General features: G+C 46.3%; 8 protein-coding genes across 36 annotated transcripts; 7 read left to right on the top strand and 1 right to left on the bottom strand.

The window, feature by feature from the left end:
- The first annotated feature begins 1,513 nt into the window (after positions 1–1,513).
- Positions 1,514–8,233, top strand: LOC3290064 (uncharacterized). Its single transcript, XM_556508.3, has 2 exons — positions 1,514–2,528; positions 7,481–8,233. The coding sequence occupies exon 2, from the start codon at positions 7,492–7,494 to the stop codon at positions 7,921–7,923; it is 432 nt and encodes a 143-aa protein (XP_556508.2). The 5' UTR covers positions 1,514–2,528; positions 7,481–7,491; the 3' UTR covers positions 7,924–8,233.
- Positions 8,234–11,500: 3,267 nt separating this feature from the next.
- On the top strand, positions 11,501–13,666 carry LOC4576394 (juvenile hormone esterase). The gene is made up of 4 exons (XM_001237724.3): positions 11,501–11,846; positions 11,906–12,949; positions 13,007–13,299; positions 13,367–13,666. Exons 1-4 carry the CDS (start codon positions 11,643–11,645, stop codon positions 13,566–13,568), a joined length of 1,743 nt encoding a protein of 580 aa, XP_001237725.3. The 5' UTR covers positions 11,501–11,642; the 3' UTR covers positions 13,569–13,666.
- Positions 13,667–13,741: 75 nt separating this feature from the next.
- On the top strand, positions 13,742–16,612 carry LOC1276501 (juvenile hormone esterase). The gene is made up of 3 exons (XM_315860.4): positions 13,742–14,830; positions 14,900–15,940; positions 16,017–16,612. The coding sequence occupies exons 1-3, from the start codon at positions 14,600–14,602 to the stop codon at positions 16,458–16,460; spliced, it is 1,716 nt and encodes a 571-aa protein (XP_315860.4). The 5' UTR covers positions 13,742–14,599; the 3' UTR covers positions 16,461–16,612.
- Positions 16,613–17,196: 584 nt separating this feature from the next.
- Positions 17,197–24,778, top strand: LOC4576393 (putative inactive carboxylesterase 4). Its single transcript, XM_061640525.1, has 5 exons — positions 17,197–17,218; positions 17,403–17,554; positions 17,624–18,193; positions 18,740–19,077; positions 24,715–24,778. Exons 1-5 carry the CDS (start codon positions 17,197–17,199, stop codon positions 24,776–24,778), a joined length of 1,146 nt encoding a protein of 381 aa, XP_061496509.1.
- LOC4576397 (juvenile hormone esterase) lies at positions 22,651–33,297 on the top strand. Of its 3 annotated transcripts, none has more exons than XM_061645533.1 (7): positions 22,651–22,808; positions 27,810–28,447; positions 30,414–30,560; positions 31,405–31,950; positions 32,019–32,366; positions 32,435–32,730; positions 32,816–33,297. In XM_061645533.1, exons 2-7 carry the CDS (start codon positions 28,160–28,162, stop codon positions 32,982–32,984), a joined length of 1,794 nt encoding a protein of 597 aa, XP_061501517.1. In that variant the 5' UTR covers positions 22,651–22,808; positions 27,810–28,159; the 3' UTR covers positions 32,985–33,297. The 3 variants fall into 3 exon arrangements, with proteins under 3 accessions (XP_061501517.1, XP_061501518.1, XP_001237723.3); XM_061645534.1 differs by lacking the exon at positions 22,651–22,808 and adding an exon at positions 27,468–27,551; XM_001237722.3 differs by lacking the exon at positions 22,651–22,808 and adding an exon at positions 27,517–27,639.
- A 1,126-nt stretch (positions 33,298–34,423) lies between these two features.
- On the top strand, positions 34,424–36,499 carry LOC4576396 (juvenile hormone esterase). Its single transcript, XM_315859.4, has 4 exons — positions 34,424–35,367; positions 35,436–35,786; positions 35,852–36,150; positions 36,218–36,499. The coding sequence occupies exons 1-4, from the start codon at positions 34,462–34,464 to the stop codon at positions 36,384–36,386; spliced, it is 1,725 nt and encodes a 574-aa protein (XP_315859.4). The 5' UTR covers positions 34,424–34,461; the 3' UTR covers positions 36,387–36,499.
- LOC1276500 (aspartyl/asparaginyl beta-hydroxylase) lies at positions 36,431–48,188 on the bottom strand. 27 transcript variants are annotated; one of them, XM_061640715.1, is made up of 13 exons: positions 47,986–48,171; positions 47,661–47,856; positions 47,018–47,186; positions 44,867–45,529; positions 44,083–44,256; positions 43,865–43,962; positions 43,433–43,705; positions 43,086–43,320; positions 40,543–41,169; positions 39,812–39,888; positions 38,113–38,459; positions 37,320–38,042; positions 36,431–37,256 (listed from the first exon to the last, which is right to left on the bottom strand). In XM_061640715.1, exons 3-13 carry the CDS (start codon positions 47,067–47,069, stop codon positions 37,106–37,108), a joined length of 3,420 nt encoding a protein of 1,139 aa, XP_061496699.1. In that variant the 5' UTR covers positions 47,070–47,186; positions 47,661–47,856; positions 47,986–48,171; the 3' UTR covers positions 36,431–37,105. The 27 variants fall into 27 exon arrangements, with proteins under 27 accessions (XP_061496699.1, XP_061496698.1, XP_061496697.1 ...); XM_061640714.1 differs by lacking the exon at positions 47,661–47,856 and having other exon boundaries at positions 47,986–48,145; XM_061640713.1 differs by lacking the exon at positions 47,986–48,171 and having other exon boundaries at positions 47,615–47,802.
- Positions 48,189–48,576: 388 nt separating this feature from the next.
- On the top strand, positions 48,577–54,286 carry LOC1276499 (E3 ubiquitin-protein ligase Topors). Its single transcript, XM_315856.5, has 4 exons — positions 48,577–49,479; positions 49,547–49,965; positions 50,040–53,238; positions 53,321–54,286. Exons 1-3 carry the CDS (start codon positions 49,240–49,242, stop codon positions 53,161–53,163), a joined length of 3,783 nt encoding a protein of 1,260 aa, XP_315856.5. The 5' UTR covers positions 48,577–49,239; the 3' UTR covers positions 53,164–53,238; positions 53,321–54,286.
- Positions 54,287–54,963: the final 677 nt, after the last annotated feature.

Below are 54,963 nucleotides of genomic sequence, written 5' to 3'. Positions count from 1 at the left end.
TCAGCTGTTCCCCTTTTGTGCTCGGAGACAGGATACAAGACACAATGAAGATGAGGTATCGCGTTTCCCGGTTGACTTGTATTTGATCTTTGCTCGGCTTTGGCTTCACTGCTCTGGAGTGGCGGGTAGAGTGACCATTAAGCTTAACCAGCTATGTGTCACTGAGTCTGTTCTGGTCGAGAAGTCTTATCTAGGCGAAGATATGTTTTCCCCCTCCAGGCGCCACGTATGACCTTCGCACTCACGGCCATGCGTTACGTGTACATTCCGGTTCTGCATGATTTATGATGAATTGTTACCCGTTTTGATACATCGGCCCTAACCTGCATCGCGTGTGCATCGTGCGACGAAACGTTGGCTTTGTCTATATCCCATAAAGCGCACCATCGCACGGCACTCTATAATGATCGTTTGTTACTCCTTAGATGGTAAGTAAAGCGCACTCCGTAACAAATGTAATTAAATGATAAGAAAACACTTTCCCACTTCCGTCTGGGTGAAACTTTCGCACGAGAAGTTTAAATGGTGCCCTCGAGCGCTTGAATAGAGCAAATGGTTCAATCGAGCAATGTGGAAAAAGTTTCATCCCCTCTCGCTCTGTTTGCTATTTTAAGAAAGTAACGATGAAAGTTGTGTAACTATGCTGGAAACGATTCCAAAGCAATTATGGCATTTATTGTTGTTTTTTTAAGAGTAATGGTATGATGATTACTTATCAAAACTACACCACTGAAAGCGCTGCATGTTAGAAGAGGGAGAGAATCATAAATACCATCATTGTGTTTAAATAAAACTGATTGAAAGGCAATTGTTTGTCGAGTTAATTTTGAGCGAAAGAAATATAAATAACTTGGCGTCTCCATTGAGTTTGAAATTAAGACAAATCTTGAGTTGTAGCAATTTTTAATATTTCTTATTATGTGGATTGAATGATGATACTTAATGATGATATTTTAAAATGCTTAAACTTTCTAATAAATATATCATACGTCGTAGTTTGGCTATCTCACACCAGGGGCAGAAGTGCCATTCCAGTTAGCAAAGTGCTTCCCAATGAACACAAGCAACATGCTCTCTTGTTCTAGTCAACAGACAAACAACCATCACACAACAATACAGGGTTTCCCATGATTTATTTGTTGGTTCCCATCAATTTTTGGTGGGTTCCCATATTTTTTTATTGCGTTCCCACGATATTTTGGCAGAATTTTTTAGTCCAATTGTATTGATATTCCATCAGAAAATACCAATAAATTATGGAAACGAACCAAAAATCTATGAGATACGATCAAAGAATCCTGGGAACGCACCAAAAAATCATGGGAACTGACCAATAAATCGTGGGAAACCCTGTAGTATGTGCTTAATTTGTTCTTTGAAGCCGCATTTCAACAAAGATCCCTTGATCCCATGTTCATTGCAACAAAATGTTAAATTGGGGGCGAAAATCGATTACAAAATAGCCCCATTCTTTGACTAATTGCTCGTTGCTTTCATCACAAAAATGAAGCGCTATTAAAAAGTACTGACTCAACTCGACACAATCTCACAGAAACCGATACACAAAACATCAATCCAACACAGTCATCGCTCTTCGGCCCTCCCAGCACAACACATCACACCGACACCGGCAGCGTGACAAATGATTTTCCCGCGTGTGAAATGAATCCACCGTTTTGATTTACTGCTCCCGGTATCGGATTGACGGTTCACCACGCGCACTGCACAAACAAACCTCTGCAACTTTGCGCTGACTGCACTGCAAAGCCATTTATTTGCACAAAAGCAGTAAAGCACGCTGAAACGTTAAATCTCCCTACATAAACATTAAGCAACGCGGACCGAACACATCCTTGCCTTTTTGCACCCGCTAATTGAGGTTCAGGTTCGAGGTTTTCTTCTCGAAGCTATGTTTTGTTCGGCTTGCCAATGAACCGAGATGACACACGAAGCTCCTAAACATAACCACGATGAGTCAGGGCACGGTTATTCGCCTCGGCAGCGAAACCCCAAAACAAGCAACATTTTGACTTCGCTGAGATAGGGGCAGGGTTGTCACATTAGCATCATCTTAATCATCAACATCATCAACAACAACAACAGCTCTCATTCCCAACCGGCTTTTGTATTGGTGTGAGAGCATCGATCGACTGTCTGTTGCCGGTTCGTAGGGAGCGATCTGCCTTTAAAAGATCGTTACGATCGTGTCCGGCTTAAACAAACGCTACACAGCTACCGTTAGAGCGAAGTGTTCAAAGTGCGTGTGTGTGAGAGAGAGAGGGACATAGAAGCACCGCGAAGGCTATTTTTGTGCGTTGCGATTGTATTGTGAGACGCACACGCGGGTTTCGAAGACAATTTAACGCCGGCAAGCGAACAACGACGTGCTAAACGTGCTAGTCGACTGCCGGTCGCGAACCAGTCCGAGTGAAGCCGTGCACGGGAAAGGAACAACTCTGCAGCAGCAGCAAAAGCAGCAACTTTAAAGTGCGATTCGTTGGTTATTTTTTGTGAAGCCTAGCCTGAAGGTAAGTTGATTCAAGGATTTGGGGTAAATTGAAGCCAATTGCGAAGTGATTGTGTTGGACTTTATGAGGCGGATTTAGTGATGAGCTCGGTGAAGGTGAAAGCAATTAGCGTTTGGTATTTTGATTCAATTTGAATGCAAAGTGACGCAGAAGAAGGAAGTGAGAGATAAAAAATGGCATGCAAACGATTAACCTGTGGGACATAACATTGAATAAGCAATGTGATTCATATCTCAGTAATAGCCGTAGTTTCTTGGAATCTTTTTTGACACTAATGGGGCTCTTAACCTTGCTTTTACTGTATTTTTATGGAGGAAACGATCATTTTAGTGTGATCTTGAGGACCAAAAACTTAAAAAAGTAATTTTACCAGATTAAAGTACCGTATTTGAAGGCTATTTTAGAGTGCAACTTTAAGCCATTCAATAAGACTTATTGTATGCTGCCTTTAGTTAATCTATTTTAATATGAACAGTCGGTGCATTTTGTTAAACAACGTTACTGTTTTCAATACCAAACATTAAATCGGTGCTACAATAAATGCACCATGCTCCAAACCAATAATGATAAGTGACCTGAATTTGGAACAGGCAACACAGTCTTATCGGAACAGTGAGTCACCTTGAATTGTGATTGAAACCAGCAGAAAAAAGCTACTCAATTCAAAGACATCGAATCTTATCAACACTTCTTGCGATTAAGTGTATGAAAAAGATTACCGATACACAATGAATGCGATTTTTAAAGTGTTGCAATCGCAAACCCCGCGGCTCAATGAATGAACAAGAAATTGGCAAACATTGAAACCACACAACGGAGCATGAACCATTCCCATGGTTCCCCCTTCGTACGCGTCTGGCTAATGTCTAGTGATCAAAATTAATGTACTCTCGTGCACAGGCGGAAGCATGGTGGCAGAGGACAATAAATTATAACAACACCCACCGAATGCAAATTGCACTTGCGCCTGCGAAGCGTGTGGAGTTAAAAATAATAAAAACAGCAACTTGCTGCTGCTGCTGTACAACCCTCCACACCGAAACCATCCCGCAACGATCACTCTGAATTACATATTAATTAAGCGTACATTAAGCAGCTGATGATGTTTTGCAGCGCACAACGGACGAGAGCATTTGCAGCCTTTTGCTGCGTGGATGCTGCGGCTCAAATATCAGTCTGCATCGTGGGCCGACAGTGAAGGGCCTTCGCGGAATGCCTTCGCGAGACTCTTGGGTGGGTTTCGGTGTGTCGCGCCAGCTGAGTCACGTCTCGTCCGTTTCCGGTGCATGCATGCTCTTGAGGAAGGAGGGCAGTTTATGAGTCTGTTTCAAATAAACCAAGATGATTCATGTTACCAATGGTTCCCGCCGATGCAGCGACATCGTAACGATACGATCAACGCGCGTGACTGCTGCTCAAAATCCCATCGCCCATTGCCATGGAGACCGGTGGTGCGCGTGCAGCTTCCGCGAAACAGTTACGGGGTGCGCCAGCACGAACCAACCTTGGCCGGGCAATCGAAACAAACGTGTGAATGTGTGATGGTTTTATTGCATTAAATACCTACGCTAGTTTGGTGTAATAGTACGCCAACGGCAGCAGTATTATGTTGGCGAAATGTGTACCCTTGTCGCCCCGGGTATCAGCGGCAGTTGGTTGCATTGCTGACGGTTGTTGCTGATTCATTGGGATTTATCATTTCTGCACCTTTTTCGTAACCCCCCGTAGCAGGAGATTGTGCGTGTCAGTGCGTAGGAAGAAAGGCGTTCGAATGCGAAACAGATGGAATCGAATTTATGGCGCCAGGTGGTCAGTGTTAATAGAACCTAGGACCTGCCAGCTGTTGCTGCTGTTACTTCTACGATGATTATTATTAGGTGTTTGGCAAAGTTTTGATGCTAATTGCTTATGGGATGTAAATAGGGACATTAAATTGCATTAAATTGCGAGACTAAATGGAGCTTGGTAAGGACATATACAATATTTGTCTTTTTATTACCATTTCGTTTCAATCACTTCCAATACAGTTGGGTATAGAACTGTTGAATAATCTCACTTTAAATTCATGATACGTGTCCCAGCCCTTCTCTAACTAAACTTCATAAAAAAAGGAAAAAAAATAAAATCCTCTTTTGTCAAACAAATAAAACAACGCAGTCGTTGCTGCACTAAAAATCATTCCCTCTTTTTAATCCCTTTTCCACGGTTTTCACATTCAACAATTAGAGTTCAGCTTTTACGTGTTTTATTGCCTCCCCGTTTTTATCACGCTTTTCCGCTGGATTTCTGCCATTTCTATGCGCCAAAGTTGAAAGGATGGTTTTTCTTTTATTTCATCACGATGTGCTATCTCTTCTGGTAAATAAATCACATAACATACGAGTTTTTCCCTTTTTTTTACGATGGCCATGAAAAACGGGGAGGCAATTTCTCATACTGTCCACACCTCTCAGTGAACGAATTTTAATACACAAAGCAAAAGGAGTGGCACAAAAGGATGTGTGCGATAAAATGGCGATCCATATGATCAATGCTTTTACATTTCACAATTTTTCATAACTTTTGTCGCTCTTGCATCATCTTATACACAAGTTGTTCGTGTGTTTTTTCACAAACGACCCCAGAATTTTGATCGTAATTGGTGACATTTGTCGCACAAATGTGACCGCAGCCAAGGATTTCATAAAGCAAATGGTTCTCGGCGAAAGAGTTCATTAAATACGCGAGCGCGCGCGAAAGAAATATGCTGCCTTTTGGCTAATGTTTGTGCGATTTTTACACCATTCTCCGCCCCACAAACCGTGGCCATAGGAGGAGAGCGGGGGAACGCTTTTGTTCTAAATTCATATTCACCCAACAATTTTAATGTCTGCTCGGACACCGGTGTCACGGATTGTGCTCCATCTTTCCGCTCACAACTCACACACATGGCAGCACAGAGGAAACCTACACACAACGAGCCGTGTACAATTTATAATGGGACCCGTGTGTCAGGAGTAGGAGCGTGAAAAACCACGCATATTACTCTTGTGGTGTTGTGGCGTTAAGAGTGGTGGTGCCGTGGTGCTGTGTGGTCAAGCAACTACCCGAGAAGGAATGCTAGACGAACGACACATGTTTCGCGGGCCGTCCCGTCCGGCTGCAGTGCAAGATCGGCAGGAATGTTCTTGTCCACACAATTATGCCTCGTTCGCCCTACCTGTGTCGAGTGGTTGGGCGTTTATTTTTCCTTTGAACAGGGTGAACTGTGTTTGAAGAATAAGCATTTCGGTTGAGGGGTGTGGAAAAGCAACCGAATTAGCTCTAATTATTACGGAGGAATGCGACTGGTGTTGTTGTCGGCTTAACGTTGACATGCAAAAAGGTTAGCATGTATTGGTTAGCATGAAAAGATTGATTGTTGAAATTTAAGCTTCATGTAGACTTCAGATGATCCTGAACTCAAACTGAACGAGAGTATAATTTAGTATAATATATACCTTAAAATTCAATACACATTTGTATGTCAAAAGCTTGTCTTTTACACTCTACATCTTAACGATCTACTAATTACCATTGCTTTCGGGCTCTTAGCAACAGGTACAGTAGAGCCGCTAGAGCTTTTTGTCAGACCTCTGATTTGCTCAAGCACCGGATGCATTCAGTTTAATTTAATTCCCATCTACTCTCCCATCTTCTGCATGCCTTCCATCATCAGGGAAATGCAATTCTGGCTGACCTTTCTTGTCTATCGTGGTCCCTTTTGCCCTCGAGGTGGAAGTGAGTTCTTTTTTGTGAGTTGTTGTGTGTATGTGTGTGGGCACACCAGTTAAGGGCTACGAAGCGTTGGAAGTTACAGTCGTTTTCAACGCGCTTATCAGCCTTTTCTTTGCCTTCGGTATCTCCATGCATAAATCATCTCCTTTTTTAGCATTCCATCGCTTATCGCTTCCTATTGCAAAAAGAAATGCGCTTTGCCCAACGGCTCAGAAGAAGTGCAGTGGTTGACTTTGCTTTAGCAAAAAATCCTGCTTGATGTATTTTTTTCATTATCTCATACCCATTTGATGCTTTTCTGCTGTTGTTGCAAACTTGTACCATTCTTTAGTTTCTGTCCTGAAACAACAAACAACCGCTTGTAATAAATGCGCCCCCATTTGGGCACGTAATTGGACCCAATTAATTCAAATTAAACACAAACATCCCTGGTATGACTAACACCGGGCAGGCTTTTAAAAGCAAAGCAGCAAAAACAATCCCCTTAAAACAGCATCACTCTTTGGCCTGAAGTCCTTGGGCGCGATCGTTCTCCCCGCTGATCCGATTCTTGCGTTTAAAGAACGCCCCAAAGCCGACCATTCAAGAGAAAAGTAAATAAACAATGTATCAGTAAAAACACACACTCTCACCCAAACGAGTATAGTTGGAGGAAATCAAAAGCAAAGCAAAAAGGGGAAAAAACATCATTTCTCATCATCTTCATCACGGGTTCGGTACGGTTCGATTAGAACACTCACACGACGGGGAAGATTCGACGGCAATCAAACCCCTTTCTTGTTGAAAAATGGACCGATACCTGATCAGGTCTCGAAGACGACACAAAAAGGGCAACGGAGCGACCCGACTGAAGACGTGAAAATGAAGTGCCTCAAATAGAAGAAGATGGTTTAAAAATAACGCCCTCGTGGTAGACGGCCAACACAGTTCACACGCATTTTCCCGGATTTTCCCAGCTCAAACTCGTGCTCGCTCGCTGGCACACACTTAGTCACCCGTTTGCTCGAGGTGTCTGTTTGTTGGAAGAATAGAACAAGAGTGTGTTGTGTGGCCAAAACTGCAACCCAATCGAGCTCACCCTTACTCCTAACCTCAATCGATTTCGAGTGTTTTGACAGAATTAGGTCTAGAGACATCTTCTTCTTCCTTCACCGCAAACCTCACACGTCTGTTTTGGTTTTGTTTCCCCTCCCCAGTATACGCAACGATGGCCCTTGCCGAGAACACCACCAAGACGGAAATGACGCTGACGGAAACCTCTACGCCCGTCATCTCGAAGGAGGTGATCACCGAGCGGACGACGGCCGACGGCCTGTCGGAGAAGAACATCACCCAGTCGAAGAGCTACGGTTCGGCGAGCGAAAAGTCCATGGTGGAGGAGTCGGCCAACTCGATCACCAAGAAGCACGAAAAGTCCGAATCGGCCTTCGCGTCGGAGCGCAGCGTTACCGAGTCGGTTTCGGACGGTGGTGCACTGGCGTCATCGCTGCTGTCCTCCTCCTCGCTGAGCAGCTCCGTCACCAGCAGCAAGGTGGTGTCGTCCTCGTTCAGCTCGTCCACATCGTCGTCGATCTCGTCCTCCATCAAGTCGTCCTCGTTCGATTCCAGCACCGCGATCGACGAGTTCTTCAAGAACTGATGATCGGGAGGGAAGAATCTCTCTCGCTTTGTGATCACTATTTTATGTTGTATGTGTAATTTTGTAATCCCCATTTAAAAAAAAACCAAGATGTGCTCAGCAGAAACAAATTGTAACCCAAATGAGGTGGCCTTTCATGTACATCTCCCATCTATCTACTGTCGTTCGAATGGATCAACAAAACATAACTTAATCGCTAGCATCAACAATGTGTTCTGAGTAAAACGGAAAAGGAGGAGAATGGAAAAAGGAAAATAAAGAAACAAATTCAACTCAAACACACGACACGGAACGGTGTGTTGTTGCAAAACTCATTGTTGTTTTTTTCGGTTCCCTTACATACACGAACAAAAACACGGTTGTTGTCCCGCACGGAGATCAAGCACAATGCAAACGACCGCTCAGCGACAACCGTGGAAGTGGCTCCGCTCGTGGCGATGTGCTAAAATTACTACGAAAATTCCTACATCAGCGTGCAATAAAACCGAAACCGGCATCGATTGGGGATGTATTTGCTTTTTTCACACACAAAAATTGGATCACGATGTGGTAGTTTGAAATATATACCAGCGTGGTATTAATTTTCATACCGCTCGGATGAAACAGAACGATCGCAAAAATTCCTACACCATTCCCGTGTGATATTTATTGGCCTGCGCCACACCAGGTGAGATGTACTGTGCAGTTTGTGTACGAGTGGGGGTTTCGGCTTTTTCTAGTTGTCTTTCCTAAATGGATGGGATGTGTAATTCGGGGTGTTAAAAATAGCTGCATCTACCGGGGAGGTTTGTGAAGGACAACAATGCGGTTGAGCTGATACGGAGGATCGTGCTGATGATGATGATGATGATGATGCACTACTAGCGTTTGTATTCCTCCGCCTCTTCTACAGCAATGCCAGCTGCCTCTAATGGAGTGTGATGAAGTCATTCGAAATTTTCACCAGCCGAAAGCCGATGCACGAAGTGCAATCTAATTGTAATTGACGGGTGGATGTATTTAACTGGGTAAACGGTGGCAACGGCTGTTGGTGTGAAAGTTGATGAATAATTCAATATTTGTGTTAGACCATCTTCAAGAATGGCTTGATGGATTTTAAACTGTATCACATAATATTTCTTTGAATCATTGTTTTCAGGAGAGTTTATAAGAGCAAAATGGTTAAAAATAAAAAAAAATCTATAAAAATTGTTGCATGTTACTTATTATTTTTTCGTTTTTTATCTATTATAATAACTGTCTTTTCTGTCCGTTTCTGAGTTTGTCGTCTTTTATATTTTGAACAGCAAAGTCAGGAATTGTAAACATTTTCTCCTTATCTTTGTTTTTTGGTTTATTACAGGGGTTTCCAGGGGTTCTCATGGTTGAGGGACACTTCCTTCACTCTTTCCGAAGGGAAAGGAACTTCATATGATGGAAATTGAACTCAATGGCACCCTTTTTGGACAGGCTCCTTTGAAATTCGTACTGGATTTGTCCAACAAGGGTGCTATATAGTCTAATTCCATTTGCATTAAGTTCATTTCACGTAAGAAGGAGTCAATAAAGTGTCCCACAGCTATGAGAACTCCTGGAAAACCCTCTAAGATTTAACGATTATTTAAGAATAACGTTTTCACAATACTTATTGGTTAACTTTCTCCTTCGTTTCAAGACTTTCTTCCTTTTTGTTTCTTTTTCTACATTAAATTGTTTAAGTTTCTCTTTAAAAAAAAGCAAGATGTTGCAACGCGATCGCTGCTGTACTATTACTACGATGCATTGGTTTGTACAGATAACAGGATCATTTTCTTACTATTTAATGCTCACTTCCTGTCCACCTTCATCAATCCACGTACCAATTTCAGTACAAAAACCGCAATAAAAGATGCTGCTTAGAAAAATTGCACCACAACGATTTTACGAGCTCGAGAATTGGAAACCACAAAAACCTCTCGTTCCAATGCCTGGAAGTTTCATAATCTCCGAACAGGCCATAACTCTTCAACTTTCTGGCCCTGCAAGTGGCTGACGAGTAGTAGTTACCTTCACCGCGCTCCGGTAGTGTTTTAGACGGGCGGGATAATATAAACTGTCACCGCAAAACCGACTGGATCTGGAACCAGCCGGGGGTGCCCAACCAAACGACCCTATGCTAGTGACAATGGTGGTGGCATTTGATAGCAATTCGTTGGATTGGAGGAGCAGAGAGTTTGCTTTAACTTTTCGATGTTAACCTGGTGTGCGGGCCTAGCAGGGGGGAAAAGCTTTCGAAATCTCTTTGAAGAGCACCAGGGAAAAGAGCAAACAAGGTCAGCAGTGTCCATCTAACTTCGCACAAGCCATGATATACCGTGCCCAATGGGTAAGATAACTTTTACTGTGTAATGAAGGTCGTGGTTACTTTTTGGTGGAGGAATGGAACAGACCAGCTCCGATTGAGTGACCATTAGCACTGTTTTATTCTCACATATCTTCTCCGCTCGCAAAAGAACAAGACAGGAATGGCAGGAAGACACGAATCAAACTTCCGTACATTTGGAAATGCACACTCACCGAGATTTTGCTTGCTGATTCCTAGCCTAATTGGAGATGGGGCGGGGGCTGCTCGTTTCGGACGTGTCTCGTTATTCGGTGTCCTTCTGGGGGAGAAATATCGGAGGAAAAACTGATGATAATGGGCTCGCACACACAATATAGGTCAAAGCCATAAAACTACGGTGGCCAGTTAATACACAGGGTACAATAACTTTAACCTGTTCCCCCGTTTTTCCTGCTTAAGGATGACAAATATTGGAAGCGAATAGAACTTTTCTGGAAGCTGAATTGTATTGATTTCCGGGAAAGATTACTATTGGGGGAGTGTTGGAGTAAATCGACACTGACTGAATAGTTGAGTGCTTTGTGTTGGTGTAGGATGTAATATAAATAGATTTATGCTTTTCTTTTAGATGTTCTATTGTTATAGAGTTAAATAATGTTTTATTGTTAGAACTGCAATGTTTTCTATTCTGAATGATCTATTTTGATCATTATTATAACATACATCTGTTCACAGATAAATAAAATCGTGAACTAAAGACTAAAGTAATAATAAGAAAAAAAACGATAATAAAAATCAACATTGAAAAACTGCAACCAACACCGATGTTTTGTAAATGTTTAAATTGGAAAAATCGTTTGTTTGTTTGGGATATTGCATACAACTACCAACGATGCTGTGCAAGGTTGTAGCCAACAAAACACACCAGTATGCAAGTCGCGCGGCTCGAGTCGTTTCAGTTTCCACTGTGTTCACACTATGAAGCGGTAAGAATACAGTTGAAGCGTTTGGAACGCAAATTAAGTCTTAATTTAAAACTTTAAAAAAATAATATTTGATTCTGCTAGACTAATAAACATAAATGCGATGTACGATATGATAAAAACATAGAATTTTATAATTTAATTTGTTAATATTTACACAAAAATTCGCACCTCGGTTGCACCTACAAATACATATATGTCGTTGCCCGGCTATCATCGTCTGTTGTTGCTCATGAGTTTGTTTTATACAGGCGAGAATCAATCACCCTGACATGGGGTCGATCTCCATACGGAACAGGGAAACCCATCCTCACGGACCGGTTATCGCATTTAAAATGCAGTTTTGTTGCCTTCCTTCAACGAGGTAGGTCGTGTTAGTTGCAAACACTCAACTTCTAGCACTGAAGTGAGCTTGGTGGTGATGCCAGTTTAGAATGAGGTATAGTGTTGTAATGAAGCTGCTAGTGATATTCGGTGCCGTTTTGGTCACGGTTGGTGGACAGTTAAAGCATCCGCGTGTTTGTACGGACGATGGCTGTCTGCTGGGAACATCGATGACGGATACGAAGAACCTAAGGTTCGATGCATTCGTAGGCATTCCCTATGCAAAGCCACCGGTTGGAAAGCTTCGCTTTAAGGTAGGTGCTTTTGGGAAGAGTGTAAAGCGTGTTCCGTTACTCATTGCTATCTCCAACAGAAACCCATCCCAATCGAACCTTGGACCGAAGATTACAATGCAACCGAAAGCAAACCGGCCTGCCTGCAGAAATCATTCCTGCTGCCCGGACAACCGATCGTTGGCGATGAGAATTGTCTCTACTTGAATGTGTACCGCCCCAAAGGCAACGGCAGTGCAGTCCCCCTGCCCGTAATGGTGTTCATACACGGTGGCGGGTACTTCTTTGGATCAGCTGATCCACAGCTGTACGGGCCGGAGCGAATCCTGGCGACGAAACAAGTGATCCTCGTCACACTCCAGTATCGTCTCGGTGTGTTGGGCTTCCTTTCGACGGGCGATGCACACGCTACCGGTAACTACGGTATGCTTGATCAAGTGTTAGCCCTCCGATGGGTCAATCGACACATCGGCGCCTTCGGTGGTGATCCTCACTCGGTGACACTGTTCGGTGAAAGTGCGGGCGGTGCTTCCGTGCAGCTGCACATGATGTCTCCGCTCAGTGTGGGCTTGTTCCAGCGTGCGATCATCATGAGCGGCAGTGCGCTAGCCGTGTGGAGTCTACCGATACAAGATCCGCTGGCGTTGGCACGCAAGCAAGCAAAGCTGGTTGGTGTGTCCGAGGCGGATGAGCTAACGACGGCCGAACTGGTAGATGTGCTGCAGTATCTCGATGCAAAGGTACTAACTGCCAGCATGCCACACCTAAGAACGTGGTTCGAGCATCCGATCGTTATGTATCGGCCCACGGTACAGGGTGCCTCCGTACCGAGCGAGGAACGCTTCCTGCCGGACGATCCTAGGAAGCTGTGGGCGGAAGGGCGTTATGTGGACATTCCGATCATGATCGGTACAGTACCGAACGAAGGTGCCGTTGTATCGCTTGCAATAGTACACAACGAAACGATTCTGGAACAGTTCAATGAGAATCTCAAGGAGCTGTTAGTGCCTGTTTTAGCCATAAATGGGACAGATTCTGTTTTGGAGCAACTGAAAGGACGCTACTTTCCGAAGGCGACCAATAATCGATGGATTAAGGAAGACAATGCTGATCAGTTCACAAAGGTAGGACTCTTCTGTGAGCATAAATATTCTCTTCTACTAATATCTCTCCATTTGCAGATGATGTCTGATGCATTCATTAAGTATCCTACCATAAAAACACTCCTGCAGTATGCCAACTCCAATCAAACATCCTGCAGAGACACGACGCTCTATTCGTTTGAGTTTGAGGGCCGTCACTCGTTCTCCTCACTCTACATACAGTCGAACGCAAGCCATGGCGTATGCCATCAGGATGAGCTGCTCTACCTTTACCGCATGATCGATCTCTTCCCAGACTTCCCGCCCGATTCGCCCGAAACGGAAATGTGCAACGCGTGGACCGAGTTTCTTGTCAACTTTGCAAGCAATGAGTAAACAACAGCACTGTTTTGTTTGTTTTTTTTTTTTTGCTTTAAATTCTTATTCCTTTCTTTCTAGAACGCGACCCGATTCTTCAAGATCGTGTGATGCAAACAACATTCAGACGGTCACTTTTGGTAATGCAAAATCATCCCCAGAGAGTACGTCCGCTGCGTCGGCCGTATTGGTGTCGAGTGGAAATGGATTGGACGCGGAGATGGAGAGAATGCATGAATTTTGGAGTACCGTTTACGGTTCTTCGTACATCGCGTATCATTAACAGTTTACTTAATTCTCACATTTGATGTTGCAATGTCTTATACACACGAATACGCAATCATAATAAACGTAATACTAATCCATTTTTGAAGCAAATTACACGCTTGTGTCGAATTTATTAACATTGCTACCCTTCTTCGTGTGAACGATCATTTTACATGACGTCTTCATGATGATCTTCAAACGATTTAACGAGCAAACTATCGAATACAAAATTATTCCTCCTCCGTTAAGGCTGCAAAATCCTTCCCATTGCCTTAATCTCACTGCTTTCCTTTATCGAATGCAGCGTACGCGTCCATGTCCTCGTTTGTCTGGAAAGCCAACTTGCGTGTGTCGCAACGTTGGAAACCCGCCAGGATGTGGCAATGCAAATCAGACGCCAGATTAATGCAACATCCCGTCGTTTCTGCATGGCATTGCATTACATTGCATACGTTTGCTGTTTTTTCGGGACAGTTTCCATCGCCATTGAGAGTGATGCCGTCTGGCCGAAACAAAAAGTGGGCCATTGACAGCCTACGGATGATGTTACACAACAAGGGATGATTTGTTCGAGAACCGCAAAGGAGAAAGCAAAATGTTGTTTTTTTAGTACAGATGGACGAATGTTTTGTACTAAACGAGCATCATGAATGATTCTGGCAAAATCACGTAATGAGATTTATATTTTAAAACATTTCACAGCTATCGAAGGTGAGCTAAACTTGGCGCCAAAACGTTGTAAACCAGTTTTACAAACCTTCCTCCAAAAGATGGAAACTTGTTTGGCTTGTTTTTTTAATTGTATACAGAAACTGCAACCTTGAAAGAAAGCAGTATTGCCATGAGGAGACCTCTGAATTTCGATATTCATGTTCAAGGAGAAAGGTATATATATCTCAGGAACACAGGAAACAAGCCCCAAAATGTTCAAAAGTAAAAGATTATGGTGGAGAAAGTAACCACAGGGACAGTATAAAAGCGTTCAACTTCATCAGTTTTCGTTTTAGTGCAATCTAAACGAACAACTGACGCAGATCGTGTTTTGAAATGGTGGAAAAGTTCAAACCATTCTTAAAAGATGTTCCTTTTTCGCTGCTGTTAACACTGTTGGTGATCATCTGTGTAGAAGAAGTAAAACCATTCCAAACTGAACCTACTGTGTGCATTAAAGATGGGTGCTTGCGAGGCACAGTCTTGCAGAACAGTGTCGGTGTCTCTTATCCCGCGTTTCTGGGCATTCCGTTCGCGAAACCTCCTATCGGGAAGCTGCGGTTTGCGGTGAGACAGTGTACAGCTTGAGCTGCAGTGAGCCGTTTCATTGATAGTTTTTCCCTCTTGTTCCACCAGAATCCACAACCAAACGATCCATGGACGGGAAAGTACGATGCAACAAAGGCAAAGGATGCATGCATCCAGATGATAACACTCGTGCCAATGGCTCCCCTGTTTGGGAAGGAGGACTGCCTTTACATAAACGTTTTCGTACCGGCCTTAGAAGTACGTGATGCAGGACTACTGCCGGTTATGGTTTACATCCACGGTGGTGGATTTTTGTATGGTTCAGCTCAAACGGAACAGCGTGATCCTGCCCGCTTTATGACCTGGCGTCGTGTGATCGTTGTGACGTTCCAGTACCGCTTGGGTGTGTTTGGATTTCTCTCCACGGGAGACCGGGCCGCTTCGGGTAACTTTGGCATGAAGGATCAAGTGATGGCTTTGCGCTGGGTAAAGAAGAACATCCGTGCGTTCGGCGGTGATCCCAACCTGGTGACGATTTTTGGTGAAAGTGCTGGAGGTTCCAGTGTACAGTTCCAGATGCTCAGTCCACTTAGTCGTGGTCTATTCCATCGGGCAGTAAGCATGAGCGGTAGTGCTATCTCGAGTTGGAGCGTACCAATCGAAAATCCTCTCATGCTGGCAAGGGCACAGGCGAAAGTGCTCGGCATAGTGGACGCCAGCGAGCTGTCGACGGAGGAGCTGGTTGAGCAGTTGCGCGAGGTGGATGCCGTCGAGCTGACACGCAGTACTGAACGGTTAAAGCTATGGGATATTCACCCGATCACACTGTATCATCCGGTGGTGGAGCCTCCGGAGGAACCAGAACCCTTTTTGGCCGAGGATCCTCGGGCTGCCTGGCGCAGGGGTGCATATGCGACCGTTCCTTGGATGACGGGAAGTATTCCGAACGATGGATCTATCGTCACACAGACAATCTACAGGAATGATTCACTGGTTGAGGATTTGAATTCTAAGTTTGTCAATCTGTTGCCGCTTATACTGAGAACTAGCATCACTAAAGAGAAACTCGCACGGCTAAGAAAACGATTCCTCAAAAACACTCCTCCCTCGAAGTGGATTACCAAGGATAACTACGCTGAGATCACTAAGGTAAGCTACAATGACCCTGAAAACTGAACCACAAGATCAAGCACCTAAACGAACTCCAAACTTTGTCTCTTCCTAGGTAATGTCGGAAGCCTGGTTCCTGTACCCAATGGTGAGAAGCATCAAACAACACCACGCCAGCCGGAAGCACACCCCAACCAGTGTGTACTCCTTCCAGTTTCGGGGTCGGTACTCCTTCTCCAAACTGTACACCGGCACGGACACACCGTACGGCATTACGCATGCCGATGAGATGATCTACCTTTTCCGTATGCCACTGCTTTTCCCCGAGTTTCCACCAGGCTCGCCGGAAGCGGAAATGACCCAACTGTGGGTGAAGTTTTTCGTAGACTTTGCCACACACGACATAGTTGACAAGGTTGGGACATGTTATGGCGAAAAGTGTGAAGTGATGACGTTTGCAAACACAAACAATCGATACTTCCCCGTAAGCAAACGGCTCGTACCAGGATTAGATGAAGAGATGTACAGTTTTTGGAGGAGCTTTTTGGAGGATAAGTAGCGCCATTGATTCGAGATAAATGTGAGGGTTATGGTTTACTGTGCCGCTTACATGTTCTTAACTTATTTGTATTCTAAGTATTACCCACTACGCGTCAACATCTACGTGCTATTGTGACAACGACGTGCCAGGTATTAAACTTGAAGAAAATACACCAGATTGTTTATATTTTTCATCAGCACTGTTCATATTTTTTACCGTGTTTTGATACAGTTACAGTGCAGTGCAAATTTTCTGCCAACATTTTGCACTCCACCACTCAATTATGGACGGTCACGATTTATTTGTCCAGCCGTTTTCGATTTGCCAACAAAGAACTTCGCAAAATGTGAGCCAAAACTAACCAAAGATGACTAAGGGGCCAAAGCTTTGTAACATCTTCATTCTTCTAACAACATCTAGAACCTGTTCTTTCAACATTTTCGACTATTTTACAGCATACTTTCTTGAGGTATTATTCATTATGACACGATTACGTGATATAATTTGCATTTCAAAACAGTTTTAGAGCTATCGACACTTTATGCAAACTCGGCAGCAAACTGTTAGAAAACCAGTTTAACCAGTCTACGCTAAAAAACGGAATCTGGTTTAGCATGATTTTTGCAAAAACCACAACCTTGAAAGAAAGCAGATGTTCGAAGAGAAAAGCTCAAAAGCTTTTGATCAGCTCGTTCAACCAGTAAAAGTGTGCATAAATCTCATGCAAAGAAAGCCAGCTCCAACATATCTAAAAATGCATGATAAAGTCAGTGAAAGTAACAACGGAAACAGTATAAAAGCTATATAGTTCGGCCTGCTTTGTTTTAGTGTGGCCTAAACGGATCGCCGAGACAGTTCGAGCTGTGCAACCAAAAATGTCTAAAAAGTTTAAATCTAACCTCAACTGTTCTGTTCCTATCTCACTACTGTTTTTACTATTGTTGGTGACCATACGTGCAGGAGGCGTTGAACTGATCCAAACTGAACCCGTCGTGTGCATTAGTGATGGTTGTTTGCGAGGCACAGTCTTGCAGAACAGTGTTGGCAGCTCTTATCCAGCGTTTCTGGGCATTCCGTTTGCCAAACCACCCATCGGGAAGCTTCGGTTTGCGGTGAGACAGTGTACAGCTTGAGTCGTAGTGAACCGTTTCATTGATTTGTTTCCCCTCCTGTTACACCAGAATCCACAACCCAACGATCCATGGCAGGGAAAGTACAATGCATCCACGACAAAGAGTGCATGTATCCAGATAGTAACGGTCCTCCCATCGTCTCGCCTGTACGGGTCAGAGGACTGCCTGTACCTGAACGTGTTCATGCCAACTCTACAAATACTTGAAGACGCCCTACTGCCCGTGATGGTCTACATTCAAGGTGGTGGATTTCTATACGGCTCAGCGCAATTGGAACAGCGTAATCCTGCCCGCTTTATGACCTGGCGTCGTGTGATCGTTGTGACGTTCCAGTACCGCTTGGGTGTGTTTGGATTTCTTTCCACGGGCGACCGGTCTGCACCAGGAAACTTTGGAATGAAGGATCAAGTGATGGTTTTGCGATGGGTAAAAAAGAACATCCGGGCGTTCGGCGGTGATCCCAACCGGGTAACGATCTTCGGTGAAAGTGTTGGAGGATCCAGTGTACAGTACCAGATGCTCAGTCCTCTGAGTCGTGGTTTGTTTCATCGGGCAGTAAGCATGGGTGGTAGTGATTTCAATAGCTTGAAAGGAGCGATCAGTAGTCCTCTTGCTTTCGCAAGAGCGCAGGCAAACGTAGTTGGAATAGAGAATGCCAATAAACTGTCATCGGCGAAGCTAGTCGAGGAATTGCGTAAGGTGGATGCGTATGAGCTGACGCGCAGTATCGAACAGTTGAAGCAGTGGAACATCCACCCGATCACCTTGTACCTTCCCGTAGTGGAGCCGCCGGAGGAACCAGAACCCTTTTTGACCGAAGATCCTCGAGCTGCTTGGAGGCGGGGTGCATATGCAGCTGTTCCTTGGATGACGGGAAACATTCCGAACGAAGGATCCATCATCACACAGACGATTTACAAGAATGAATCACTAATTGAAGATTTCAATGCAAAGTTTGTCTTTGCGTTACCGTTCATACTAGGAACTAGCATCTCGAAAGAGAAACTCGCAGGGCTTAGAAAGCGTTTCCTCAAGAACACTCCTACTTCGCAGTGGGTTACAAGGAATAACTACGCTGAGATCACTAAGGTAAACCGCAATTGGAAGATGAACCTCAAAATCAAACTCCTTAACGTATTTAAAACATCTTCTCTCTCTCCATAGCTGTTTTCAGAAGCCTATTTCCAGTACCCGATGGTCAAGAACATCAAGCAACACCTCGCCAACCGGAAGAATACTTCGACCAGTGTCTACTCCTTCCAGTTTCGTGGCCGGTACTCCTTCTCCAAACTGTTAACCGGGTCAGAAAAGTCGTACGGGATTAGCCTTCTCGACGAGATGATCTACCTTTTCCGTATGCCACTGTTTTTCCCCGAGTTTCCACCAGGCTCGCCGGAAGCGGAAATGACCCAACTGTGGGTAAAGTTTATTGTAGACTTTGCCACGCAAGAATCTGTCGATAAGATCGGAACATGTTACGGCGAAAAGTGTGATGTGGTGACGTTTGCAAACTCGAACAATCGATACTTTCCCGTTAGCAAAAAACTTGTGCCTGGGCTGGACGAAGAGATGTACCGCTTTTGGAAGGGTTTTTATGAGGGAAAAGCATAATTTTAATGGGATCAAGTTCAAGGATAGTGTTGTGGTATAAGGAGCCATAACAATCTTCTTAATTTATTTGTCCACTTGCCAATGTTTACCGTTTGCCACCATCATTACCATGCATTTGGCCATTCCCTTCCATCACGCACACACGCACACACTCTGTTCCGCTTCCGAAACACTTTCTACCACTCGGGTACGAACGGTACGGTCTAATCCTCCTTATCAAATTACCCACCCGTTAGCGGTTTTGCCGGCTTTTTGTAAACACGTAAACAAACAACCCGTCAAAAACGGCCACCCTAAACAACGAACGAAAGCGGGATTGCTGCCTTCACGTGCAATGCCACCCGCGGGATCGATTTTGTGCAGCGTGCCGCGGAACGAACGCGAAGGAAAGCGATCGCGACTCGTGTTTATCATCGGTTCAACGGCATCGATTTACGCTCGGGTTAAGTTTCACTATCAGCAGCACTCACACACACAAATAGAGGAGGTGGCTTGTCTAGGGGTTACTTCAAATCAGCTGCGTCGCGCTCGAGCTGATAAGACGGTCCCGCGCCTGCCAGACGTGCTGACGGTGCGGCAGGTTGCGCGAGAAATTGCAAATTCCTGGCGTTCTTATCGTAGGCTGGGTAGGGTCACTGCAAGTAGTGTAGGGGAAAGCGGTGAGATATTTATTTAATCTTAGCATTTTGATAGGGATTGGCAGATTGGAAAGAGGTTACAAGTACCTGTAGAGCCATAAAAACATCAATGCAGTGATGATTAATCAGTTCAGCATCATTTTGAATATGCTTTTAATCTATGCAGCCTTTTATTCCAATTTATTAAATGTGTTCTTGATTTTGTTCTTGAGTTCTTTTACGTGAGACCGTGAGCGGTTTCGGACACTCCTGAGGCAGGCCAAGACCGCAAAGCCGTTGTAGCGCCGGATAAGTAAGTAAGTAAGTTCTTGATTTTGACATGTTGCATAATTCACTTTACTTTACTCACATTGCAAAACACAAAATCATGCAATTGAAACGATATTTTGATTCATATTCCAGACAGTTTGGAGCTCATGTTTCAAATTACGGACATTTTGATTCAAATTCCGGACAGCCTCAAAATATCATCTGTAATCTTCTCATTCACATACACACTACAATTTTTTAGTTTTTTAACTTCTCTTAAGGTCCCCTTAAGGTTAATGCTCTTAAGGTTAACACTCAATTCCTAGAATTGACGATCCTTCCCGCCCTGCCATCAAGGCCATTCGTTACATCTTTCTTCAAATATTCTTGTGTTTATTACTGTCTAAAATAATATGTTAATGCAATTAATCACAATTTGGCTGTTCGGCTGTTCGGAATTTAAACCAAGAATACAAATCTTGCTTCGAGTCTAGGACATAATTAATTAAGCGTTTTAATGGAAATCATAGTGAATAATATGATAAAACACTGTTGTTTTCGTGATGCTACTAACTACTAACTACCTCCACAGAAGATTCAGAATTACTTCAATGCATCTGGACCAGACTAATAGGAATTATTGACAAAATTAGTTTTAAGTCGGTTTGAGTCAAAAGAGCCAAGCATGCATGTGATGGTGAACAGATCAACAAAATGTATGTATTTATCGTGACATCAGGGATGACATACTAGGTGTCAGACACATTTTTAATTGATTCAAGAACATATTGGCAACCTTGTAAAAATAAAATTTCGGCATGGCAAAGAACTGAATATGAGGAAATTCAATAAAAACATACGGAATTTGAAGCTGTCCGTAATTTGAATCTTATAGCTACTATCTTTTGTTAGTTCGATATTGCTATTAAATAATGAGCACTTCCTCCATTATTGTTTGTTTTGGGCTTGTTTGATCTTAATTTAGTTTCTTTGTGGTGTTTTCACCAAGGTTTTCAGTTTTTATTATTTATTTCTTTTAGTTTTTCGTATTTTCTCGTTGCTATTCTGTTCGCCATTCATTGTTCACATATTTCTTACAGTGATAATTGTTTGTTCTATATTTTTATTACTCTATTTTTTGTCGTTAACTTTTCGCACGTGTCTATTGATTTCTACAGAATTGGTTTTCTACAGCTACTTTTTTATCTCGTTTCTTAAGTTTAATTTATTGAACAACTATTTGTTCCTTATCATATGTATTTTAATATCATTAATTTTTTATCTTGTATTTGCTTCTTTTCCTTGAATGCAAGCTAGTTTTTTTTCGTATTTAAAAATACAATTTGTCTGTTGCCTTAAAAGAACAACAAACACTATTCGAGTCAATTAAATTAAAACCCTCGAAGGAGAAAGCCGTCTGTTACATCTTTAATGCATTCCCGTCCGTTTCCTGTTGCTCTCGATTTCATCCCGACACGAGCAGCCAGACAAACCGAACCCCCGCCGTGAAGGGGTTAAAGTTTAACCGGGCCCACCGCAGCCTCCCACGTTCTGCTCCTATTACAGCGATCGCACCAAAAATAAACATACGCTTACTGCAAGCAGAAACTGCTGCTGCATGCAGGAAAAGCAACCGCAAAAAGGAAGACACAAAAACGGCAATAAAAAAAAATAAAACACACACACCACAGACCAATTCTGAATGACCAGTTACATTGCACTTCGAGAACACGAGCCACATCACATGGTTGGGACAATGTCGCACTTTTGCTTTTAGCTTGCATATTCGCATTGGACGGCAGTGCGCAACCCGTCCCGGGCTGCACTTTTCTGCATTGCCAATGCAGGACGGCGGCCGCGGCGGCGTGCCCGAAAATGTGGGTCAGTAAATTTTTGATGCATTTATGCAAAGTGGCGTTGAGATTTTTGACGCGGGGAAAGAACGCCACCGAAGCAGGCAGGAAGGCAAAGAACAAATTGGGAACAAAATGTTTTCGTTGGTCACTCAAAAGGCGCGACTGCATTTGTGTTCGTTCGTGGCGTGTGAGCGTGCGTGCGTGTGTGAAAGCGCGTGCCTGTATGGGAACGATCTTTCTAGTGATGACACAATTTGATGATCAAATTTTCGGGACAAACTTACCCGCCAATTTCGGGGATACAAAAACAGGTCACCACACTGTGTCAAGAGGGGAGGAGAATTGTCTGTAAATTTAAGGCTTTTTTTAGTTCAAACAATAAATCATTAAATACTGTGTTTAATAAACCATTCCCGAACGAACTCCAACAAACACAGCATCCAACAGAACGAAGCTGCGAGGAAAGAGTACTTCATTTGGTAGTAAAATGTCCAACCCTCCCGTACTTGACGTTGACGGACGGTCGTACGCACTCTACACACATGGGGAAGGATTACTGCTGTACAGATTCCCCGCCATGAAGGGCAGGAAGCAGCATGGAAAGGGTGGTAACAGGAGAATCTCACCCAAACGGACCAATCGAATGACTTCGATCCCCGGGCCCGGATCGTCCGGCCACTATAGCCAGCTGTATAAAAGACACATCCTCCCGGCACGAGGGCACCAGTAGTGGGCTGCACGTCGGGATCCTTCGGTGGTGTTGTGGGCGCAGTTGTGCAGTTTTTGCCATTGCTCCCTCTTCTTGGGCGTGCGAGAAAGTGAAAGTAATTGTGGTGACGTAATTACGGAATGTAATTGTCGTACGGAATCGTACGGAATGTAAGTGAAATTAATTGTATTTTTTATTGTATTTATTTAAGAAACCCATGTATTCTTTGAGCTGGCAAAAATTAGAACAAACATCTAGAGCAGCTGTGTCAAACTCATTTCATCAGAGGGCCGCAAGTACAAATTTTTAGTGATTCGCGGGCCGCAAAGTTGGGAATGGAAAATATACCCCAATATTTATGTAAAATACTTTTTTACATTTTTATTGTTAAACAAATTGACTTTTTGTGTACTCCTCGCTTCTTATCTGGAATCGTTTGTTATGTACAAATTCGCGATGTTAATTTTATATGTGCTATTTTTTACATGAGAAAATTTTTTTTATGTACTTTCAACGTTATTATTAAAATAGGACATTTTACATTACTCGCGTTCTCTTACGGCAGTTCTGCTAGAAAATATCTGTTAAACACACTTTTTCACTGAAGTAGGAGAAGTCTAGCAGCCTGTAGTGAATCTTTTTCAAGCAATCCGAGCTATCCATCACTGGATGAATAACAAAAATATTTGCTTGCAATGTTTTGACAGATCAAGAGAAAAATTGTAATAACACGTGTTTAAACATTATTTTTTGCTAATTTCCAAGTTCCAAGTGTTCTGGTGATATATTCATTTCTTATAACAAGAACCCGTATTTTACGAATAACTTTTTTTTTAAATTACGATAATTTTATCTGACGAAGAGTCGTGGTGTGTGTTCCCATACAGATCGGCAAATCTGTTTTTGACACTTGAAGGGAGATGATTCACGAATTGAGGAATTGAGGACTGTGTGAGCTAATCTATTAATAAGCTTTGTGTTGCATGGCTTTGGCATTTCGATTATTTTTATCCTTAATCTAAATCCTTTAGGCTTAAGCGTAATCATATCATTTTTGTTTTGATTTTTGAGGAGGTTGGAAATTACATTAATTCGTCTTGCAGAATGTTGGGTACAAATAATTCCAACTTGGCTACAATCATTTTTATTAACATTTATGGTGGCATGATTATGACAAAAAACAGATGTGGCTCCAATCGAATATCAATGATGTAACATTCTAAGGTCGGAAAAATCGAAGCCGAATGAATCCTTTACTCGGCAGTCGGGGGCATGGAGATTGTCAAATTCGGTGGGACAACCGATGACTCCAACGGTTCCGAATGGCTTTAAACGGCTCTATAGGCTTCGGACCGTAGCCGATTGAGCCGGTCTCATAGTACAGTCGTCAACTCGTACGACTTAACAACATGCCCGTCATGGGTTCAATCCCCAAATAGACCGCGCCGCCTTACGTAGGACTGACTATCCTGCTATGAGGGGAATCAATTAGTCACTGGAAGCCAAGCCCACAAGTGAGTACAGGCAGGCCTTGACCGACATCGGTTGTTGAGCCAAAGAAAAGAAGAAGATGATAGGCTTCGGACGGCACCGAAAGGAACTGTTGGTTTGATTTTGGTCGGATTCGGAGTAAGAATAGCTAAAATCGGAAATGGTTTTGAGCCGTCGATGCGATTCCGACAATCCATCACTAGTTGTTGCGAAGTTTCCTAGTGTGTGTATCAAGTTATTTTCATTTCTTTTTCGTTTGTAGACAGTTGACGCAAATCTATTTTTCCATACAGAATGCGCAATCGAATGTGCACAAAATTATGCTAATATTCAGAATTTAATCGAAACATTATACGACTGAGCTTGCATTCGATTCAATGATTCTTAAGGGTCTCGATTGATATGTACGTTAGTGTAAAATAAGTTTATGAGATGTTATGGGTACATTCATGTTAGTTTCCATATACCAACAAAAGGATTGTTCTTCTCTGGAAAATTTAATACACTTTGACAAATAGTAATAACAGATTTAGGGTTTGCAGTGCTTTTAGCAATTCTCAAAATACTCTCGCGGGCCGCATTCAGAATCGACGAGGGCCGCATGCGGCCCGCGGGCCGCCAGTTTGACATACCTGATCTAGAGCATTAAGTGTCATCTGAGCTGACTCGAAAACAGTATACGTATTGTTTGACTGTTGTTTTAAATTATTTTGTTTTAATTTCTCAGATATATATATATATATATATATATATATATATATATATATATATATATATATATATATATATATAAATAAGAATTCAAGTACAGTGGAGCGCCGTTTATCCGGGTACCTTTTATCCGGTTGTCCATTTATCCGTGCTATTGAAAAAATGACAGTTCAATACATAGATGACATTGCGTGCTGAGGAGGATATTTGAAATAACGGTTACTAGAGATTTTGTTATAACAAAATACGCTATAATGCATGGCACATTTCAAATATTCTCATCGGAAAAACATGAGGATTATAAAAATGGCTAGGTTTTACCAAAACATATTATTATTTTCAAAAACAAACCAGGATTTTGTGATTAAATAAATACATTGACTGATTATCCGTGTTTTTCGACTATCCGTGTGAGTCCCGAAGAGCCCGGGCGCTCCAATGTACATACAAATGTTCAAACAAATATAAGTATTTTTAAAATGCATAATTTACAATATAACAAAAATATCATAAAATTCGTAAATCTTTCCTCCTAAATAAGACACAAAATTAACAAAAATAGTAAATAGTAAAAAAGATTTTAAAAATGATCTTTTTACACTGAAATCAGCGATATGACTGAAAAAAACATCTAATTAAAATCCCCTTGCTCCTTCCTCTACTCCTTCCCACTTATCTCATCAAACTCCAATCAAACATTCCGCCCAGCGCACACGCGTGGTCTAATAAAACCCCCGTCGGTGATAAAAAAATAAGTGAAATTCCCCCAAAGTTCGTACACGTGCCACCGTGCGACCGTATCAGATGGAAACTCACTCCAACACTCCCTGAAAACCGATAAGCTTCACGCCGTTGCACGCGCTGCATCACAAACTCGCTTCACATCTTCCATTCATCATTAGGCTTGGCTTTGCTTCCTCCTTCGGCCGATCGCACAAAGTTGTTTATCATGGCCTCGTGCTTGAAATTTGAGGGTATTTGGTAGATTGAAACCTGATTGAAGATAAAGAATGGCAGAAGGTATCGCAAACAAAGCAAATCGGAAACACACGCTTACCTTATCACTGTGTGCGTTTGATAAAGCTCAGAAATATATTTTAATACTTTTTTGAACGAGCATCGTAGCGTGTAGCTTTGTGCAAAGTGATTGGGCAGGTTTTGAAACAGGCGCGGAAGCAGAAGCAGTTTTCCAAGAATTTAAAACCAGCAAAACAACATGTGGTCGTTTCGGTTTTTTTTATCGTCTGTCTTTTTTTACTCAGAAGAAGATCTTCGTTTGAGGTTTTAACTTTTTTTTAAGTTTACAACCAGTCTCGTTCATATAGGAAGCTTTGAATTCGTTTATACAACTGTTCAGAAGTTGGTGGAAGGGCGATAACGAGGCGTGGAAGGGGATGTTGCCGGATCCATCAGTGGCTCTAGGCCAGGGGTCTCCAAACTACGGCCCGCGGGCCGCATGCGGCCCTCAAGAGCTTATAATGCGGCCCACGATAACTTTGTCAGAGTTGATATAAATATTACGTTATTATGACTGTTTCAAATAAAAATGTATTTTTTACTTTTCTTAGACAAAAATCAAGCTTTAGTAACACGAAACTGTACAAGTATCGTTAGTATTTTGTTGTAAAAACGAGATTTAAACGTTCACTCATCAGTTAAAGCTAGCGTCAAATGGCCCTCAACATAGTTATTTTTGAAGCAATGCGGCCCGCGAGCTGAAAAGTTTGGAGGCCCCTGCTCTAGGCCACAGGCAGCAGCAGTTGCGCTAGAAGAGCACACACATGTCAATAAACAGCCTTTTTTGAAGGTTCTATTGGGTAACTTTTTGTTGTTTGTGTGATTAGTTTGAATAGTGATAAAAAGATCTTTTTCAATGGCCCAAATCAATTGTACTTTATGTGAGTTTTTATACCAGTTATTCGATAAAAATGCTTTCAAAATAGGAAATCATCATTTAATCCAATAAAAAAAGGAAAATTCAACAGTCATTCAACATGCCACAAAGCCTCCAAAAGCATTTCCAAAACCAAAGTGATAAGAAGACAAAGAAACCCCAATTCCGTAGAATCAATCCATCCCTCCCTCCCTGCCATCCAGTTGACACTTTCAACAATAAAACCGATTCGATTCCAAAAATAACGCCCCGAATTATCAATCAAACACGTTCCCAATTTGCAAACTCACCGTGCGCGCGTGGCACAACAGCGCCTTATCGCGCCCAAAACGCCATGTTATTTCTTGTGCGGCTTCCACAAGAACCGTGAGCCCACGCGCATCCTCGCATCAGCTAGAACACGTGGCCATTTCGAGCTGTAGGATGTAGGTCAGCGTCGTGCTAGTAGTCCCGGTCTGCGCCCTGCCAGCGAACCGATAAGCCGCTGCGTGTCGTTCTCGTGAACGTGAATGAAGTGTTGCGTTTCCGTCCTCCCCTCCCACATTTTGAAGTAATTGAATTCGATCGATCCGGTACGAAGATCGCTTCAAATCACACCTCCCTCACCCTTAATTAGGCTGGAAGCGCGTAGATGCGTGTGTTTGTGCAGCAACTCGTTTGATTTGGAGAAGAAGGCGCTGAAAACTGGAAGCAACGCCAGCATTCCCCCTGCTAGCTCACCAACACACACACGGAAAGCGCGCGCGCGTCGGGCGGTTGCTAGGTAGCGGCGAGCGCGCTGCTCCACCACTCGAACGGTGTGAGTCGATGAGAGAAGGTACGCGCGAGCGCTTGACGCGTACTTTAGCCGCCGTGTAAACGTCACTAATTGGCTTGCGCTTTCTACGCGAGCACGCGCGCGCGCGGTAAAAACGCACCTAGAAGGGAGGGCCCCCTTTTCAGGACTAATCGTAGATTGTGTGTGTGTTATCTGCGGGGTTCGAAAACACACACGGGTCGGGGGGAACCGATATTGTTTGACACACATGTGTGTTTATGTTGTTTTGTTTTGCTTTCGTTGTCGTTGTTGTCGCAGATCTTTACGCGTGCGCGTTTGACGCCCGGCGGAACCGGCCACCGAGGAGGAGGAACAGAGAGGAAAGGCAGTGAGGAGTGCGGTTTGCTAATAAAATCATCGATCCCGCCGGCGGTCCAGTGCAGTGCGCTATCAGCCCCAGCGGACGGAACATCACCCTGTGCGCGAGTGAGTAAGTGAGTGTGCGAAAGGGCAGAAGGGCAAACGGATTACTCAGCGATCAACCGAAGCGATAGTGGTGGGTGAATTGTGTGAGCTTTCGAGCAAACAAAAACAAAACCAAAACAAACAAAAAAACGTGAAAAGCACCCGTGTGTGAAAAAGTGTGTACAATTCCTGGTGTAATAATTATGGTACGCACGCGTCAGACGATGATCGTGCCCTCGTTGCTGCTGTTTGTGATGCACTGTGTGGTGTCGTGCACGAGCAGTGGCAGTCCGCTGCTGGTGCGGGCGGCCCTAGAGCCGAATACGGCCTGTGCGTCTGCGGATGAGGTGGACACGGGTGATGCGCCCCGAGTCTGCATCGACGACGGCTGCCTGGTGGGGACGCTTCGGGACGGTATGGGCGGGGAGCAGTTCGAGGCGTTCCTGGGCATACCGTTCGCACAGCCACCGGTCGGGGAGTTGCGTTTTGCGGTAAGTAACGGTTTCTGTGATAGAAAAGTGGTTCTTATTCTAGTGGTTTAGAAACAAAGTGTCCTTTTTTTGGGTAATTATTGAAGAATGATGGAAAAATTAAATTTCATTTAACTTTGTTTGTTGAAGCCATGAGTCTAGTCTTATTAACATTCCAATGAAGCTAAGTCTATCAATAATCAATAGGAGAAACTTATTTTATAGTCAATTTAATACGAACTACATAGTGTTAATGGTGTCACATGAACAGTTCGTCATCATAATGACCTAAATATGAACAATTTTAAATTTAGCTCAAACCGGAAGATTGAATACAAGAACCTGTGCAAACAAGCTTATGAACAGGTTGTCAAATATGTATAACTTCCTCTTTGGTGTAACGACTAACGCCCCGATCCTACTGGACTAATGTAGGCATCTTAATACTGGTTACGATGGAACCCCAAAAATGTGTATGGTCAAGTTCATGGTAGTTTTGGGTAAAATTAGCAAAAATCCTGAGTCGACTACGACCCGACTCCGATAATTTCGGAACCGACTCCGGAAGGTAGGTCCGCTCGGCATTATCCGGAGTCGTTTGGAGTCGTTCTGAGTCGTTCTGAGTCGTCCGTATTCGTCCGTATTCGTCCGGAGCCGTCCGAAGTCGGCCGGAGTCGGCCTTCGCAACAAAAGCCTGTATATAAAGTGCAAGCGCAGAGTGAAGGACAAAAAAAAACCCAACGAAATCAAATGTCAGATCACAAGCATATTGCACCGGACGGCTCCTGTTGACTCCACACTCCGACTTTGAACGACTCCGGGCAAATCTGGGCGACTCCGGACGACTTCGAACGACTCCGGAAGACTTCGGAACTAGTGGTTTAGATTTTACCAGAGTCAGAATCGGACCAACAATAGGCGGAGTCGGAATCGGAGTCATGGATACACTTCAAAGAGCACACATCGCTAATTCATGGTGACGGAGGAACGATCTCTGGTTGGGAATTGATATCGTTCGGTCTTATAGAAACGGGTTCGGGTCTATCAAATAGACCAAAGATTCGCCTCTTATATGTATAGCTAATGTCTTATTGAAATTATAAGACAAGGAGCTAAAGTGCGAAAATGTTAGTGTTATGCTGCCAACGATACGAATAACCAAGTAAAATAATGCTCACGTCACTTCTAGTAACGGTTGTTTTAGGCTGATAACTTGCACTCAAAGAACTATAGTAAAAAAGATTATTTGTTTTAGCTGATTTATAGCTATTGTATTATTAATACAGTTTATCGTGGAATCATTAACTGTGAGAATTAAGAACTTGATAAACCCTAACAAATATACCTTTAATGAAATATAATCTCGATAAGAGAGAATAATGTTGACTTAAATCGATAGTGATACGTCATAGTCATAGTCATAGTGATTCGTTATCCATTACAAGGATTTTGGGTTTTTTGCAACCTTTTTGTATGCTCGAACGTTGTAATTGAGTTCATGAACGTTAGTCTAACATTAATTAAGTGTGATTTAAGCGTCAAGATATATCAAGATATTAATTTTAAAGTTCATATAAATTGAGTGGAACAAAATCTTTTTGCATCATCAACATCAATACTGTGATATGAGTGAAATTGAAGAACTTACACACTAATCGTTTAAGTACACAGTTTACATATTGTTTATTTGAACTTAAAAATCGGAACACTCTCTCTGTCCTATCCCGCTGGTAAAGGTGGTTATTTAATGCGTTTGCCACCAGTTTCAACTCGTTTAATATCGATTAGATTGCACAACCGTCCGATTTCCCACGCTCTCTACCTCATGATGTAGAGCATGCATTCAATGCAAATGATCACCTTGAGCAAGTAGCAATTTTTCCAACGATTAATGTGTAATCAGGGAAGCATTATTTTTTTAGTCGTTGTCTCGTTATCAATCGTTAGTAAAATGCGCCACCATCAAATCTTCATCTACCTCCAACAGGACCCGCTCCCCAACGGCCCCTGGTTCGAGCAGCTGTACAACGCGTCCTACGAGCGTGACATGTGTCTCCAGCGGAACGATCTGCTGCCCAATCCGCCCGTCACCGGCAGTGAAGACTGTCTCTACCTAAACGTGTACCGGCCAAAGGTGAGTCACGGATGATTTATTCTCACCCTCGTTCGCTCTCCGCTCACTCACTCGCTCACTGCCTGTACGCTCCTCCAAGCAATTCCGATGGCTCGTGGCCACGCGCCAACCATTTTACGCTCGGGGTGGCACCGAGAAAGTGGGGACAGTCACGCGTGGGAACCTGCAAGTGCTTCCTGCGCAAACGAGTCCCCCCGTACCCTCCTCCATTGGCGCCATGTCATAATTAACAAACGAATCGTTTTTGCGCGTAACCACACACACACACGTTGCAGGGCTTCATTGAGGCTCCAATAGTCGCTAGGCAACAGCGCAGCGCTTCAGCAAGTAGAACAAGATCGTTAAAAGCGGGCGCACGCGCGCGTGGCTTCACTAACCGTCCGCGTGGGGTGAGCACATTCACCCTCCTTACACAAATTCCGGTTTTTGATCGTTCTGCTGATTAAGCGGTCTTCCGCCACAGGGCGTGCGTGGTGCTATTGATATGCCCGCCGTGTGCCGAGTCAGCCAACGGTGCGAGGGAGGGGGGGGGGGAGGGCTGGAAAAGCCGTCGCCGTATTTAAACGCGTGTTTTATTTTTATATTCTCACTCCCCCACCCACTTGTTTGGTGGTTTATGTGGCTGGAGCCCCAGGATGGAGCCAGTCGGTGCGATCTGGCGATCGATCGATGGCAACGACTTGTAGCAAACGGCAATTAGCAACACGTGGCGTTGTGATGCCACGAGAGTGCGAATGAAAGTGAAAATTACTACGCCTCGCACGCTGAAGGTCGCCAACGACGCCTCACAACCGACCATTTACAACTTGTATTTGTGTACTAATTTGCATCGGCATCCAAACAGGAATGTGACGACCGTACCAACCTGCCCGTGATCGTGTACATCCATGGCGGTGGTTTCTTCTCCGGCACGGCCAGCTCGCTCATTGTCGGCCCAGAGTACATTCTCGACACGAAGCGGGCGATTCTGGTCACCGTGCAGTACCGGCTCGGTGTGCTCGGCTTCCTGTCGACGGGCGATACGGCCGCACCGGGCAACTTCGGCCTGAAGGATCAAACGCTCGCCCTGCGCTGGGTGAAGCGCAACATTCGACGGTTCGGTGGCAACGAGCAGCTGATCACGATCGTGGGCCAAAGTGCGGGCGCCGCCTCCGTCCACATGCACATGATCAGTCCGCTGAGCCGGGGACTGTTCGAACGGGCGATCATGATGAGCGGCAACTCCCTGGTGCCGTGGAACATACCGACCAAGGATCCGCTGGCACTCGCCCGCTCGACCGCCATGGTGGTGGACGTGATGGGTGCGGACCGGCTGTCGGGCAAACAGCTCGTCGCAGCGCTGCGGGACATCCCCGGCGAGAAGCTCGTCGGTAACGTTCACAAGCTAAAGGTAAGCATTGTCGCGGATTGACTCGACTCCTTCAGAAACTAATGCTTTGGCACTCTACGCACAAACAGCTCTGGTCCGTTGATCCACTGACACTGTTCCGCCCGGTGGTGGAACCGAAGGATTCCCCCAATCCCTTCCTGACCGAGGAGCCGAAGGTGAGCTGGCGCAACGGCAACTACCAGCAGGTCCCTTACCTGGCCGGTTTCGTGCCAAACGAGGGTGCTATCCGGGCGCTCAGTATCTTCAAGGACGCGACACTGTTTGGTGAGCTGCAGCGTAACTTTAGCACCATTCTGCCGATCCTGCTCGAGCAGCCGCCCTCGAAAGCGTTGACCGAGAAGATGCGAACGCGTTGCCTGAACGACACCACAGACGACGAACCCGTTCGGCAGGATAACTTGCAAGGATTTGTGGATGTAAGTGAACCATTTGAGAGGGAGCAGACAGCACAGCAAACGAATACTGAGCGTCATTCTTCCCGCAGCTCTACAGTGAGGCCGCGTTCATCTATCCAGTGCAGCTGGGCGTTAGGCAGTACATCACGGCTGCCGACACCGACCGTGCACCGGCCAGCGTGTACAAGCTGTCGTACAAGGGCCGCTACTCGTACTCCGCCATCTATGCCGGCGGTGATACGAGCGACTACGGTGTGGTGCACTGTGACGACCTGAACTATCTGTTCCGCCAGCCGGCCATCTTCCCGGACTATCCGGCCGGTGCGCCCGAGCTCAAGATGGTGGACACGTTCGTGAACTTCTTCATCGATTTCGCAATCAATGGGTAAGGTTTAGGTGGTGAAGATGTCTGTTTTAGAGCTCACTAGAAACTAATTCTCTGTGTTATCGGCTTGTTCCTCTCATCTTAGTCGTGCGACACCACTGGCACCGGTGCGGGAGTGTAGGAACGAGAACCAAGTCTACCAATCGCTCGACTGTGATGTGCAGGAGTTCGTCCGCGTCGGCGATGATGTGCAGGTGAAGGTGCTGAACGCTCGCAACGAGGAAATGTTTGCGTTCTGGAAGGATTTCTACTGAAACCGCGCGACTTCGGACACAGCTTTAAATGTGATACTTAATCGTCCATTCCAAGGATTGTTGTGCAAAGGGTGTGGGTGACCAGGGCTCGATAAGGGGGGATGCAGTACAAGTTGCAAATGTAAGATAATTAATCAATTCCATCAAACCTTTCGTTCGTTTCGTTCGTTAGCAATGTTCGCTAGCGATCGTTCATGATCGCTCATGGGAGCCATTTTTCATCATCGTAAGCGTTTAGTTTGTAGGGTTTGGTTTTAGGCTTTTGTTTTGTTTTGTTAAGGTAGTGCCGGAATGTGTTGCAATTGTATACAATATTAACACAAAAACACCAAAATTGTTTGTAGAATAAAACTGGGGACTATGTAAGATAGGTCAGTTTGCTGGTGGTTTACTTTCCTTTGTGGGTCGTTTTCATCAAAGCCACACCCTCTACGAATGTCCGAAACAGCAGTTATTCAGCAGTTCAGCGTACCCGTTAATCGGTTGAAACCTGTTTCCGGTGCCCGCTGTGTGGTGAACTGCCAGGGCAAGAATCGCAGCCTCCAAACTAGTGATGGGAAAAATGAATTTTTTATCGGAATCGATTCCGGCTAGATCCGCAGTTTTCTGGAATCGATTCTAGAATCGGCTCCGGAATCGAAATCGACTCCGGAATTGGTTCCGGAATCGGCTTCAGAATCGGAATCGGTTCCAGAATTGATTCCGGAATCGGCTCCGGAATCGGAATCGACTTCGGAATCGAAATCGGCTCTTGAATCGGAATTGGTTCCTAAATTAGAATCGGCTTCCAAACGGAGTCATACAAATAGGCGTTTGGGTCCAATCATACTACGTATTGATAACAGCAAAAAAAACAAAATTACTTGTAAAAGATCCTCATAGTGATTGCCGGACTGATTTCGCTTCTAAAACTACTTTTTTAAACATTCCGGAATGTGAAGTTCGACTCGGGAATCGGCTCCGGTGTCAACTCCGGAATCGGCTCCGGAGTCAACTTCGGAATCGGCTCCGGAGTCAACTCCGGAATCGGATTCGGAATCGACTCCGGAATCGGAATCGATACCAGTATCGGAATCGGCTCCGGAATTTATTCCGAACACGGAATCGGAATCGGGTAGGTCCGATTCCGAGCTCCCACCACTAATCCAAACCAGTCTTTTTTTCGTTAAAGGTCAATGTTAGAAGGTATTGGATTACCTTATCTTTGGATCGTTTCATGTAACATCTCTATTACACTTCCAACCTTCGAATCTCAACCCAATTTGACAAATTTCCGGGAGGACCTAATACTAAGAATTCGCCACCCGTCAAGATAAGATCTTCACGCTCTTTCCAGCATTTGTAACACTTCCCACTCCCACATTGGGAAGTCGAAAGTGGAAGAGAAAGTTTGCTGAAATTCACTTCAATGGGACGCCCAAGGTATAAAAGAACGCAGCCCACCAGGTCCAGGGTCAGTTTAATCCCATCCATCATCATGCCACACCGAGTGGTCGTGATTCTGACGGTTGTGTTTGTGGTTGCATCAGCCGAGAATGTCCCAAGGGTCTGCATCCAGGACGGGTGTATGAGGGGATCGTGGATGCGAAGTCTGCACGGCGAGCGGTACGAAGCGTTCATCGGTATCCCGTTTGCCAAGCCACCGGTTGGGCCACTTCGTTTCGCCAACCCGGTCCCAAACGAGCCTTGGGCGGACCGGCAGGAGCTGGATGCATCGGGCAGAATTCCACGAGCGCCCTGTCTGCAGAAGAATCTTTTCCTGCCCGAGCGTGGAGTCGAGGGTAAGGAGGACTGTCTGTATCTGAACGTTTACCGACCGTTTAAGGTGAGCAAAGAGGGCACCGAGAATGGAACGACTCCGCTAGCTACTTTGGTGTACATCCACGGTGGTGGTTTTCTGGCCGGATATAACTCTCCCTTGGTTGCGGGAGCGGAAAAGCTGATGGACAATGCGGTAATACTGGTGACGATCGCTTACCGGTTGGGTGCGTTCGGGTTCCTTTCGACTGGTGACGATGCGGCGAGTGGAAACTTTGGCCTGAAGGACCAGCGGGAAGCATTGCGGTGGGTTCGTCGAAACATCGAAGCGTTTGGAGGCGATCCGGAGCTGGTGACGGTCATGGGACATAGTGCCGGTGGTGCTTCCGTGCATCTGCAGCTGATGCATCTTGGCAACGAGGGGTTATTCCAGCGTGCCATCAGTCTCAGTGGCAATGCCCTAACTCCTTGGAGTGCTCCAAGAGCTAACCCGCTACAACTTGCCCAACAACAGGCTCGTCTGTTGGGCATTAAAAAGCCCCAAAAGATGAGTTCGGGTGAACTGGTGGAAGCACTTCGGGCCATCGATGCTGATCTTTTCGTGAGCAGTTACAAAGGATTTACGGTTCGTTGTCCGGGGTGTGTTATTGTGTGTATTCTACCTAATGTTTACTAACGCTCTCGCACGAACAGAACGGCTCTCGCTATCCTGTGATCGTATACGGACCGGTGGTGGAGGCTGCTACCGTTCCGGACGCGTTCCTGACGGAACCTCCGCGGGAGCTGTGGGCCCGTGGAGCACACCTGTCCGTACCCTGGCTGACGGGGATCGTGCCAAACGATGGGTTCGTGTTCAGCGCTCCCATCCTGAAAGACACCGACTGTTCGAAGGAAACGTTTGCCCAGCAGAAGACGCTGCTGCTGAACGTGCTGGGCGGCGCGAAGGAGACGGACGCACTGCCGATCCTGATGGAGCGTTTCTTCGGCAATCAGTCGTCGATCGGCGAATGTTTTACGCACGAAAATGTGGACAAGCTGACGAAGGTAAGTATAGATGATGCATTGATTATTAATTCCCAACTAATTTCCTAACTGTTTTCCCTTTACAGTTGTTTAATGAAGGTCTGTTCGTCTATCCGCTCACTCTCAGCGTACGCCAGCACGCCAATCACACGGGCACGAAAGCTCCCATATATCTGTACCGGTTCAACTACAAGGGTCCACACTCGTACTCCTCCATCTTTGTGCCGGATCGGGATGAGTTGCAAAACTTTGGCATTGTACATTGCGATGAGTTGATCTACATCCTGCGCGCTCCGATACTGTTTCCCGACTTTCGGCGCAACTCGCCAGACGCAAAAGTCACGCAAGTGATGACAAAGTTGATCGTAGACTTTGCACGCACAGGGTAAGATGAGTTGTACAGTGGTGTAGACCGAATCCTTCTCATACTCGTGCTTTTGTTGTCATTACAGAACTGCACCAACAGGTGATGGGGATAGTGATAGGGTGAGCGACAGCGAATTCCCCCAAGCCCTGGAACTGACCAACTCTAACAGTACGGAGGAGCCCGTTCTGAAAAAGTACATTAACTTTTATGATGCCGACATGTTCGACTTCTGGACACGGTTTTACAGCTACTAGCACTACTGCTTAAGGTATAAATTATGATAAAAGAAGGGAGCGCGTTTCCGTTTATTACTATTTATTAATCTCCATTTCCATGAGGAGACACCGCTTTCCGATTTCACAAAACACTGCGCGCACTGCATTTCCATTTGTTTGTGATTATTGCTCTGGGTGTGTCTGGGGTAACTCTATCCGATCATCAAATCCTCACACCTAAATGTCTGAAGATTATCTTTCCAGTCTCAGCAAATGTGATCTCTCGTCCTTCCGTATCAGTCCGTCAAAGTCCCTTCCGTCTATATCCTTGTAATTATCCTTTTTTTAATTTTGTTCGTCTTTATAGGCTCTTTGCAGGGCTGAATCTGTCTTTACAAAATAATACACATCACCGTTTAACCTCACTCAAATAACCCGTAACGAACGTAAGGTAGGCCACGGCTCGACAAACGCGACAACTTTGGTTGCACCACACCGCCGTGTGTGATTCGAGACAAGTACACTTTTTACTTTTGACTTTTTTGAGTAATGTTTTTTACGCTTACTACGCTACTTTTCTAATGTAAAACTCACTCGCATTTGCAAAAGGCACCACAACACTCTCTCTCTCTCTTACTGCTAATAAGGAGAAGTAAAAAGCTCTTAAAAGGGAGAAGTTTGGGGGGGTAAAAATGCATTTGCGTTCCACGCACATCCTGTTAATCCTGCCCTTGCACTCGTACTGTACCACACAACTATTAGATCGGTGACAGGGTACGCCGCTGACTCTCCGTAAGCTCGGGATGCCAAAAATCCACTATCAGCACCAACCGTGTTTCCGTCCCATTGTGCCACACCTCGTGCTCGAAGCTATCGTCAAAGATCAACCACTTGCCGTTCTCCCAGGAGCTAAAAGCGGAATACAACATCACATTACTATTAAGAAACAACTACGCACTGTTACCTACGTACCGTGTTTCTTCGGCCACCCGTATGTAGGTCCCCGGTGGCACACGCAACCCAAGATGCGCCCGCACCCGACAGTTCGTTGGTCCGCAGTGGGGCCACACGTGCGTCCCGGGATGCATCACGCTAAACTTCACCTGCCCGCGCTTGCACGTCCGGGCAGCGGGAAAGTACTGCTCCACCAGCCGGCACGTGTACGGTGCACGGGCACAGTTTCGCTCCACACGGGCCCCCCGGGAGAACAGCTCCAGCTGCTTCCAGTCACCCCGGTCGCGCAGATTTTCCGACTCGTTCACAAACACACCGGCACTGGTGAGCAACTTCAGGCCTTCGTCACGCACTTCCCGCCACTTGGCGCGGATCAGCTCCAGCTCGGTAGCGTACGTCGTTTGCTCCTCCGTCCAGTAGGGCCGGGCCGCCAGCCCGTCCACATTGTACAGCGAGCGCTGGTACACCGAGCGGAAGAGCTTCTTCTGCACACCTTTCCGGTAAACGGCCCGCGCTTCGCTGTTGCGCCCGAGCCGCTGGAGCGCATCGCCGAGCTGGAAGTAGAACCGGCCGTCCTGCGTACCGGGATGGCCCGTTTCGATGCCCTCCTGCAGGTACTGGGCCGCCAGTTCCATGTTTTGGTCGAGCGTTTTCAGCACAAAGCCGTAGTGTACCAGCGCGAACCCATTGTCGATCCAGCGGAGAAGCGTCTCGTGCAGTACGGCTTTTGCTTCGGCAAGTCTGCAGATGGAAAGCATGTTTACTATTAATTTCAATACACACCAAACCCCCAAATTGCAATCAAACGAACCTGTTCAAGTAAAGGTAGCTTACGGCAAGCTGATTCCGATACAGCGGTTCGTTGTCGAATCGTCGAATCAGCACGTTATGCACCTCGATCGCTTGCGCGTGCTGGCCCTGGAAGCGCATACGATCGATGCACCGTTCGGCTACCGTTTTGAGCGTACCGTCGTCGACCGATAGCTCATGCTCGATCACCTTCCGGTAGGCGGCGATCGCTTCCGTCAGGATCGCGTTACTGCGCCGCTGCTCTGCCAGCGCATCCAACGATCGCGCTCGGCCAATTAGCGCATCGATCGAGTTGGGCGTTCTGAGCAATATACGATCGAAAGCGGCCAGCGCTTCCTGGGGCTTGTTCTAAGCCGTAGTAAGTGGCCAATAGACGTGGTGGTGGTTTGGGTGGTCGAGTAAAAGAGTCCATGGTGTTGTGTGCAGCGTTGATTATTAATCCAGGATGTTAACGTGGAGCCGAGGCGTTAATGTTGCAGCATACAAATTCACACAAACACACACGCACGCACACACACGCAAACGGAAGAGCCATCCGCAAAAGCATATGTTATGTTAGAGCAGGAAAAAGGGAAGGGTATAAATGCGCGAGTAGAGTTGTAGCAGCATTGGAAAACGTAGAAAAAGGAGAGAAGCGTTTAGGAAGCCATAAAAGAAAAAAAAGAAATAAAAAAAGAAATAAAAGCAAATACATTAATCAATTAAAATAATAAACACAACACACGCAAATGCCCCACTGTAACTTCGCATTCGCAACACAAGGAATGGTTCTTCGAGTTCATTGTAGCTGGTGCGATTTTGGATGCTAACAAGCCGGGCTGTCGGCATGGGTACAAACGTTTCGGGTGGGTGTCCAAAACGGTACCACACAAAATCAACCCGCCACGAAAGAACGAACTCGAGAGCATTCCCGTTGAATCTTGTGCGTGTGTTTGCAGAATGGGAAGGGATGGGCGCTGTTTTGTTAGAGCAACTTCTTCCAAATTATTGTATGGGTCTCGTGTTCATCCGGACTTCTCGAGGCAATCTCGAATGGAAGAGGTTCTAACAAACTGTTTCACATCACAGATCAATACACACAGGCACACACACACACACAAACGTGCGCAAACTCTACACTATCTTGTATTTATTCACACTCTACAGTAAAGAGAGCACGCTAGCGTTAGTCTCGTTTGATTTCCACAAACATTGTGTCAGTCAGTAGGTCGTAGGTCCTGTCAAGTGTGATTTTTCGTCCAGGAGTCTCCAGTTGCGTCCTTGCTCCTAGTGATGTCTGAGAGAATATCTCGTACTAATCATTTGGCCATGCTGATGTAGAGTTGTGCTATCACAATAGGAAAAATTCAACGTTTCATCTTCTTGTGTGCGCTACATTCTTGTTCAACAATTCCTGTCCATTCCTGCTCGCTTCTAATTTCTGGTTCTAAAAACTAATTCTCGGGATGTCTTACACGCACAACCAGCAGTCGCGCGTACTCCCGGTGCGCTCAGGCAAAACTATTTTAAAGGTAAGGGGGTTTGAAGAATTGGGTTGATTTTTCGGTTCTCCTCAAGCCCAGGGTTTACTCAAACCCAAACTCCTAAGTTTGGTGCAGAAAATAAAATTAATCATAACAAATTATACATTACAAATGCTTGAACGTAAGAAGAGTGACTGAAATGAGTTGTAGTACACACTAAAACTACACCATACATACCTCATCGAGTTGCTGCTCAGCCCGTCTCAGTTCTTCCTGGTAGGACCGATCAGCTTCTTCAGCCCTCGAGGGGATTTCTGTACGACAAACAGGCCGCGGGACAGAACACGTACGCGTAGTTCAGCAGGGGAGGGTAAACGGAAATAAGACAGAAAATAGAGCACAAAATTAATTTGTCCGTACCATACTTTGCGGCGAAAGGGTTCTTATTGCGAGGATATCTTTCCGGAAAAAGGGGGAAATCGAAATCAAGTGCTGTTTGCTTTTGCTTTTAACACCTGCCGAAGCACATTTTGTATAGCGTCAAAACCCTTTCTAAGTGCTTTTGCTAGATACTACAGAATCACAACACAAATATAAAATGGCATCCTTAACTGTTTTGTCTGATGCGAGGTTTTGCAGATGACGAAAGATGAGGGAAGGTGGAGCAATTTGCGGGATGAATGGAAAGCAGCGCTACTACTACGGATGAGTGTACGGCGTGGGCGGGCAGCAGCATGAAAATGTGCAAATTGTGGCAGACTACTAAACACTACTCAACACGCCAGAGCAGCCATGAAACCTATCGATGTGGGCCACGTGAGCGAGCGGGCGAGCGATCGAGCGAAAACACACACACACACAACACGCGGTGCACTCTTTTTTCTCTCTCTCTTTTCTCTCTGTCATCAACATGGCACGAGAGATACGAGGAGGGCGATGATGTTACGTCCTCTAATACGCATAAATACTTGTCCAGCCGGCAGCGGTCGCCTCGTCCTCCTCGTCGTTGCCCTCGGTCGGTGTGGCCGCCGGCGAAGCTGCACTACCGGTCGCCGGCAGCTTGCCATACTTTTCCTCCAACCGTCGCATCAGATCGGTGTCATCGACATCGGACGCCTCCTCCTCGTCTTCCCCACCCGGCGGAATGTTGTCGTCAGTCAGTGGTTCCTCCTCCTCGTCCGAACCGTACTGATTGAGCAGCACCGAGTCGATGTCGTCGATCAGCTCTTCCTCCTCCTCGTACACGAGCTCCTCCTCGTCCTGCTCCTCCGCGTACTCGCTGTACTGTTCCGCGTACTCGTTCGGTTCCAGCTCCTCCTCCTCGCTGGTGGACTCCGGCACGAACAGGTTCTCCTTGCTGCCATTGTCACCGGCGGGCGAGGAGCGCTCCAGCTCAAACCCTGCCGGCTCGTCCAGCTCGAACTCGGGCTGTTGGTCCCGCTCGGGCAACAGAAACTCAACGTGCCTTTCCCTTGCAGCTCGCTGGCCCGATGGCGACGGTGTTCGCGCGCGACCGGGTGACGTGCCCGCGGGAGGGACAACAAGCTTTGGGAGGTGGTGTTCGTGAACGCGCTCAACCGGTGGTGAGGGGATTTCCGCAAGCAGTGCCGTCAGGACGGTCTTTGCCTCACCCTTCGCACTTACATTTTCGCCTCGTTCCACTGGTGCCGCCCCGGTTTGCTGCTGCTCCGTGCCGTCGGGCGGTATTACGATCGGGTCCTTGTGCAGCCCGTAGATGAGCTTGTTAAACGCTCCCTTTGGTGGTTTGCTGCGCGCAAGCAGGGAATCTTTTGCCGTTTTCTTGGACGAATGTCGTTCGTTTGAGGGCGGTGGTGGCTGTACGGGTGCCGCTTCCTGGTGGCTTTGCAACGGAACAGCTTCGGGTTCGGCTGGTGCTCGGTACATGGAGCTAAAGTCCTCAAACGTGATCGGTACAAAGGCTCCTATTTCTTGCTCCTGCTTGATGAGCAACTGCTCTTCCGCGTCCTCTTCGGGTTCCGCCTCTTCTTCGGCCTCTTCCAATTCATCCAGCTCGTACTCGTAGTCATCGCCAGAGTAACGCTCAGCATCGTCGTTATCGTCGAATATGATCACTACAGCAAGCAGGAGAAGAAAGCAGCAATCAGGGAAATGCTTTTCATTCGTGCTAATTGCCAAAACACACTCACCATTGCCTTCGATCACTTCCTCCTGTTGTTCCGTAGGACCTGCATAAACAAAATCGTCCAGTACCGATTTGGTGGCGGTCGTTTGCACGTTCGGTGCATTCTTTTGCTCGGCAACACTATCGTTTGCCGGTACGGCACCGTCCGAACGTACATTATCTACCTTCGGGTTGGATTTATCGTCGCTTTGATTGGTTGGTTTTTCTTAGATGATGAAAACATTACGCATTATTGGCCATATTTTATCACACTCACAATATTGCATTCTCAACGCACACACGCACAATACATTACAAACCGCTGCATACGGTCGTCATGCAATGAAATCAGCCTCGTGTTAAATGTTGCCGTGCTTCATAAGCCTTTCGCTGGTTTGAATGGTTACACAGTTGCCTCAAAACTTCAAGTAAAAGCTGACAGGTATAGTACAAATGTGAGAAACGATTTATCGAGCTCGAAAGTGCAAATTATTAGCGTTAAGAGACAAAAGATCATCTCATCAGTCGAAGGCATCGAACCAATTTTAAGAAACAATAAAGTTTGAGCAACCAAAATAGGTGACGGAGTTAAACAAAAAAAAAATATAAAAAAAACGAGAAGTAAAACAGGCAAGGCATGTGTTAGAAACCGCCATGCACAAACAATATAGTGGCACAATTATTGATACAAAACGTGTAAGAAACACAAAGAAATAGTAAAGCTAGTATGTCAATTCGAAAGAAAAAAAAAACAAAAACAAAATACAACATACTAAACGATATAATAAAACTCAAAAAATGGTAAATCGTTTTCAATGGTTTGAAAAAATTAAGAAGCTACACAACATAAATCGTAACAACAACAAAACACTAACACGGAAACTGTACAACGAATACAATAGGAAAACAGGACAACTCACTCGTAGGGGCACGTGGACTAGTTATAAGAAGATGGGCAGCACCGAGCAGTGCGACACCGACAAAGATCTTTACGGTAACTGAAAGTGTAGCCCAACAGGAGTTGTTCTTAGTTTAGTTGCTTCAAATGAACAAAAATGGGTTTTCTTTTTTCTTTACAAAATCTACCACCACTACTATATGTATAAAGTTATGTTTGATTTTTTTGCTACACAGCATGGATTTAGCCAGCCTACTTGCTCGATTGTAAGCAATAAGTTGCACTTTCTCATCGAATCGCTCAACAGGTGATGATGATGATCATGATTGGTGGAGTTGAAGTGGAATGAATAGAGAGAAATGCGAAATAGCGCGCATATCATAAATTTTGTGTGATTCTGTAGTATCCGCGTACCGTACGCGCTTCAGTTCGATCCGTTTTTTTTTGTTTCGTCTCCCATCGTCACTTACGTGAAGTTTCCTCTTCCGGCTCGGCAGCGGCTCTGCGTTCTGCTTCCGCTGCTGCACGTCGCTGCTGCTCTGCACGGAGCTTCTCCAGATATTCCTCTTCTCCTCCGTCGTTGTCCACGAGCTCGCTGAATGCAGCATCATCATCATCCACATCATCGTCGTCATCGTCGTTTGCTGGCTGAGATCCACGGGTAACTTCCAGAATTTCTTCCTCATCACCATCATCGTTCGCGTCCTATGGGATTATAAATTACTTAATTAATTGTCGAAAGGATTTTACAACACGCAAGCAAAAAACTTAAGTAAAATCACACTTCATTCGAATTGCATGCATTATTCATCCCCACCTCATTCACCTGTGCAGCGATCGTGTCCGGAAAATCGACCACCTCCTCAACCTTCGGTACGTCTAACGACTCCGCTAGTTTGTTATAGTTTCGAACTAACTCGTCCATTTGATCTTTGAGCGTGTCGCCCGTAACTGCTCCTTCGGTTGATGGGACGGTTGTCGTTACAGGCACCTGATTTCGTTCCGGTTCAGGGACCGACGTTTGCACTGTGTCTTCGTTGATCGTTGGTACGTTTCGGTTAGCATTATCATTCAAAGCATTAGATCGCTTCTGAAAGCGGTATAAGCAGCACAAGACACAAACGAAGCAAAGTAAATATAAGAAAAAAGAGCAAACATTCAAATATCAACAAACAGACAAAACAATCAAACGATTCATACTACTGTTTTGAAACAATAAATACAAAAAATATAGTTTTGCAACACTCACAACTTCATCGAATGGAGTATCATCCTGATCGTCATCATCATCCTCATTTGCTAATTCATTCTGATTGTCGTCATCGTCGTCAGCATTTCCAGCGGGTTCTGAGGAATAAGAGAAAACTGAAGTTAACTATTTGCTAACCCGTATTTGATCTTACACTTAAAAACACACAAACTATAAAAAAAAGAATGGAAATCAAAAGCACCAAAGATCGACATTACCTTCTTCGCTATCTACATTCTTATTATTATCTTCTTCATTCTCATCATCGTCGTCCTGTTCCGCGGCAGCATTTTCATCATCATTATTTTCATCATTATCATCATCATTTTCATCCTGTTCATCATCATTATCATCATTGTCATCTTCCAATTCTGTCTTACTATTTGTCAAAACTAAAGAGTGAAAGAACGTATGACTTCAGTAAAATTACTCTACTCAGTAAAAGCCAATTCCACACACTTAGAAAACTGAATAAGTGAAAAAACATTATATAAAAAAACGAAAACAAAATAGCACTAGTTTAAAAAACGTTTGCCTTCAAAGCTGAATGAAAATTGACCAAACTCTAGCTTCAAACAAAATGTTAGCGATTGTGTAATACTGCGAAAAAGACCATTCTGGGTCTTAAAAAGCGATAAAAGCAAACAAAAATGACTATGACAGGAAGCACGTGACATCACACATCAAATTCATTCGATTGTCTTTTGGATCGATTTTATAATTTTGAAATATAACCAATTATTCCGCAAATTACCGTTATCAGTCTCATCTTCCGCCTCATTTTTGTCATTTTGATCGTCATCCTCGTCGTCGTCCTCGTCCTGGTCGTTATCATTATCCTGTCCAACCACTGTTTCCTCATTCTTATCATCATCATTATCATCATCATTATCATCATCATCAACAGCATTGGTTTGATCGTTGGCACCTAGAGCGTGCCAGGAGCTGAGACATAATTACGAACGACCTACAACAGGTTACCAGACCGTTTTTGTAACTTACCGGCATCATCGTCCTCGTCATCATCATCCTGCCCATCGTCATCTCCATCATCATCGTCATCCGCAGCCGCTTGTTGTTGTTCGGCTGCTTCCTGCTGAGTGTAGATCTCCTCTACCTCATCGTCATCCAGCTTCGATGCCGGTCCTTCATCCTCATCATCATCCTGCACCTCCGTACCGTCCTCATCATCGTCGTGATCTTCCTCCTCTGCGTACGGTGCACCATCATCATGATCATCATCATCTCCGTCCTGATCGTGTCCATCATCCTCCCCACCATCGTGATCTTCGACTGCGTGATGCGCATCACCCTCATCGTCGTGATCGTCCAGCGAGTTGATGGCGGCCAGCACTTCATCGTGATGATGATCGTCCTGTCGGTTTTCGTCCACCCAACCGTTGAAGAACTCCGAGTACCGAGATTCTGACAGTGGCGTGTCCTCGTTCGAGACGCCCTGATTTTCCATAATGATCAGCCCAATCAGTGCACCGAGACCGGCCAGCAGGATGAAGAACACGACCTTCGCACACCAGTGGCCGCCAGTGCCGTGGTCGCTCTGGATGTGCATCTGCACATCGCCCGGTTCCTTCGCGGCCTGGGCAGCACCGGCTGACGGTTGCTTCGGTGCATGGACCGTCGTTTCCTTCACCGTATCTTCATCATCTGAAACGTAGACAAAGCGCAAAAAGCAAAACACCATTATTAGAACCTTCTTGGTGTTGGTGTTGGCCCGTTTCCCGATTTCGAACACCGCATGGCATGTGACGTGGCACACGTCGGCAAACACGCGGCATTCTCACTTTCTATACACCACTTGCCCACTTCCCTGCTTCCCGCTTCTGCTTTAACGACTTTTGCTGAACGATATTTTTACATCTTTACCATCCTGCGCCACCGTAGCGCGGGAGGGAGATGGCGCCACGTACGCGAACTACCGGCAATAGACCAACCGAAACAAAAGCAACCAAAATAAAAAGCCGGCTTAGTGCTAACGGCAAACAGAGCAGGTGGAACCAGTTGCCAGTGGGGAAGGAAAAACATCACACGATGTGCCGTCGAAAAAGGGAAATGGAAAGAAAACACGGCACACACAGAATTTCCCCGCTTAACGGACGGCAGACTGCGATTAATGCGGGCATGTACTTTTGCGTCCTCCGCGTACCAGGGCGCGTCGGGCGTGGAACCAGTTGTGGCGCACTTGACGGTGGTTTGTATCTGCGCGCCACTAGCTTAATCCCGCGACCCCCTTACCTGGTCCATTGTTTACCGACCCCGTTGTTGGGGCATTCTTTTTGCAATGTTTTGCAAATGGAAATTTTTAAATGCGCAATCCACGTCAAGGAGTCATTTATTAATGGGGTAAAAATGGCGCGGCTAGTTTTAAATTGCGTTTCATGTGTTTAATACGCAGTCCGATGAAAAAGGGTCATTTTCCGCAATAAAAACAATTTCTTGATGATTTATTGAAGGTTCTTATTTGAACCACGTGTTTAAATTGTTTTAAATCTTTTAATTGACCAAAACTAAACGATCCTCAGTTGATCTTTTCTAACTGTGTCTTTAATCCTACACTATAATCATGGCCCCGTAGCCATAGGTTTCAAATCATTCAACGTGCTTTAATAAAGTAGCCATCCTCAGTGATCCACAATGCCCTTTTTCGCCTTATTTACCCCCTTCAAAATGCGACTAAACCCTCCACAAGCAAGCGCACGGCGTATGGAAATATATTACGACATTCTTGCCACTTTCGTCGCTGCTAGAATGGAGCAAAAGCCGACCTACCGAAAAAAAGGGACCGAGCACCAGCAGCACGGCAAGACCGCCAGAGAAACGGTAAGTTCAACGCCAAGAGCGCCGCGAGCTATTTAAAGATTTTTCAGACAAGCTAATAATGTTCTAATTTAAAAGCGACCTCAAGGGAAGACCGCCGAGACGGGACCGCCAAGCAAACCTCCGCTACGGTCAAAAACGGTCCCAAAAAGCGGCCGCTACGCCAGAACGCCGTTCCATCCGATAAGAGAGCTTGGCGCTTCGGGCGGGCAAGCGAATGTGTCCGCAGATGCTGTGCCCGCGGTCAGCAATTGGAGTAGCCGGGCTCCCGATCGTTATCTCACACCAGTTCCTTGCGCTGTTGATGGCCACACTTACCTTTCTTCCTCTTCTTATCCTTCCGCTTCTTGGCCTGCGTGTCACCAGACATCTTGTCGGCTTCCTCTCTTACTTCGGGGTTCCCGCCGGGTCGATTCTTATCGCACCACTTTATCACATAAACGCACACTCACACTCTCACTCTCACTTTCGTATCAGCTGCCGGATGCTGTGGAAATGCAGATACACACGGGGTTAAAAGTAAGAAAAATCACACTGTGGGTTAGTGAGAAGAGATCTCGCACTACTAATTCTCGACCCCGCTTAACTCCGCTGCTTTGCGCGGTAACACTTCCTGCTCAGCACACAAACGCATGCACAAACACACCCAGCAGACTGTGTGTGTGTGTTGTGTGCAGTGCCAACTGCGATAGTAAGCGGGCAAACGGACGGGGTTCGAGATATGGACGTGGAAGGAAAATATCTTTGGAAAGGCAGCGCGCGGTGCCCGACGACGACCACGACGACCACGACGTCGATGTGTTCTAATTTAAGATCGGGCGCCCGCGCATTCCTCCTCACGCCTCCCGCGACCACCGGAGTGACGATCGCCCGGTCGACCGGTCTTTGCCGTTTGCCGGATGCTCTCCTACCAACCTGCTGACGATCGGGGCCAACCTATAACCGTACCGCACTCGCTTACCGTCCGTTCGCTACTGATGCTGCGGCAGTTTCGATTTCAAAATCTTGTCTCCCGATCGGGGTTGTTTGTTGGCGCGGCCCCCAGCAGGCTGAGGACGGCGATGCGCACGCATCCGCGGAAAAGTGTGCGCGTGCGAGAGAACGAGAGAGAGGATGCTTTTATTTGTGTGGCCGACTGTCAGCAGCAGCTTTGTGAGCTTAAAATGCGAGAAAGATATCTAGTTGATGATGTGAATCGGTGTGAAAATCAAGCAACTTGCGATCAACACGTCCGGTCAGCGAACCATTGTAGATGATAAGACATCTAAGACCATCCTCACACATACCAACTTGTTTGATTGGAAAACAATGAAATCTGCTACAACACTTGCACTTTCTTCATTGTTCACCCTTTTTGCACTGCTATTTTCAATAGTGTTTGCATAAAATCGCCTCCTCTTCGTGGATGTTTTATTTACCGGACGTTTAAAAAAATCAAAACAAAACCATCCGTTTGCATTTGCGTTTGACAGGTCCTACAGTGCGTGCTAAACTGTGCGCAACATTCGACACGCAATGATATTCATCCAAAACGAAGAGCGATTATGTGTTTCATTGTTTTCATTAAAAACAAAAGTATTTTGTGCAATGAACTTGAGCCGATGATCTCTTTTCATTCACTATGCAACCATTATCGCAAACAGAATCAAATTTCGCTTCATAGTTTGTGCTAAAACGGGCTTTGCTATAAAATTCGTACAATTGTTTATAGCACATTTTGTTTACAGTTCTAAAATGATGCAAAAAATGATTAATTTGCTGCTTTTACTGTTTTCAGATCTTCCAACATTTCATAACAAATTTTAATCGTAAATCACATACAATTTTCACAAAAATCCACCCCACCTTGGCGAACATTTTGTTCCCAAGCGCACACTTTGTGTGCTTTTCCCGAAACGTCAAACCGCAAGCAGCAAACCGTGCGCATGTGTGCGTGCACTGTGTTTATCCGAACGTGCGGGCGCTGACTGTGTGTGTGCGAGCTGTTTTGGTCGTCTCTTCTGTGGCACTGTGTGGTTCGGAGGAAGAAAATACTTGATTGTATCGATTCGTGAAATTCATTAATGTGTCTTGCCAATATTTCCCAGCGTCGCGTTTTGTTATGTGTTTACTTTGAGGCCCGTCTCGGACGGTAGTGTGTGCGGGCCCCGTACGGTGCAAACGAGCGAAAAGGGTGCCCGTGCCCCCGTGCTAATGGCTGCCAGACTGAGCTGTCCGTGTGCGAACCACACAGCAACCTTTATGCGCTGCCAGTCGCATTAACGGTGGAGGAGAATATGCAAACGCCACGCAAAACAAAGCCCTCGGTTGGTTTGATACAGTGAAACAAGTAGGCATTTGAGGTGTGCATCGAATCTGAATCACGCAGATTGGATGCGTTTGGTAGGGCCTGCGGCCGACTGTACATTCTCGATTCTTCCCTGACACAAAGTAGTAGTGCCCGTGTGTAGAGAGATAGTATAAAGCATACCCAGAAAACATTGCCCGCACACGAGGGGCAGTAAACGGGGGGTCCAGCGTCTAGCAGTTAGCCTGCCACCATGGAGGAAGTGCCCGTGGATGACTGTCCACCCACACCGGAAATACTTCCACTCTCCGTCACACCTCCCCGTCCGGAGGTGGTGTACAGCTCGTCGTCGGAGGAGGCCGAAGAAACGGCGGACGGTCGCCGCTCACCACCGCCCAAGTGTGCGATCTGTCTCGGCAAGTGTCGCCAGCCAGCATTTGCCAACTCGTGCAAGCATCAGTTCTGCTTCCGCTGCCTGCTGGAGTGGAGCAAGGTCCGTACTGCGCCGTAGAGCCTCCGAGTGAGCCATTTTTCATCCGCCCATTTTCCATTCCCATTAGGTCAAGCCAGAATGTCCACTGTGCAAGCAGCGATTCCTGTCGATCGTGTACTACAAATCGATCGACTGCTTCGAGCAGCACACCATCCCGGTGCCGACCGTGAACGAGGCCCGGGCACGCAACCGGGAAACGTACCACGAGCTGAACCTGTTCCTGTCCAACTCGCCGCGGTTCGCCGCTTACAGCATACCGTCGAACATGACGCTGCGCCTGCAGTCGAACAACGACCGGCTGCAGGAGCTGCTGCTGCACCAGTCGAGCGAGGTGGACCGATTCATAAGCGAGTTCGGCAACCAGCCGATCCCGAGCCGGCAGGATCAGCTCCGGTGGCGACAGTTCGTCTACTCGAACCGATTGTACGCGTGTCCGATGCCGGATCTGAACGGACGCTTTCGGGACACGTCGGCCGCATTTTATAGGTAAGCTGGCGCTGCTCCTGATCGACCGAAGTGGCTAACCACTTACTTACCATTATTTGCTTCTACAATTTTAGAGAAAATCCGGCACAGATGCATCGTGTCCTTTCCTATATGCACAGGGATCTGCTGGTGCTCGGTGTGAACATAGCTGTGCACGCACCGAACATGAACGTGCTGGAAGATCTGCTCCAAACGTACGACATTCATTCTCGCGACTTCCTGCTGCGCATCCTGCGCCACATGCCGCTGGAAACGGGGGAACACTTCCAGCACGAGTGTACCAACTTTGCCCGCTCGCCGTACGATATGATCGGGTACGATCGGTGCGTCCAGTACAATCCGCGCTACTACCAGCCGCGCAGTGGTCGCAGCGGTGAGGTCATTATCTCATCGTCGGAAGAGGACAACGATGACATCGTGTATCTACCCGAACCGTCCGCCAGCACATCGTCGACGAACGAGACGTCCAACGGCGGGGCTGCAGCAGGGGAAGGAGGTGCTGGTAACGGTGCGAACGGTGGCAGCAGCAGCTCCGGCACAGCAGGCACCAACCAGCGGACAGCACGAACGGCTGATGTGCACATTGAGTTTCGTTCGCTGGTCGATAGCGCTGGGAGTGAGGAGCTTCATCCCGTCGTCGTTTCCGCTTCTCAGCCACAACAGCAGCAGCAGCAGGGAGTGAATGTGCTTCCACGTGTGCCCCTAACCTCTACCGCGGCCTCGAGCGCCGTGCCGACGGAAAACATCCTCCTCTCGTCGAGCGATTCGGACGACTGCCAGTTCGTGCTGGCTCAGAAGCCGCCCCATCTGCGCACACCCGACCACGTGGTCGATCTGGAATCGGCCAGCGATAGTGATGTGGTGTTCGTGGCAGAAGAACCGCTGGGCGAAGCCGGCCCAACGGCGCGTGGCACGCGCCAGCAGCTGGTAAACTTGATGAAGAAAGAGACGGCCGCCAACCAGGACTACAACAATGGCGCATCGACCAGCTCGGGATACTGTGGGGGTGGTGGTGCAGGAGGAACTTGCGGTGGTGGTGGTAATGGGGGAACCGGAGGCAGCAGTGGCAGTGTGGCGAGTGGTAGCGCCGCACTACGCACAAAGTATTACGCGCGGCCACGGTTGACGCGCTACTCGGGCGGCATTGGGGTGAAGAGTATCTACGAGGCGAGCGATTCGGACGATAGCGACTGTGACTCGCTGTTTAATCTGCCGACGGGCAGGCGTGCGATCTCCGGGAAGGGTAGCGAAACGGACTCGAACGATGATCCGGACTATGGGCAGCGGAAAAGGAGACGACCGAACAAAAAGAACACGCAGCCCAAGGCGGCGAAGCGTGTGTCGAGGAAGCGGCGTAATAGGAGTAGCAGCAGCAGCAGCAGTAGTAGCAGTAGCAGCAGCGACAGTAGTAGTAGCAGCAGTAGTAGCAGCAGTAGCCACGATCGCAGCAGAAGTCTCAGCAGCAGTAGCAGCAGCAGCAGCGAGGAAGAAAGCAATGGGAGAACGAGCGGTTTGGGCAACACGGGCACTAGCAGCAATACCAGCAACACCAGCAGCAGCAGTGCCAGCAGAAGCAGCAGCTCGTCCAGTAGCTACGCGTGCGGCAGCAACTGTGCCACTGCGTATCGCAAGAACGTGATCGTCGAGATCGAATGTGGACGGCAGCTGCGGCGAAACACCAGCCAGCAGCAGGCACACGCCGCCTACATAACACGGCTAAAGTCGACGCAGACCGATTCCAAGGGCCGATCGAAGAAGAAGCGCAGCCGAAAAGCGACCGAGAAGGAATCGAAACGCGCCGCCAAGGAAAAGAACATCGCGACGACGACCCCTGCCAAAGCGAAACCGCGTCGTAGTAAGGCGAAAAAGAAGTCATCGACGGTGGAAAGCGTTGGTGCGAAAGGTGCGGGCGCAAAGTCGAAAGCGAAATCGAAATCATCCAAATCGCGCAGCGCATCGGCACGCAGCGGCGGCAGAAGCAAAAAACGTACCAAACCGGCGTCCGAGAACGAGCAGACACGATCGACGCCGCTGCTGGAGGAAGGCGCATCAACTGGGGCGCACTACGTCATCGCGTCAAGACCGTCGGTATCGCCCACCATCGACGTGACGACGGTCGATGGCGCGGAATGTAGGGAGCGCAAGCTCAAAAGTGTCATCATAAAACGATGCCACTACACAAAATCATCGTCGGGCGGCCGGACGAACGAGGCGATGGTGGTAGACGAGGAGCCAGCGTCCGGTTCGGGTGCCTCAGGACCGGGTGGCGAGGAAGCACCAACCAGCTCGCGGTTGACGGTGGAGGAAGAAACGAACGCAGACGTGAAACAGGAAGAGCCGCTGAAGTGTGAACCAACCGATAACAACGATATACAGCTGTCCTCTTCCAGCGGATCGTCGACCGACTCGGAGCCGGAGGTCCCGGTATCGAGCGGATGGAACAGTTCCCGATTTTCCTCCGTTATCGCCGTGCCAGCAGCAACGTGCTCGTCAAGCGTGTCGTTCAATCCGACGCTCACGTCCGCCGTGCATCCGCAGCAGCACTGGCCCCTGCAAGACCCGGGCCAACAGTACATGCAGGCGCAACTTCAACTGCCAACGACCGACAACGACCAACACCATCAACCCCCGTGCAGCCTGCTCGAGGTGGACGAAAGCAACACCGGCGCATCGGAATCGATTTTCGAGCCGACGTTAAGCTGGGCGGAAACCAGCCACCACCAACAACAGCAGCACCGTCCGCTCCTGCTGCCCGAGGATCGTGCCCTTTCGTCGGCGGCCGCCTCCCCCTTCTCGTCGATATCATTCCCACCGTCCACGACGTCCGTTTCGCCGTCACCTTCGCTGTCCTCGCAATCGCTGGCGCTGCCTGCTTCGGTCGCCTCGCCGCTCCAGCTGATCGAGAGCATGGGGACGATGGACAGCGATTCGCCGCTGCCCTCGTCCGTCCTCGGGCTCGATGCGATCGACGGAACGATGGACGAAATCATGGCAACGGAGGAGGTAGTTAGCAGTGGCGGTGGCGTCATCGATGGGGTCGATGCGGCAATCGCGCAACCACCGATCGCTGTCGAAGTATTGGAGGGGGTCGGTGTGCAGGATCCCGTGTCGGTCGCACCGTGCGTGCTCGAAGCGCCGCCGCCACCCCCAGCAGCAGCAGCCGATGGAGGAAGTGCCGGTGTGCAGCTGCAGCTGTGAGATTTACTGCGCGTTATCGATTTTATCGATTGGTTGTAACTCAGGACGAAGCAAATCATCTTCAAACGGTACGAGGTATGTGTTGGTAGTCGTATGCCGTTTTGAAACAAAGGTGTATAATACTAAACATGTCATCTCTTTGCTTGTTTGTTTGTAGGCCTCTACGCGTACGCTGTTGTTACGCTCAAAGACGGATACGATTAGAAGTTCTATTTCTAGCAGCCGGCGGTTACCGTTCTATGAAACACATGAATGAACGGAAAGAAAACGACGGCTCAGTACCAAAATGTTCGTTGCTAGGGTCACTTGCTAGGGTATAGGCACTAAAAGTAAAAAAAAGTCGTTATCCTTAAAATAATAGTGGCATCGGTTGCCCCAAAAGTGTGCGCTTGTTGTTCCAGCGTGCTCTAGCCGCTCGGTGTACACCATCGGGCAATGAGTGTGTGAAAGGAAGCGGCAGACCCTTTCTTTAAAGCGACACAGTTTTGCTAAAGCACACAGCGTGTAGGGATTGTAGACGGTAAGGTATAGAGACGTGCACACAAGCTATAGGGCTTCGACACATCTACCCACTACACTCACCGAAACTGCCCAAGCGGGTCGTGCATAATCCGTAAGTTTGTAAAGTGTAAGCAATCTGTAATTGTTTCGTGTATATACGTTAAGGTAGCAAAAGTGAACTCCCCATCGTGTGTTCGGTTTACTCTAGCGCGCGGCAAGCGAGTCTTAGCTCTTTAAGTGAAGTTTTTCAATCCAAATCGACATGTCTAGCTCATGTTGGTTTGGCGCAGTGTGCAAGAGAGGTTATGAGATAGAGAGAGAGAGAGGAAGAGAGTTAGTGGAAGGTTTAAACGGCAGAAAAGAAATGCAAGCAGTTTAGCAGCGCTCAGGATAATTTTTACTAGAGCAGGAGATTTGAACTTTGGGACTCGCTCGAAATGAAAACTGTATTACGAATGGTGCGTGCGTGTGTGTGTGTATCCCGTGACAGTGTGCAAGGTTTCGCGCGACCTTTTGGCTGACATTTGTAAAGTACTATTTTCCAATTCCAAACAAACAAACAAAAAAAAATACAATGGCCGTTTCTATTTCAACGATAATAAAACAGATGATAATGAAATAATCGAAGTTTACTTCTTTCCAGGTACACACCGTCCACGAGCTCTAGAACATTTTACCGACCTTTGCTGGAAGAAGAGATCGAGTAGGAGCTAAAGCACTGAAGAGAAGTGTTCGAAGAATTTAAAGACTGGAGATTTTTGCTTTGGAAATGAGTGAAGAATGTGTAAGAGGGACGACATCTGCTCTGAAGACGTGAAGAAAGACTGAATGGATGTCTCAAAATTCCGTTTATCCTTCCCTGACTTAGTACAAAGTCCAAGAAACTTTACCCTGATGTTCAGTTGCAGTCCGGGAGATGCAGTAAGTCAACCACACTGTAATTACTCTAACGATCTGGTGAGGCTGGTAGTGGTTTAATATCCATTTGGATCATCCTCCGATAGAACCTTTCTTTGTGCAGTTTTTTTTTTACAAAAGGGTTCAAAACGGTCCACAAACTACTAAAAGCCTAGTGTACAACACTGCAGACCTTCATTTGAGTGTGCTACGATAGGATATTTATACTATTAGAGCGTCTCAAGTATCATGATTATCTACTTTCTGACCGTTGCCCTAATTGGCGGACCGATTTAAGTTAGATGAGCCAAATTTTGAAAGGCCTGTATATGTTCGGCCGTGGTATGACGCACATGTGAACTAGCGCGTATAGATTGCAACCCTCCAAATCGGGAGTATCAT

This window comes from Anopheles gambiae, chromosome 2 (assembly GCF_943734735.2).
Source record: "Anopheles gambiae chromosome 2, idAnoGambNW_F1_1, whole genome shotgun sequence".
Taxonomy (NCBI): Eukaryota; Metazoa; Arthropoda; class Insecta; order Diptera; family Culicidae; genus Anopheles; species Anopheles gambiae.
Note: the sequence above shows the minus strand (reverse complement) of the source record. Positions and strands in the feature narration are given on the sequence as shown.

Coding starts and splice junctions, on each gene's coding strand:
- LOC4576394 (XM_001237724.3), top strand. CDS start 11,643: ATGAGGTATAGTGTTGTAATGAAGCTGCTAGTGATATTCGGTGCCGTT. Junction 11,847..11,905: donor TTGGAAAGCTTCGCTTTAAG/GTAGGTGCTTTT, acceptor TATCTCCAACAG/AAACCCATCCCAATCGAACC. Junction 13,300..13,366: donor GTCAACTTTGCAAGCAATGA/GTAAACAACAGC, acceptor CTTTCTTTCTAG/AACGCGACCCGATTCTTCAA.
- LOC3290064 (XM_556508.3), top strand. CDS start 7,492: ATGGCCCTTGCCGAGAACACCACCAAGACGGAAATGACGCTGACGGAA.
- LOC4576397 (XM_061645533.1), top strand. CDS start 28,160: ATGGTACGCACGCGTCAGACGATGATCGTGCCCTCGTTGCTGCTGTTT. Junction 28,448..30,413: donor TCGGGGAGTTGCGTTTTGCG/GTAAGTAACGGT, acceptor TACCTCCAACAG/GACCCGCTCCCCAACGGCCC. Junction 32,367..32,434: donor ACTTGCAAGGATTTGTGGAT/GTAAGTGAACCA, acceptor TTCTTCCCGCAG/CTCTACAGTGAGGCCGCGTT.
- LOC4576396 (XM_315859.4), top strand. CDS start 34,462: ATGCCACACCGAGTGGTCGTGATTCTGACGGTTGTGTTTGTGGTTGCA. Junction 35,787..35,851: donor ATGTGGACAAGCTGACGAAG/GTAAGTATAGAT, acceptor TTCCCTTTACAG/TTGTTTAATGAAGGTCTGTT. Junction 36,151..36,217: donor GTAGACTTTGCACGCACAGG/GTAAGATGAGTT, acceptor TTGTCATTACAG/AACTGCACCAACAGGTGATG.
- LOC1276500 (XM_061640715.1), bottom strand. CDS start 47,069: ATGTCTGGTGACACGCAGGCCAAGAAGCGGAAGGATAAGAAGAGGAAG. Junction 45,530..47,017: donor GGATAAGAAGAGGAAGAAAG/GTAAGTGTGGCC, acceptor TCTACGTTTCAG/ATGATGAAGATACGGTGAAG. Junction 43,706..43,864: donor ATACTCCATTCGATGAAGTT/GTGAGTGTTGCA, acceptor TACCGCTTTCAG/AAGCGATCTAATGCTTTGAA.
- LOC1276499 (XM_315856.5), top strand. CDS start 49,240: ATGGAGGAAGTGCCCGTGGATGACTGTCCACCCACACCGGAAATACTT. Junction 49,480..49,546: donor GCCTGCTGGAGTGGAGCAAG/GTCCGTACTGCG, acceptor CATTCCCATTAG/GTCAAGCCAGAATGTCCACT. Junction 49,966..50,039: donor ACGTCGGCCGCATTTTATAG/GTAAGCTGGCGC, acceptor CTACAATTTTAG/AGAAAATCCGGCACAGATGC.
- LOC4576393 (XM_061640525.1), top strand. CDS start 17,197: ATGCATGATAAAGTCAGTGAAA. Junction 18,194..18,739: donor TCAGTAGTCCTCTTGCTTTC/GCAAGAGCGCAG, acceptor CTCTCTCCATAG/CTGTTTTCAGAAGCCTATTT. Junction 19,078..24,714: donor GAAAAGTGTGATGTGGTGAC/GTTTGCAAACTC, acceptor GGCCGCATTCAG/AATCGACGAGGGCCGCATGC.
- LOC1276501 (XM_315860.4), top strand. CDS start 14,600: ATGGTGGAAAAGTTCAAACCATTCTTAAAAGATGTTCCTTTTTCGCTG. Junction 14,831..14,899: donor TCGGGAAGCTGCGGTTTGCG/GTGAGACAGTGT, acceptor TTGTTCCACCAG/AATCCACAACCAAACGATCC. Junction 15,941..16,016: donor ACTACGCTGAGATCACTAAG/GTAAGCTACAAT, acceptor GTCTCTTCCTAG/GTAATGTCGGAAGCCTGGTT.